The following is a 72,089-nucleotide window of genomic DNA, read 5'->3' as shown; positions in this document are numbered from 1 at the left end:
GGTTGTGCGGGAGCTCTCGGCTCCTCCGGAAATATGACCTTGCAGATCTCAACAAATCTCTCAGGTTGCCTATGCATCTTGTCTTCATGGAAGATTACATCATGATTGTGGATGACTTTTCGCGCATGCAGATCCCAGAGATGGTAACCCATCTCGCTTGCATCCCCATAACCAAGGAAAATGCATTTGACACTCTTAGGATCCAGCTTACTTCTCTTGTCCCTAGGCACATGGCAAAATGCCTCATAGCCAAAGACACGGAGATGCGCATGACCCTAAAAGGGAGGGATGCAATGTGGTATCATGGATTAGAAGCCGGTATGATAACCACAATCAATTTATTCTTTGTAACCTTTCAAACAGAATTCTCCATGAGAGAGGTGGACAATATTGGCTAAGTGGGCCAAATGTGATACATCAAGAGCCCCATGAAAATGCTTGAACATATGCCAAGAAGGTGAAAGAGGTCTTTCACAAATTGCAAGCCTCTATCCCTATTCCACCTACTACCCAACTTCAATATTTTTTGCATGGATTGGACTTCAATATCCAAGTGTAGTTGAGTAGTGTCCCTTTAGTGGATTAGATATTGCTATAACCCGAGCAGAGGAAGTAGAATCTATCTTACACGCAACCTATGTATTGAGGGTAAATCTAAATTCAAGCCTTAGTCTCATAAATAATTTGGTATTGGTTAGTGAAGATCAAGATGCGATTAGTGCTACTATGACCAATTCGAATGGTAGAGGAAGCATGATGCAAAATGCGTCTTTATTGCCAACTCCTCCAAGTGTCATTAAGCCATAAGTTAGCCAACAAGCTCCTTATGTAAACCAAGGGTTAGTACAGGTAGAAACCCTTTTGCAAGTTGTGCAACCTAGTGAGAGGGTAGCTCCTGAAGTCATTGGTTATGAGTCCTTTGCATCAAACTTTGTAGAAGAAGTAACAGATATGATGAAACATTATATGGATATGATCACTGTCGTTGTAGATGTTAATTTTTTAAAGCATAAGAAAAATCTAATGGGTATTAGAAAGCTCGATGATGGGGGCCCATCATGATTTAGTTATAAGTGGTGTGGTGGATAGCATTTAGCAGCACATCCTGGGGCTAATCCCTGGGGTATAGGAGAGCCATAGTGGGACCACAGCGATAAGCTGGGAGATGCTCCCTTTATTTGTATTATGAGTTGCTAGCTACTAATATGTTTGGGTACTCCTTTTGCTTGGAGTTGGGAAGGGCATCACGTTGGACTACAATCTAGAGATGGTATCTACAATTTATTGGATAAATTAGTTCATAGTGTCTATATGCTCCTAGCTGTGAGGCTATGGGGTTGTTTAGGTGAGTATAGGAGGCTCGGCTATGTGGAAAATTAGAGTTGGAAGCATGAGAGTGTGCACAAGAGGGAGAGAGATAGCTCAAGTACAAGAAGAAGATCTTGCTTAGTAAGTTGTTCAAAGGTACAACTAGTACACTCCCCTCTACAGTGAGAGTGACCTTTAGGTAGCTTATATAGCCTCTGGAAAAGTTAGGGTTAGGGATTTCCCTTGCTCCCCTATCCTCTAGTTCATTTACACCTAGCTACCCTTATCCCCTCTAGTATAAGGAGAGTTCACATCCTTACTTCTCAACACCCCCCCTCAATGCCAGGTGGCATTTCATAAAGCATGATAGGATGCCCCCCCTTAATCCACAATGAGATGCCTTTATAAGTTAGGCTACAAAAGCTAGTTATAGGTAGATAGTTTACAAGACTCAAAAGAGTCTATCATCTGTGGAAGGTACTTCTGGAACAGTGGGACACTTACTAGTAATATGTCTCTTTTTGCATTTATTGCACTTCATTTTATCAGGATACTTCTTCCATCAATTACTTACAATATGCCCTTTTTTATGATAGAAGGAGCACTTTGTAGAAACTGTATGGACTAACACTTGCTCACAGGAAGTAAATGCTGAAGTACCTTTGTTATGGTTCCTCTTCTCTTCATCCAAGCATGACTGGATGGTACTTTCCAAAGTTGGATTTGGGATGTCAGTAAGGGTAGTAACAAGGGTTGGAGAAAGATGTTCTTTATAGATTTCAAAAGGATGGCAATGGCATCTTCATCATGATATGGTGCTTGAACGGAGGCCAGTTGTGCCATAAGCCCCTTCATATGTGAAATAAACTTACTGTGGCTTGCCCATCTATTGGCGACACCAAGCACGTTTTGGTAGTCCATCAAGAAACGAATCTAAGCATTGCCACCCAGCACTCCCATGGAATGACACGGGGTTTGTCGCATAGGGTTTTTTCGAGTCCACCTCAGAATTGAATGTTCACGGCCTGAACCCACTAGGATCGACTTGAAACTTGAGTCCCTAGTGATCAAGGTCTCCTGGATAATCTACTTTACACCGAGTTACCCAATCCAAAGCAAATCCATACTGCACTTGGTTCAAGGAGAATGAGAAATAAGAGGGATATGCCACTCAACCTCTTTGCCCATAGGGCATAATCCCATCCTGGTCCCCTAAAACGACATGAATCGGGTTCTTCCTAGAGGTCGAATGATAATAAAAACTTGTGAGAAGCCTCCCAGTTCTTCGGACCACCTTGTCGAAGGACAGACCCATCGGGGGTTCCACCCACCTGCTTCCCTCAATAGGTGTACTTTATTTATCTAATTATCCCTATCATATTTATGGGCGACATTTAAAAGCAGCCTCCTCAATTAAGCCTTTTAGGGAACATGGTTCATTCATGTAATCTTATGGTACTGACACGAAGATAATTTCGAATAGGTTTCTTTGAGGTAAACTTAATATTATCATTTTAACTAAGATACAAGTCTTGTTCAAAAAGGGACAATATTTGCAATCCGTGAGGATGCACCTTATTTCCTCCAAGATTTTACAATTGCACTAGTAACAGGGGCCCTCAAGAATCTATCTCTAGTCACACAGATTGTTTGAGTAGGACTCGGAGGTAGGGAATTTATGCCAGAGCCCCCCTAGCATCCAAGTGTCGTCCTACATTCAATCCAACCCACAAAGAGACCTCTTGTGGCACGTTCGGTCCACGTTCCCATCACTGCTATTTAGAACCCCCTTGGCTAGGGTTGGCGGCCAATTGGGAGTGGTTTGGCGTGCCTTCCAAAAGTTCAACCTGATTCATTATTCCCATTTCTTGTATGAGTTTGGGGTTATACAATCTTTTTACAAGCAATGTTTCTTAATTTATAAGCACAAACAATGGTACATGTGAGTACTCGGGACATCTGCTAAGGTGGAGTCCCTATCTTTGACGCTTAGCGTTTGTCCTTCCTGCCTTGGTGGAAATTTCCCATATTCTCCGAGGGATAGGGAATACCTTTTTTTAGACCCCACTCCTATGTGATAGGAGTGAGAAATTATGCAATTGGTTCTATATCCGATAGTTTTCGAATGGTAGGAGTCCTAGCTTACTAGCCTTTAGTCTAGGGTTCTTGTCTTGGAAAAATGACACTCAAGTTTTCTTGTATTAACATTGAGTTGTGTCATGGTTAAAGGTGACATCTTCAAGGTTGTTCTAGTTTTTTGAGGTAGGTGTAGGATAGAGACCAATGAATGTTTTACTTGTCTCAAGGTCCTCCTATGCGCCTAACAATAGATTGGCTCATTACTTTTAAACCCTAAATAAGTCGAGTTAAGCCCTATCCTTACGTATATAGGATTTGTCTTATTGAACTACCCTAAGCAATTGAGTTTAGCACTATCTTTAAGATGAATCCCTAGTATTGCAATTGAAACTGACCTTGTTGTCATGCAATCTAGATGCGAGTCTTCCTAAGACGATGATGCAATGTGGAGCTTCCCCTCTTGGGAATTCATTTCAATGCACTTATGCAAAACATAAATAGAGACTTGTATTTTTCTTTTGTGCGGGGGACATGAAGTTATCATGCCTAATGCACATGCAAGCTACTTCTCTTTAAAGGTTTACGGGAGCCTAATACTTGACTGAGTATTGCAACAACCCCACCATATTTAACCGTTATCATAGCAACTCACGATCCTCATGGACTTGATTCAAGCCTTTACTCCTACCTTTCACAAATTTTTCGATGAAAAAAGTATGATTTCCGCTTAATAATGCCCATGCTTTATCATCCCGATAACCCATTTTTTCCTAGTTTCTTTTAGCACTTAAGCATGCCAATGCTAGTGCATAAATCCAATGCACTATGAACACAATCAATGAATTCCTTGATTTCAGAGTGCACCAATGTGTAAACTTTTGTGCAAGTTGTTTGCTCTAAGACATGCCAAAGTGCAATAAAACACAATGCTGAACATGATTTTTATAATACAGTCTAGTTGGTGGTTAGCTACCGTAGATTTTCACATGAAAAACTCCTCCTAAAGTAGTCAATCTGTAAATTTTTTTTCAAAGATTCCTACCATTTTAGGATTTATGGAATGCACCTCGTTACCAAGTGTCGTGGATCCTTGACCCGCAACTCCATTGAATGAAGTGGGATTTGCGCTCGATTGGACCTTACTTTGCTTGGGAGGCATCGTATAGTTTGGCTTTTTCCTCACAGCTACGCACCCGGTCTACAAGAGAGTTGATTCCTTATGGAAGGAGACAACTGTGAGAACCCTCTCAAAGAGGGGAAAAAGAAAGGGGAAGTGTGGAAGCCTCCAATGGAAAATTTCCCTCTCTCTCTCTCTCTCTCTCCTCTTACTCTCTCTCTTCTCTCTCTCTCTCTCTCTCTCTCTCTCTCTCTCTCTCTCTCTCTCCAAATTGACAGCAAGAAAGAGTGACGATGGTAATCCCCTACTTCTCTACGCCTAAGGAGCTTTTATAGTGTATGGGGGGGGGGGGGAATACCATGGTATAGAGCCCCCCCTTATTCCTATCAGGACAGCCAAGTGGATTGCCACCGGCCATGCTGAGTATGGTGGAGGGGAAGAAGGACTAATCATTGCCCCACCCACATCATCCCGTCCTCCACCAGCCGTCGGACCCCTGCTACCCCCTGCCTCCGCCATGCTGTCTTGTCGTCGACAACAGGTCCCCCATTCATCCGCCAGCTGGCGACGTGAGTGAGGGGGGCGTTAATTCTTCTCTTTAAAAAAACATTAATTAAGGGGGGGTCATATGGTGGGAGGGAGGGAAATATTGCATCCTTCCCCCCCTTAAGGAATCGAGATGTCCTCATCTCGAAAGGAATTGGGGGTATTGTTGGTTGAGAGTACTCTCATCAATCCATGTGGCATCTTCTTCTATAAAGTCCTTCCACTGGATGAGGTACTCCTCTATCTCTTTTCTCAAGTGTCTAGGATTCAATCTGGCCAGAGCTCAAGGACTCCTTGGCTTGGCATTACAACTTGTTGATCATTCAGTACATGGCTAGGATTGGATACATATTTCTTTAGTAGGTTAACATGAAATACATTGTGAAGCTTTACATTCTCAAGGAGTTGGAGTCTGTAGGCAATGGGCCCTAGGCATTTGAGGATCCTATAAGATCTGCAATACCTTGGACTCAGTTTTTTAAATTCTCTCAATGATAAGTAACTCGTCTTGGGCCGTACACGAATAAAAACCATGTCTCCCTCATTGAAGATTTGCTCTTGTCTATTTAGATCTACATAGGCTTTCTGCCTATCTTTGGCGGCTCTAATGTCTTGTCTGATGGCCTGAACCTGCTCATCCATTTTCTCAAGAATTTTCTTAGAAGCTTCTACCCTTAAAGTAGGATCTGAAAAGTTCAATGGAGTACAAAAATCATGCCCATACAATGCTTGAAAAGGTGTCATTTGTACGCTTTGTTGGTAGGAAGCATTATAGGTGAACTCTACCAATGGTAGATATCGGATCCATTTCCTAGGTTCGTGACAGCAATAAGCTCTAAGGATATCTTCAATGACTTGGTTGAGCCTCTCTGTTTGGCCATTAGTTTGAGGGTGGTAGGTTATACTAAAATAGAGTTGAGTCCCAATGGCCCCGAATATCCCTCTCCAGAAGTGAGATGTGAAGAGGGAGTCTCGGTCTCACTAACGATCCTTTTAGGCAACCCATGGAGTCTAAATATCTCCTTGATGAATAGTCTAGCAATATCTGAAGCTTTGTAGTTTGTCTTGATTGGAATGAGGTGTGCAACCTTGGTGACCATGTCTACTATAACCATAATTGACTTGTAGCCTCCTTGCAGTGAGGGTAACCCAAGAACAAAGTCCATGCTGATAAATTCCCACTTCATTTGGGGGATGTCAAGAGGTTGCAACTTCCCATGCATCTTGACATGTTCTGCCTTAATGCACTGGCAAGACAAACATTCTCTGACATATTTGAGCATGTCTCCTTTAAGCCTTCCCCAAAGGTAACTCTTTCTAGCCGTGTTGAGGGTCTTAACATATCTGGGATGGCCTAAAAAGGAGGAGTCATGTGCTTCCCAAAGTATTCTCCGTTTGAGTTTCTTGCTCGAGGGTATACATAATCTTGTTGTAAAATAGACAAGTCCCTCATTGACGGAGAATTCTTGATATTTGACCTTAAGTCTTGGGTTTTGGTCCTTTTCTGAAATTTCCTTTATCATCTCCAAACATTTTGGGTCATGGCTAGCTTCTTCCTTAGCTAGTTCAAGGATAGGGTTGCTAGGTATTGACACCATAGTTGCCAATGATTCGGCCATTGAGGGTTCCTCCATGATAAGAGAGTTGAGGAACGCCTTGCAACTTAGGGTGTTAGTGACCACTTCTATCCAATGACATTGCCTCATGTTGAGGTTGGTTTGGGTAAAGATCCATTTAAGGATCTTATGGTTCGTGACCAAAGAAAACTTATTACCAAGCAAGTAATGTCACCAAAGTTTGAGGGCATAAATCACTGCTAGCAGCTCCAAGTCATGGGTGGCATAATTCCTTTCATAGGTTTTAGCTTCCGTGAGAGGATTAGGCTATAGGAAGACCTTATTGCATCAGTACACAACCCAGTGCAAGTGAGCTAGCATCTGTGACAACTTCAAATTCCTTGCTTAAGTCAAAGCTTTAGAATTGGTGCTGTCACCAAGCTATGCTTGAGTTGATCAAAACTTGCTTGTTCAGAGGGTGTCCATACTATGGTGACTTGCTTTTTCAACAAATTTGTGAGGGGTGCTACAATTAAAGCATAGTCCTTAATGAAGATCCTATACCAACCTGTTAATCCAAGAAAGCTATGCACTTCTTTAATAGTAGTCAGTGGAGACCACTCTTGGACATCCTTAACCTTTATAGGGTCTACGAAGATTCCTTCATTTGACACAATAAATCCAAGATATTCAATCTGCCCTTTGAGGAAGGCACACTTTTTCTTCTTAGCATAGAGCTTATGAGTCCTCATGGTCTCAAGGATGATGTGAACTTGGGATTCGTGATCCTTCTCTTCCTTGGAATAAACCAAGGTGTCATCAAAGAAGACGAGTACAAAATCATCGAGATATGGTCTAAAAATGTCCCGCATTAGCCTATTAAAGGTGGCAAGGGCATTAGTCAATCCAAAAGACATTACTGTGAATTCAAAATGACCATATTTGGTATTGAATGTCGTCTTTGGAATATCCTCATCCTTGATGTAGATTTGATAATACCCAAACCTTAAATCAATCTTAGAGAAGATTTTTTCTCCCTCTAGTTGATCGAGTAACTCATCTATCCTCGAAATGGGATATTAATTTTTTATGGTTAATTGGTTCAGGCCTCTATAATCGATGCAAACGCGAAGTGTACCATCCTTCTTCTTTTGGAACAAGATTGGAGCCCCCCAAGGAGAACTACTGGGGCGTATGTACCCTTGGTCCACTAGCTATTTGAGTTGTTCCTTTAACTCAATGGCTTCAGGAATGGACATCTTGTAGAGCCTTTGCAACTCGTGCAGCTCCTGACATTAGCTTAATCTCATGATCCACTTCCCTAGGTGGTGGTAATTCAGTTAATTCTTCTGGGAACACATCCACATATTCCTTTAACCATGATGGTTCTTCATTGGTGTCCTCTACCTGATCTGGTTTGTTTAGCTTGATCGGGTAGACGCGTAATCCTTTCCTTATTCCTTGAAATATTCACGTTGCCTTAGCTAGTTGGATCTTTGGTTTACTTGCTTCTACTTGTGTTGTAACTAGCTCACCCTTAGGATTCTGAAAGGAGACTTGACCCTTTCCACAATGAATGTGAGCATCATTAGGGATTAGCCAATCCATCGCAAGTAGGCATTCATGGGCTCCTAGATTCATTACCCTGAACTTAACAGTTGTGGGCTCGTTTCCAAGTAGGAATTCCACCTTAGCAATTTGTCAAGTGCAAGTGATTTCTCACCCATTTAATAGTTTGAAAAGCAAAGATGGGTGTAGCTACAGTGGTTATCCCTAACCTTCTTGCACATGCTGGTGAAATAAAAGAATGAGTGCTGCCACAGTCAATCAGGGTTTTGAATTTCTTACCTTGGTGGTCTGATGATGTTTGAATCACTGAGAATTGACGGTTCGGCCCCTTTTTGTGGAGAGTGGCATGAACCGTTGCCCTCTCAATCTAAACTTCCATGTATGGATCTTCTTCTTTGTTGAATCCTTTAGGGGTAATATTGGAAGTTTTTGCCCTTCCCAATGCTGCATGACCTTGGCCACGGGTAGCCCTAGCTTGGTTACTGAATTTCCCTTAATGGCGATCTCTACCAAGTTTGAGACATTCCCTTTTGAAGTGCCTAGGTTCATTGCAGTGAAAACAACACATGCTTTGATCACTTCTTTGAGTGGGAACAAAGTCACTGATTGCATTTTCTCTCAGCTTCTTCCATCGGCCTTGACTCTGTCCTTGTGCCCTTTTAATTTGAGCTTTCGATATCCTTGGATTCTGGTCTTTGTAAGACCAAGGCTTGGACTTTGGCTGGACTTCTTGGGCAGTAGGTCCTGCTCTTATCAATGCACGTTGCAAATCCAAAGGACGCATTGATTCCAACCGAGTGTTTATTGGTTGGTTCAGCCCATCACAAAACTTTGAGACTTGTTGGGGGATACACATTGTCTGGGCGTATTTCAGCCAAGGAGAAATTTCGAGTAGTATGCATCTAGCGACAGGCCCAACTATTTCAACTTAAAGAACTCATTTATCTTTTGAGTTCTATATGTAGGTAGGATATGTATGTAGCATATACCTTCCCTGCACTGCTTCCTTTAGTTTTTCCCAAGTTATTGTGCTTTCAGTGAGACTGCTTGGTCTTTACACCATTGCTTCCACCACATCCTAGCTTCATCGATGAGCTTGAGCTTGGCAATCATGGCTTGGTTCACAGGTGCTATTCTAGCTACACTGAAATAATCCTCCATGGATTCAATCCATATTTCGGCATCGGCTTCAATAGTCTTCCCTTTTTTGTCAAATTTTGGTGGTTTAATTTGTTTGAGAAGAAACTTATTCTCTTGTGCCTCTGCTGGGCTTAGTGCGGAAACAGGATTCTGGTTCTGCGCTTGGGGTTGTATCTGGTTACCAATTTAAACTCTCTGTGTTAGGATTGCATTTACACATCCCTACACAACTTAAATCAATGCACATATTATTTTCCATCACTACTATGCAACAAATCAAATGAACATAAAATTCTTATTTAACCATAGGGAAGTGTAAGCCTCAAGTACAATTATTCGGGAATAGATAGGGATTGGTTGAGATAATTCTCTTTTTAGGAGTTACATCAATGCCAGGTTAATAATTCCCTATATTGGATTCAGCTACATGGACAGAATAGTAGTATGGATTGGGGGAATGGATTCTCAGGAAGTGATAAGTCATGGGAAGTTTAGGAAATCCATGTTTTGGATAGCCATGTTTTAGGAAATCCATCTACTTTTGCCGGCGTCTAATGTGTAGGATCGAGTCGGCGTTCAAGACGGCCGACGACAGCGTGGGGCACAGGCGGCGGCTGGGTCGAAGGAGCGGCCACATGGCGGGCACACGGCAGGCATCACGGGGGAGAAGGAGGGAGGGAGGAGAGGAGCAGGAGGGGAAGGTACGCAGGAGGAGGGGAAGGAAAGGAGGAGGAGGGGAGGGGAGGAGCAAAAGGGGAGGGTGATGGAGATGGAGATGGAGATGGAGATGGAGGTGAAGAAGGTGGAGAGGGCACGCAGGGAGAGGGATGGAGAGAGGGAGGGAGGTAGTTGTGGGGGGAAGGGTCGGGGAGAGAGAAGGGTGGGGGGGATAGGGGAGGGTGTGGGGGGGTGCCCGAGGGGTGGGTGGTGGGAGGGGCCCATGGGTTAGGGGTAGTAAAGGGCGCCTGAGGGTGAATGGGGGGGGGGGGTGCCCGGGGGGAAGGGTTGGGGTAGGGGGTGGATAGGGTTGAAAGGGTGCCCGGGGGGAAGGGTAGGAGGAGGGGGACCATGGGGTGCCTATAGGGGAATGGGCAGGGGCCCACGGGGGAGAATGGGCGGTGGCCATAAAAGAAAGGTGTACCCCTGCCCCGTGCACCCCGCGCGGTAAAAAAATTTGACGTGATGGGATCGAAATAGCGTTGGGATGTCGGTACGGGGCACGCGGACGCAATCGGGGCGCGTGGAGATGTGGGAAATTGGAAACGGGCGCGTTCACGCGCGGGCCAAGTCGCACAAAAACACGTAAAAATAAAGAAAAATTAATATCTCCCAATCCGGTCATCAAAATGAAATGTCGTAAAAACAAAAGTGGGCAGGACGGCAGGGGGAAGACAGGGGAAACATGCATTGGGGGTTCCGAGGGAAAGACAGGGCGTTCACATGCAAAAAACGCAAAAAATGGGTCCAAAAACACAATTAAAAATTAATATCAAAAGATCCGTGCATCGGAATGAGGTTTAGGGAAAATGAAAAATGTGTGGAAAGACGTGATCAACAATCTTATCATGTCAAAACATAGTTCCGACTGAGATAAGACACGTTCACGTGGGAAAAACCCAAAAAACAGACCCGAAAATGGAATCGAAAATTAATATTGGACGAAACGTTAGCCGGAATGACATGCAGTAAAAAGAAAAAATGTCCGCAGGAAGGGGGGTACAGGGTTGTCATGTCAAAATGCAGTTCCGGTAGAAGTAGGAGGGGTTCACATGCGAAAAACACCAAAAATATGTCTGAAAACACATTGAAAATTTAATAATTAAAAATCCAAAAGTCGAAAGAGGATGGAGGAAAAAGGAAAAAGGTGGGGGAAGGCGCGTGGACAAGGCTGTCAAATCAAATTGGAATTACGATGCAAACAGGGCAGGTTCACATGGAAAAATGTCAAAAAGATGCACGAAAAAGGCTCGAGAAACCGCAAAAATTAATATGGGACAAACCGTGCATCGGAAGGACACGGAGTAAAAAGGAAAAATGTCAGGGAAAAAGTGATTGTCATGGCTATGACGTCTGATCATGGTTCCGAAGCAAGCAAAGCGCGTTCACATGGAAAACCGACTAATGTGTGCAAAATGCTTCAAAAATTAATAACGTGAAAACCGTGCACCAGAACAGGGGTGGGTAAAAAGGAAAAATGGTCAGTTCAAAAGGAAGAACAGGGCTATAAGGTTGGATGTGGATTTTGGTGAACGTAGGGTGCGTTCACATGGTAGGACCGCAAAATCAGGGAATGAAGGAAAACTACAAGGGAACAGCCCCGAGGGTGGGTGGAAAATGGATGGGTGAGTGGGAAGGGACCCCAGCAGGGTAAAAGCAAGTCATGGCATACATGCATGAGCAGGTTGAGGCATATGCAGAAGGGTATGCAATGTAGATGCGCAGGGACGCGTCCCCACACTTAAGACCTTAACGGATAGGGTTAACCGAGCAACAGGGACCTAGGACCACACAATAGACCATCCGCTAACATGCCCACACTTAAAACATGAACGTCACGGAGAAACAACAGGTGTAGGGTTAGAAAAACTTGGCCCATATTGTAGAGAATCAAGGTTGATTGTCGATGGCACGTCCGGTATTGTTGTCAGCTGCTGCAGGAGGTACCAAGGCATCTCCACAGCACACGTCCATCGTGGCAGGGACCACACAACAGCACCCATGGAGGCAGCTGGTTGAAGGAATCGCAGGAAATCGTCGATGATGAGGGATATTGCACTCAACTCACAGTCACTCAAATGGAATGAAAGAACAGTCACTCGCTCCATGACTAATATCACTCGAGGAAGAATGATTGAAACCCATATCTCATACCCGGTTTAGGAATCGGCAAGGGAATGGTGCAGAGGGAGTATGCCAGGGTGCACAGTTGATAGTGCAGCAGTGCGTCCAACTCGTCTGGCATAAGTGCAAGGAGGAAGGCAAGGGAGCCTTACAGTGCAGTGTACAGAACAAGGTGACGTGCCTTGTGTTGATGACAGAGACCCATCCCGGAGTGCATAGGGAAACGGGAACATACCTGACTCCAAGGGTCGTAACATCCCTCAATCTCACCTCTCGGTAATTGATTGAAGAAACTCCAGTCACACTCAGCCCACCCTCTGTCTCACGCTCTGTTGATAGATACAGGAGGGCAACCATATCCTGAAACCCATTGATATTATCCTCACGGTCACTTGTGCAAAGGTTGTATGCCTTGTGTGCATTTGATGGTGCAACTGTGCATCCCGCCCTATGCCGGCATACGGTGCGAGAAGGAAGGCCAGGGAGCCTTATAGTGCAGTGCACAAAAACAAATCGTGCTTTGTGCATTGAGAGGCCCATCCCGTGCATACAACACTTCATTCACACTTCTCACCTCTCATTGGATTTGAAGAGAAAAGACTGGTCACTCGCCCCACCCTCTGTCTCACTCTCTGTTGATAGTTACAGAGGGCAACCCATACTCACTTCCCCATCTGGTTAGGATGAAAGCTCGTGTCACTCGAGTGTTTGTCGATGAAGATTGCGTCGTCAGGTGTTGAAGAGGCATACCCAGGGAGGTAGCCATCAAATCGAACGTTGTGTTGGATAGGGCATGTCGTCTGCTAGAGGGCAGTTAGACACTCTGCAGAGAGACCCAAGACACAGCGTACCAAGGGAGGCAGCTTCAGAACTGGATCCTAGGGATATCAATTAATGAATCCACTTTCCGGACTGCTGGGTGGTGCCACCTTTTCCACAGCCAGCTTCTCGCCCAAGGGTGTTAACCACCTTTTCTTAGAACGAGGCCTGCTATGACAGGGAATTTCTTCCTTTTCTCCCATAACAGTTTTTTTTTTCGTTTTTCTTATCTTGTTTTCTTTTCTTCTTTTTTTTTTTCTCTTTTCTTGTTTTTCCCTATTCCCGAGGGTGTTTCCACCTTTTCTCGAAGAATAGGTCGGCATGATAGGGACCGAAGTTCTTTTCTCCCATGACCGATATGTTTTTTTTTTCTCTTTTTTTTTCTTTCGAATTAAGCAAGGGAATGGTAGAAATACCATTTGTCAGAACCCACCTCGCCACTGTCGCTGGTGGAAAATAGAGGATAAGAGATCAAGACTGGAAGGTGGGGCTGAGGGGAGAGAGGGTTGCGTCCACCTCATCAGGAGTGGCTGAAGAACGGCTATCAGAAGTAGCATCATAAGAATGACAATGCCACGCCAACGAGGGAAAGGATCAGGTGACCGTGATTGTCAAGATCCCCAAGGAGGGAAGTACTTCTTCAGGTGATATCCATTGATCAGGAAGGGATCATCAGAGGCATCAACGGTCTACACTTGGACAAAGCCATTAGGGTTGACGGCAAGTATCTTATATGGGCCCATCTACCGCTGCTGAAGCTTGCCAGGAAACCTGCCAAATCGTGAATCATAGGCTAGGACTAAATCACCTTCTTTGAACTCCTTGTGCTTGATGAAGCTACCATGGTAAGTCTTACGTCGAGCTTGCGTGGCTTCCATACACTGTAGAGCCATCCTACGAGTTTCATCCAAACATTCCAGGTGCAAAAGATGGTATTGCAGTGAATCATCATCCCCCAAATTCTCTTTGATAGCCACTCGCAAAGAGGGCAATTCCAATTCAACAGGGAAAACAGCTTCTGTACCATACACCAGCAGGAAGGGTGTCTGTCCTGTTGCTGCTTTATGGGAGGTTCTGTACGCCTAGAGGGCCTCTGTAAGTCGATCATCCCAATCACGACGATGTGCGGCAATTGTTCTTGTCAAGATCGAGCAGAGGATGCGATTGGTGACTTCGATTTGGCCGTTGGCTCTGGGATAATAAGGAGTGGACTTGCGATGGCGGATCTTATACAGCTCTGTCAACTCTTCCATGACTTTATTAATGAAATGAGTGCCTCTGTCACTTACCAGTTCTAAGGGACTGCCAAAACGGGTGATGATATTCTCGTACATGAACAGGGCTATGCTATTACCATCGTCTCGCTTTAGGGCTTTAGCTTCACACCACTTTATGACATAATCCGTACATACGAGGATGTATCTGTTATGTTTCCTTCGAGTGGGAGGATCGATTGGACCTAGAAGTCGATTCCCCACTTCTCAAACGGCTTTAGGGGAAGAATGTGTTGCAGTGGCATGGCACTTGTCTTCGTGGGTTTCCCCATTCTCTGACAAGCATCACATCTTTTACAGTAATCATAGGCATCCTTATGAATGGTAGGCCACCAATATCTTGCTAGCAGAGCCTTCCTGACTGTGGCTTCTCCTGCAAAGTGGCCCCCACATGGCTCGTCATGGCAAGGCTTCAAAACAATCCCAATCTCATCTCTTGCAATACATCTTCTAAGCACTTCATCTTTGCCTTTCTTGTACAGTGCGCCGCCTAGCAGGGTGTAGGGGGCTGATTCTAACAGAAGCTTCTTCCTTTCCCGACTAGAAATACCAGGAGGGTACTAGTGGATTGCTAGTAGATTGACAATGTCTGCATACCAGGGGGTTACAATTTCTACTAAGAATAGGGAAGCATCAGGGAGGTCTGGATCATCCTGCTCCTCGTCTACAGTTTGTGGGATACGCAACAGATGATCAGCTAGAACATGGGAACGACCAGGTTTGGTAATTACCTCAAAGTCGAACTCCTGGAATAGAAGGAGCCATCTCATCATTCGTCCTTTCACATCCGCTTTGTTCATCAGGAAGGACATGGCCTCATGATCCACATAAAATTTAAAGTGGGTAGATAGGAGGTAGTGGCGAAACTTCTCTAGGGCAAACACCATTGCCAAGCACTCCACCTCCGTCACTGTATAGTTCCGTTCCCTATCAGTGACTTTTCGGCTTGCATAATAGATGGGTTGATCCAGCTTCGAGGAGCCCTTCTGGCAAAGAACTGCGCCTAAGCCTTCAATGGATGCATCAGTGTGTACATGGAACTCTTTCGTCCAATCAGGAGGTTGCAGAATGGGTGCCTCAATCAGACACTGCTTCAGAGTGTGAAAGGCTGTGTCACATTCTTCTGTCCAAATAAACTCTACATCTTTCCTCAGAAGCTTGTGCAAGGAGGTTGCCTTTGTTGCAAAATGGTCTATGAACCTTCTGTAGTAATCCACATGGCCTAGGAATCCCCTCAACTGTTTGAGGTTAGTGGGTGCTGTCAGAGCTGCGATTTTTTTTATCTTTGCAGGGTCTGTTGATATCCCTTTTGCAGAGACAATGTGGCCCAACAGAACTCCAGAAGAGACCCCAAAGATGCATTTGTCAGGGTTGAGGGAAATCCCATACTCCTGGCATCGGTCAAAGCATTGTTCCAAATGTCCCCAGTGTTCCCGGATCAAACTATAGACACAGAAGTCATCCAAATATACCTCAATAAAGTCGTGCATATGATTTTGGAATGCGGCCATCATGACTCGCTGGAAAGTAGCAGGGGCATTGCATAGCCCAAACGGCATCACTCGATAAGCGTAGGTCCCCCATTCTGTGGTGAAGGTTGTTTTGGATTGGTCTTCTTCTGCTATTTGCACTTGGTTGTACCCGCTAAATCCATCCAGAAGGGAATAAAGCTCATGTCCTGCCACTGTGTTCAACAGTTGGTCTATGAAAGGGATAGGGAAGTGATCCTTCTTTGTCTTGGAATTGAGCTTTCGGAATTCAACACATATTCGAAGCTTGCCATTCTTCTTGGGTACAACCACGATGGGTGAAACCCATTCACTATTTGCCATTGGATAGATGAACTCGGTTTCCAGAAGCTTCAGCAGCTCTGCTTTCACCAAGGTCAAATAATTTGGATTCATTCGCCTCTGTTGTTGCCGTACTGGCTTGGCATCAGGCTCCAAATCAATATGATGCTGACATATTGTGGGATAAATCCCCTTTAGGTCTTTGTAGGACCATGCAAACACGTCCAAATTCTCTTTCAACAAGTTGTACAAAGTTGACAACTCCTCTTCTGGTAGGCTACTACCCACCTTCAAGTGGCGTTCAGTGCCATCTACATCCACAAAAGTTAACTGCCTTTTACCTTCTACTTCACGGATGAAGGTCCCACGGACTGCTTCTGGGTACAAATCCAACTCCTTCAAGGGAGTGGTGTCCTCTTCTAATGTCCCACTAGAACCAACTTCTTCTCTTGGTGGAGACTTAGGTTGCCTCTGGAGATGTTGAAATGGGATTAGAGCCGTTTCGGGTTTGGTTTCAAGATTAGTTACCTCTTGGCTTGAAGACTCATCTTCTGATGACACATCCAGGAATGTCACATAACAGGGACCCTCTGATGCCTGTTGGGTTTGTGGGACTGGTGCTTGTTGGCACGGTGTATCATCATCATCTTTTCTTGGCAAAGCTGGGTGAAGGCGGCATGAGCCACTGCTGAAAGACGGCTTGGTCTTCTTTAACCATTTCTTATAAAGATTTTGCATATGAGAAGATCCATTTACCAGACCAAATGGTACCATCACCATTCTTTCCCACAGCATGAGCTCGTCTGCTTCTGGAACTTCTTCTTCATATATATCATCTTCGGATGGGATAGACTCTTCCATCTCGCTTTCATAACCTTCTTCTTCCATATCATCTCCATCCTCTTCTGTCTCTGTCTCTGTCTCTGTCTCTGTCTCTGTCTCTGTCTCTGTCTCTGTCTCTGTCTTTGTCTCTATCTTTGTCTCTGTCTATGTCTATGTCTCTGTCTCTGGCTCTGGCTCTATCTCTGTCTCTGGCTCTATCTCTGTCTCTGGCTCTGTAGGAGCTCTATAAGAGAAGAATAGGTTCTTTGTTTCATCTTCTGCCTTTGTCTCTGGCTCTGTCATGGCCATGTAATAGGGAGAGCAGTGCATCCATGCTTCTATCTCAGTGTCAGAAGTGATTTCAGAAATCATTCCTGGTTCAGGCAGGAAATATTCATCCATTGACAGGGACTTTGCATCGTTTGGGAGTCGGCTTACAATATCCACTGTTAAGGAACGTGCCACTGTTTTCTTGGGAAGGATCTGTTTGACAACATCTTCGTCTGCTGATGTTCCATCTGTAGCCTCATTAGGGGAGTCAGAAGATAATTCCAAGGAGGTGGATCCATGCCCTTTTTGAGCACCATATAGCTTCAGCACCACTTTATTGGGTCCTCTACCCAAGGTCAAGGTTCCTTTGAACCAATCCGTCCTTGCTCTGGCTTCAAAAAGCCATGGTTTGCCTAGTAACAGAGGGTAGGATGTACCATAAGAGTTTGGCTTCACCACCAGATAGGTTAGCCAATAATCGTGTCCGGCTACTGTAGTGTTCACATATGGGAGAATGCCCAAAGGCTTGATTCTACTCTGATCTGCCAGTCTGATAAGCCATTGGGTTGGTTGCACACCTTGTAGGCCTAGATCCTTCATTATCACATCCGTCATAATGTTTACTGATGAACCTCCATCAATCAGTGCATTTGCAATAAAGCAACCTTCTATCCACACGCCAATCTCTGGGGTACCCGGATCTAGGAAGGCGTTAGCCACATCCACTTCTTTGACAGGCTCTGGAGCTTTGTTGGACTTTGTTGCTATTGAGGGAGCAATCCTTAAGTCACGTCTTCTTGTCAGTATACTTTTGAATCTTTTTCGGCAACTGGGAGACAACATCAATAATTGTCGAAATGTGAGGCTTGGTTTAAAGGTATCTAGATCTCTGACTAGATCGTATTCCTTAATAGGATCCACTAGCTTCTCTAACCGGTTAGGGAATGGGGCAACACCCATTTTCATTTTCCTTCTTTCTTCCAACAGGGGCATCATGGGAACTTCTTCTGCCACTTGTGGAACCTCCTCCTCTTCTATCTCCTGGACCTCTGGTCTTGTCTCTGGAACTGTCTATGTGACTCTCTGTGGCACTGTAGTGCTCTGTACGACACTGTCAGGCTCTGTTCTGTTCTATTCTTCTGGTGGAAGATTGAACTTTACTGCTCTTGCAGGAGGATTATTTTCTTTTTGGATAGGTGGTTCCTTCTTCTTTGCATGCATGATGGCAGCAACTTCCAATTCCACTAAATTGGAGGTAGGCTCTTGGGCCTTAGTCGGACTATCAGTAGCACTGTTTTTCATTGGGACTAGGCTTGGACAGTCTTTTGCAGTGTGGCCTTCTCCTTTGCATCGACTGCATAAGGGCTTGTAATCCACTGACCTTCTGGGATTTGGACAATTTGGTGAAATGTGTCCCTTTTCTCCGCATCTGTAACACTCTACTTCTGATCTTGGAGACTGTCTTCCTCTGTAACTTTGAGAGGGAAATCTTCTAGGTCCGAAATTAGGACCAAACTCTCTAGGCTTGGGTCCAATATCCTGTGTTATCATTTTGGATTCCAACAAGTTGAATCTTGCATCTTCTTCCTTTCTTCTCCTATCATGCATCTCCTTCAGAGAGCAAATATCCTCTGTATGATTCTTCCGCAAACAGTAGGAACAGAAGGCTCTAGGAATGGTTGGTTTTCGTGTACATTCAATGGCTAAATGGCCTACTTGATGACACTTACCACACCAAGTATTTGACCGCATCACATCTCTTCCTGCTCCTGCCACATTGGATATGCTAGCAGTATTCACTTTCAGCATCTGTAGCTGCTCTGTAATCACATCTATCAACTCCTTTTTGATATTTGCAATTGAGTTGGATAAATAATCCTTCAAGCTTTCTCCTCCTGAGGTACTGACAGTAGGGTTTTGAAGAGTCTCTGTAATCACTGCATAAACAGGTTGGGCTGGTCCAGAGGGATCTTTGTTCTGATTCTGATTCAGAGCTCCTGTTTGAACTGTTGGTTGTTGGCTCTAGTTGGTAGGATTCCACTGTTGCTACTGATTTGGAATTGGGAAAATTGGTTGGGACCATTGTTGTTGTGGTTGAACCATCATTTGAGGCATGGATTGTGGCCACTGTGGATTTGGTGCACTGTACTGTGATACTGGGGGCATCTGTTGGTAGGGGTAAGGGGCTATCCCTGGGACTGCATTTGGTGGGTACATCATTCCTGGTATCAGAGGAGATAGGACTCCTCTTCCTGGATTCATCACCGATCTAGCTTCCACTTCATCGTACAGTCTTGCACCTTCTATTGCAGCTTGCAATGTGGCTGGTCTTTGCAGCTCCACAAACTTACGGACTTCTGGTTGTAATCCTCTGAGAAACATCCCCTTCTGAATGCCATCATCTAGATTATGGTTAGTCCATCTCTTCAGGATGGATTCCATTCGTGAGACATAATCTTCTACTCTTTCTCCAGAGGACTGACTTAGGTTCATAAATTCCTCTCGCATCTGCTCTTCAAAACCTTCCACGCCTGAATTTAGTGAGGAAGACCAACTTCAGGTCATCCCATGTGCCAAAAGTTCCTGTTGCTTGTCTCTCATACCACTGAAACGCCGCGCCCTTGAAAGTGGCGGGGAATATTGCTAACCAATGCTCAGGGGTCCTGGCATTGTTAGCCACATATGCTACCATAAACTCTGCTACATGAAGATCGGGGTCTTCATTGTACTCTCCCTTAAAAATTGGCAATGGAACTACATTCGTTGGCCTGTCATCAATATTTCCAGGACGGTTCTGGCTTGGAAGTGGACCTCCAGCAGGAGGAGGAAGGACTTGATGTGCCATTGGGACTTCTGTAAAGAGTTCAGCAAGGGCGTCAAAGGCGGCTTCTGCTGTGAGCTCGTTCTCAGCTTTGATTTTTGCTTTCTCTCTTCTCACGTACCTCTGGACTCGTTCTAACGCTTGCCTCTTTATTGCGTCATTCATCAGGGGGTTGGCTCCACTATGTTGTTAGTGCTCCACAGAGGGATAACAGAAGGCTTCAGTCTCTGGAGGACTCTCTTGCCAACATTTCTTCTACTTCTTCCTTTTCAACGTCTCTAAATTCTGCTTTCATGCCACTGTACAAAGGAAGGTATTCAGTTCTGAAGCTGTCAAAATGCATACGTCTAAGCATTGTAGTGGTGCCATTATCATAGTAATGCCAGCTTCTAATGGTTTCAACAGTGTATGTTGTAAAGAACACTCTGTCTACCAACTTCCAATGGGTTGCCAATTGAACAACAGAAGATTATTAGTGCACCAAGCATCCCATGTATCTTGCTGTTGAGCATCCACGAACAAATTCCAACTCTTTTCCTTCTTGTCTTTGTGAACCTCCACAGACCAAGACTCCTGAAGCTTCTTCACAATCTCCCCCTTGATGATGTCTGGAAACTTCTCAATGAATGCCAAATCTTCCATGTATGGTCATTCTCTCTGTTTCTGCTCTTCAGTTTGTTCCCAAACAGTTTGCCACCAAGATGCAAGTTTCTGCTGCTTCAACAGGAAGAGGAAACCGTCCACCACATAGAGCATGCATCATGATGGTGATGTGTTTCCGCCATTGTGGGATGAACTTCTTGTGAAAAGTGGCTTTGATTATGAGAAATTCCAAATCTTCAGTGGAAGAAGAAACTTTACAAACATCCATTGAATTCTTCTCTTCTTGGCAATGCCATTTCCTTCATTTTCAGCCTCTTCTGGTGCTTGTTGATGGCAAGTTTCCCCGGCTGCGCACCAAAAACATGGAGCCCCAAGAGAAACAACAAGGAAAAGGGAATTCTCTTGCAAGAAAATCTATCTTGTAACATCAACAAGCTTTTTTATTAGGTTTTATATGATCATAATGAAGAAAAGAACACCAGGCACAACAAATCTTCATGCAGCATCATGTAGATCTCCCACGGATTTGATAGAATCAACCATATTCTTCAATATCTTCACAAAATCCATCAATAGAACAAAGAAAGCAAAGGAATACACCATCTTTGAATGGAAATACATCACATAGTATTCATCTTCAATATCTTCATAGTCTTCTCTCTCAATCTCTCATATACAATCACTCTGTTTTAGTGGAATTGACTATCTCTGACTCTCTCTCTCTCTCTCCATCAATAATACATCATATCCTCACTACAATCTCTCAAAATCACACTCAATAATCCTTCTTAGGTCGTGGATACCCCTCCCAAGATGTATGTCTGATATGAAGAGTCACTAGAGCCACTACAGTGTCCTTTCATAGCTCACCACTGTCACTTCACTTCAATCTTTACTTGAGTCTTCAGCAGCTACTTCTTTCACTTCTTTTAGCTCTTTTGCACTTGTATTCACCTCTTTCCAAGGCTAGAAAACTTTCCCAAGCTACACATACATTCTACAAAACACATACAGAAGGTCTACAGAACAGTCACAGTACAGTACCAGAACAGAGACAGAAGCTCTACAGAAGATCTGCAAAAGGCTACAAAAGGTCATCAAAACTTCATAACTCATACTCAAACCATTCCAAACTCTCAAAAACTATTCAATAATCTTTCACAAGATCTCAATCTTCATCAATCATCAATCCATGCTTCATACAGAAGACAATCAGAACAAAACAGAAGTTATACAAAAGGTATACAGAACCAATCAGGACCTATCAGAACATCACAGAACCTCATATCTGCACTGAAAATCATCATGAACTTCCGAAACATAATCAATATCATCCAAAACACTCTCAAAACACTTCCAAACCAATCAATCATCTCATAAAATCAACCATTCAGCTCTGAAAAACAACAAAAACCAACCAAAAAACAGGTCATTTCAACACTCAACATAACAAAGAGGCTTTAATTTCAACCAATTTAGGGTTTGGCATATTGATTGAAGTGGTTGAAAAATTATCTTAATCTGGAGGCAAAATTTTTAGTAAGACACAAATACAAATATCTTCATCCATTTTCAGATATATTCCTACAAGCTGGGTTTGAAGACTTTCCATGTAGTTCAAATGGGATACCAGGGATGTATGAGGCTTCATGTCTAATCTATAAAATTCAATTAACATACCATACTTTGAGGACTTTGACGGTGCACCAAACAAAGTATACAATCTTTTCCATGTATCATAGGATGTGTCACAGTTATCCACATGATGGATGTAGTTTTCATCCAACTCAAGCTTTATAATGGCTTGAGCCTTGTCATCTCCTTTTTGCCAAGCAACTACAAGAGTTGCATCATGGGGCTTCTTCTCTTGTCCATTGGTGATGGCCCATAAGCCCTTCTTCATTAGGAAGAGCTTGATGCGGGTCTGCCAGGTATGAAACCCTACTCCTTTGAAGCAACATGTCAGTGAGTCTTTGCCCATGCTAGAGTGGTTGGAACAGTAGCAACAAATTAGCACCAAATTCTAAGATTTGAGTAGCAAAAAAGTTGATTGTGTCAAAAGACACAAGTGCTAAGAGCATGAGATGAGTGTCAATAGACACCATGTTTGTATCTTCTTCCTTGAATCTTCCAAATCTTCAAAATCCTTCAAGATCTTCCAAAACCGAATCTTCCCCTCCATTTGGTGCTGGGAACTTCAGATTTGAGTGACAAGAACTTTAAGAACCAATGGGAAGATGAAGTGAAAAAGGCTTTGAAGAAAGTTGGCTATGGAGAACTGAGAATTAGGGTTTCTAGTGGTGGCTGACTAGTTTTTCTCAGAAGCCAATAAAGCAATTGGGCTCAAAATTTATCAGGAGGAAGCCCATGTGATGAGCTTCAAATGCCCTATAGGTGCAGAGTGAATCGTAGCACATGCAGACATAGATTCAAACATACGACAACACACAGGCAATAGCAACCACAAATTTCTAAAACACTAAACTCTGGCTAGGACAACGTTGGTGTTTGACGTGCCACAGATAAGCCTTGGGAGTCAAGAAAGAAAATTTTTCCCAGAAGGAAGCACTAGAACATATGGCCTATAGAGAGAGATCTAGAAGCTCCAAGTGAGGTATGTCCTATTGGCTATGGTTGCCATGGAAGGTCAAGTGGAGATAGAGGTGGAAACTAAGCTCATGAGCTGAACAAAAGTGAAGAGGAGATGAGAGAGCAGAGAAGGAAGCTGAGCCATGCTCATTACGGCTCTGATACCATGTTGAACTGCATGGATTTGAGCATGGCTATGGTGGCTTGAAGACATAGAGTGAACTCATGGAAGACATAGAGATGAAGATAGAATGTTGTATAAGTGAATAAGGTTCCAAGATTGAGACTTGGACTCATAAACACAATCTTGTGTGTGTAGACAATGACACAGACACTTGAGTGGAAGGAAAAAAGTACTATGACATTGCATTCAAAATGAAAGAAAAGTACAATGCTTTATAGCTTCAGGATAGGTAGCACTATGCACCACTGTGCTTATGGGATCCAGTAAGCATGCATGTCCTTGGCCCACCACCAACTGCTCCATACAAACAGGAGGGATGTTGGGTGTGATTGCCTAAATCTCAATAGAGCTGAGATTGGAACATTTGTACCATGATATGGAGGAGGCCACACATTAATCCTCCCAATCCCAAAACCAACCCCATTGTCCACAATGATTTGGCCAGGTAGGCCATACTTGCCCTTACACTCAATATTTTGGTCCCTTCTCTTAGGGGAACTTGTAATTTTGTAATGTCTTTTCTTTCGGGGAGGTCTGTCATAAATATATGTATATATCATGTGGATTCAACATAAGGGATTTTTAAAATTCTATTTTTACTAATTTTTTACATATAGAAGGGTCCTTTATAAAGGGGTTACTTACATATTGAATAGGAAAGGGTTATATTTTATTAAGGAAAAACTCCCAAAAAATGATATTTATAAATAAGCCTTGAACGCATGTGATATAGAGGGTATACCTATAGTGAATTACCCGAGTGGCTTGTTCATTCATCACATTGTATGATTTTTAGTGTAATGAGAAAATGGAAATGCAAAAAAGGCTTCATATTCCTAGACTTGTTGATTATAAATTTTTCGTAGTATTAACTTTCTTGTGTGCAAAAGACACCTAAAATGTTTGTGTTTCTTATGTGGGAAAGGCTTGTGTAATGGTCTTTGCTACTATAGGTGCACAAGTCAAACTAATAGCTTTCTAACGTAGATGCATAGTATTGTTTGTTATCTCTTTGCACATAATGTTATTTTCCTTTCTTGTTAGGACTTGGTAGACATCACGAGAGAGCACTTAGAGATAACGTGATGCAAACAAGTCCTTGGATTGTGTGAATGTAAAGCAAAATAGGCAAAGCAAATAATAATCCATATTTTTATAATCAACAAAGTTTAGCAAAGTAGGAAGTTGGATGTTCTCATTGTGCAAGTCCCCTCCTCAATTTTCATAATATGCACATTGACCCTAAATTCATAATTAATTAAAAATTCACCATTCAACCAAACACTAATGTCTAGTATTGATTTTCTAGAAAAATCCCTCGTGTCTTGGTCTAGTGGCACCAACTTCTTGCAAACATGGTGCCATCTTCTATATGAGAATGTTATGATGAGGTTTTGAGTGGCAATCATATACTTGTTGAAATTTGTATCTTGCAAGAGATTCCATCATATATCTTTGTATCCTAGCATGTGTCCATAAAATCTAGGATGTTATTTACATCATGGAACTTTAGTAGAAACATGGTTCTAAAGGTCTAGACTTCAATGCTAGAGAAGAATTCCACAAAAATGGCTATAGGCATGAAAGTAGATATTTTGCTTTGCCTACTTAAAATGCTGGGCTTTAGGCATTTATGCACCTCATGAAAAATTTTACACATGTAACTCTTGCTTATCCTTGAGTTTGCTAGTGTCACTCTCTACTCTTAAAATCTAGAAGAGGAGGGCTCAACAAGGTTCCCCATTGCTCATTGGAGGGATATTTTACTTAAAAATTATCATGAAATGATATTTATTTGTCCAACCAGTGCCACTTTGGTTCCCCCCTTGTAACTCTCTTCACCAATGGAGGAGTGGATGCCATCTAGAATATCTATCACACATTTTAGTGGTTGTCACTCCTTACGGCTTGATGGATACAAGTCTACTAACATCAAATGGTCTTATCAATTACAACATGAATAAGAAACATAAACCTTTATTCATATCATAAAGAAATGAAACCAGATTGCACTAACAATTGGGTCTATACAGAGGAAGATTGGAGACGTTGGTAAAGCTCCTTATGTATAAAAACATGTTGTACATGCACTTTGTCCTCTTGAAGTCATTGAGCTTAAAATTTGCTGCTCTACCCTTCTGGCATGATAAGAAAGGGTTGATTATTGAGGAGCTCTTCCACTTTTTTTGATGCTACACTTAATGCATCTAAGGTCAACCTTTGGGAAGTTATATTTTACCATTTGGTCCACTAGTTGTGGCCTTGACTCTTGAGTTGCTAGCTCAATTATCTTGTCAATGGAAAATTGGATAGAAACGTACATAGTTAGTTGACTCTTAGGGGTTCAAGACTTGTAGAATTCACAGCTGAGTCCACTATTAAGTACGGCAACTGAGTGTAAGACCCTTAATAGCCATATCACAAACTCTTTTACTCTTCTTTCTAAATCAAGGTCTTTTGTGGCCTTGTGTGTGGTTCCACTATTTTGAATCTCTTGAATTGTCAACTCTTCTTAGATCGCTCAACCTTGTTTCATGGAGTTGCCATCCTTCAAATTTATCTCTCTTTTTTTGGTTTTCCTTCTGATCATACACTAAGTGTAAGTGTTGAAATTGTGGGCTCATTGGTGGCTTTGCCTCTCAATTACTTTGGTCTTGGTAACTTTGAGACTTGAAATGGTTCCAATTTTGCTTAAGACTCTCGACAAATTTGTCAATAGCCTCTTACTTCTCGGGCCTGTACAATGGTTGGAAGTGAGCACTTGATGGCAACTTGGCTGGATGATTCTCACTCCCTCCTAAACCCATTTTGTAGTGTGTCTTATGCCTAGATGTGGAAAGGATTGTTATCATTGTGCACTAAGATCCTAAATGTCCCTAGGTGATGTTATCCTAATGTGTGCTGCCTAGGTGTGCTATGTATGCTAGGTCCTAGTGATGTGACAAAGTGTTTCATAGGGTCCTTGTTTGTACAAGCTTCTTAGTGAGTTCTCAAGGTAATGTAATGCTTATTCCAACAAATTGATTCCAAAAAATAGTATTCAATACAATTGAGACACTTTAGCATACAAGAGTGAGATGTGCAAAATCAAGCTATCTTTCTTTCAAAAATTAGAGTGCACTTGTGGAAGCAATACAACATGTATAATAGTCACTAAGATGGAAATTTTTCAAGACAAGTTTTACATAATGCAAGGGCTAGCCTCCTAGATGTAACTAGATATAAATAATATTGTGAAAGGGTACACAAGTGTGTGGATGGAATTGGATGTGTGTGTGTGTGCGTAGTAGTAATGGGGTGTGGGTGAGGGATATGTGGAGAGAAAGTAGTGTGGAAGTGCAAGTGTACAAGTAAAATCTAGTGTGTGTGAGTGGCCTTGTGTATGTGAGTAAACCCTAGCATGCAAGTGAACTAGAGTTTGGAGTGTAAACTATTTGGTGGAAGTGAACTCCTAGGGTCTAGTATATAAGTCCTAGTATAGAATTACTAGTGTAATCCTAGTGTAGAAGTGCTATGATAGTGCTAGGCTAGGGGTAGTGTCCTAGTGTGTAGAGATGCTCACATGTAAGTCCTAGGCTAGTGTAGAATTGTTAGGGCTAGTGCAATGTAGTGAATGTAGGTGTGGAGCTAGGTGTGTTAGAGAGGGTGTCTTTCTAAATGTGTGTGGGTTTAGGGTGTGTTAGGTGGGAAAGAATATGTGTAAATGCATATGTGGTAGTGGAGGAGTATAGAGTATATGGGATATGTGTGTCTAATGGGTTTAGTACATACGTAAACGAAAAGTATGTGTGAATATGTGAGAGGTAGATGTTGCAAGTCGTAAGGTGATGCAAGTCCTAGGTGTGAGCTAAGGTGGTACAAGTCCTAGGTGGTGCAAGTGGCAAGGTTGTGAAGATTAGTTTTTATGTGGAATGTAGGGTTTCAAATGTGTTGGTTGTGTGTAAGGGGTTTAGGCTCTTTCATGTGTGGAAAACGGGGGTGTTTTGGGGATTTAGTGTGTGAGTGTATAAATGTGTGTGGTTGTGTGAGTGTGGAGATGAAGTCCTAGAATGGAAGTAGTGTGTAAGTCCTAGTCTGGAAGTGGAGTTCTCATATGTAAGTAATATGGAAGTCCTAGTGTTGTGGAAGTGGAGTGTTAGTGGAAATCCTAGTATGGAAATGGAGTGCTAGTGTAGAAGTGAAATTACCTACTAGTGCAAGAGTGATTGTAGTGCTCCAAAAGTGATCTTCCATTCCTAGTGCAAGAATGTTGTTCTGGTGCAAGAAGGATCAAGTGCCTAGTGCAAGAGTGATAGAAGGTGAGTACATGTAGTTGTGAGAGTGAGTGGGAGTGATAAAGATGAGAGTAAGGTGTGTGTCAAAATAGAGGGTGTGTATGGCAAGGTGAATATGTGTGGGCAAGTAGTACAAAAGATAATCACCACCTCCTCTCATCGTAAAACAAAGGGATGGCAATTATGCAGTTATCACAACTATTGACTCATTCTCCGTATGATGCCACTTCCACTCTACAATGGCAGTTTCCCTTATATTGATGGCTACTGTGATCTTTTGATGGATTCCAAGAAGGTACAAATGAAATCATAGACAAAGAAAAAGTGCACAAGGCAAAGTTGTTTTTTCCTTCTCTCAATGCAACTCCTCTCACTATGTTTTTCCTTCTCCAACACCCTTCTTTCTTACTCCCTCTTCTTTCGTATCTCCTCCCTTCAAGGTGTTCTATCTTCCCCACATTTTCTTTCACCCAAAAATCAATTGCTACACCCTTCCTTGTGTTTACGCATATGCCCCACTCTCTTGTTTCCTCAAAGGGGTCCCTCAATATAGCTTTTCCTTGTGTTTACTCATCCTCTCGAAGATCTAAAGACAAGCAAAAAAAGAGGAGTTTTATAGCTTCATGTCTCTCTGTGTTTTACTTTTATGATTTGCAATGTCTACCACATATGACGAAAAGATTCACCTTCTCTTAGCCCCCCACTCACCACCTGTGTGTGTGTGTGTGTGTGTGTGTGTGTGTGTGTGTGTGATGAAAGCAAATTAAAGATGATGGAACACTAGGATCCTCGGACTCATGGAAGGTACTCTTGGTCTTCAAATTTCTAGATTTGTTCTTGAAAACACTCTTAGAGGGAGGTTGTTGATTCTATAATGTTTTATTGCCTGTCCCTTGTGGATCTATTTTAGTATTGTGAGTAGCTGCACTAGGTTGTTGTTGTTGGATGTTTTATTTTGGCTTGGGTGACAAAGGTTCTTGGTTGTTGAGAGACATTGCTATTTTGAAGGATCAAAAACTTCCATGGATTGGTGCTTGTCAACCCTAAAGGGGTCTATATTCACATTCCTTGGACTTTCTATTTCAGCATGAGTAGTATCACTAGGTAGTAACTACATTGTGTCCTCTTTTTAACTTAGTGATGACTCAATCATTGTTGATTCCTATTTTTTATGACCTTACCTTCAGATTTGGTAATCCATCATAGGGACATGAAGTGTAGACCTTTTTGTTTTATACAACTCTCTTTTTTTCATCATGACATGATTCTATCTACAAAGAAAGTTATTTATCTTGAAAGTGGGTCTCACAATTAACCCAGACCTAGTGAAATTTGTAAATTTCAATCTATATAGACATCTAGTTTCCTGGTAGGATAACTTTTAATCCATTTGGAATTTGAGTATACTCCCAAAAGAAATTTTGTTATCTTGTACAAAGATCTAAAATTTATATTAGACATGGTTTTGTCTAAATATGTATATATTAAAAGATAATCGTATCTAAAAATGGCATAGAACTTGAATATTACTATTTTTAAAAAAACCAAGAGACTAGTACTTTATCCAACTTTAGCCTTATCTTTAATATGTTTCTTTTTAAATTTTAGTCTTAGTCATAAGTAAATGTTTTGTAAAATTCCTTATAAGCTCCAACTCTCTAGTTATAGACTAACTTGATTCACAAGAAGATATAAGTTGTTTTCATTCAAAGTAGGCCTTCAGTATGATTCTCACTCTAATTTTTGACAATTATAGTATGCCTTTAATGTTGTTATCTTTTGATTTGATAAACATTGAGACTAACAAATTTTTCTTAAAAGTAATTTGGAAAATTCTTCAACTTCCTAATTCTATTGCGAATTCACGCTTTCTAGTAAAGATAGAGATCTCCAATCAAGGTAAGATATGTAAGTCTTTTACTACTTTTTTTCTAGAATTCTTAGTTAAATTTTTACTTACTACTGAACTAGAGTAACAACTTTATTTGTTATTTTCGATGCTTTGAGTATGAGACCTAGCATTCATAATATTTCTATATTATCTTTTGACTCTCTTACTCCCATGAAAGACATCTATGGCACTAACACTAGTTTTTAATCTTATTAGAATCAATTGTTTGCTAATAATTAGACTCCGATTGATTCATTGTTCTATACTAGATACTTGGTTTTTTTTTTAAAACTCATTCAGTTGAAGACGTGCAACGAATGACTGCCCACGCCCTTAGTACCTACCCTACACTGTTAGCTCCACATTCAGCAAGCTAATAGCAATTGTGGACAATTGCTATCCCACCTCGGGAGTACGATGCCAGGAGGCATAATCACGATGGATTCCATGAGTTTTTACAATGGATTTTGTAAAATTTTATTTGTTGACCGTGGCTCGTACATAAGGTGGATTCCTGGTGCAAGAAGTTGACAGGGACGCCTGTCCTTCTCAAGTGTTTTATTAATTAATGTGCATGTAGGTGATTCCATAACGGGTGATTCAACAAAATTCATATTAATTAATTAAGATTTTACAAGTTTAGAGTGTGCACTCAAATTAAATTAAGATCAGGATAGTGCTCCAACCTATTTTAATTTTTTGTAGCTAAAGATTGCTAGGTATTCATTATTGTTTGTTTATTTTATCTATAAAAAATTAGGAATGCTTCACTTAATGTGTAGAGTAGGTAGTGGTGGCTTTAGGTAGCACTGGGTGTTAGCATAAGTCCAAGCGTAAATTTCATAATTATGATTAGCTATCTTAAGTATAATATATAATATTATATATTTATATGATATTATATTATTAAAATTATTACTCTAGTTGTAAGTTATAAGTTTAAACTTCTTTAGTAATAATTAGATCATTGTCCTTATTACTATTAATTAATTTATTCTAATATAGATTATTTTAGAATATGAGATTTAAGATATGCTTTTATTGAAATAAGCTTTCTTTATGGAATACCTTGCTATTTTCTTAATGTGGTTAAGTTTTAAAAGGCTTTTATAGCTTTCTTTATAAAAGCAACATGATCACATGCAAAGTAGGAGAACATGGTAAAATCTGAGTTTTTTTATTTGTCCCTCATCCAGAATCGAAATTCAGAGCTTCAAGAGTTGTTTTGGGGGGTTTGGCGATGGTGATGTCAAAGCTCTAGATTCAGAGCATAGAATTTTCTGCAGCAATTGTAGCATGTTACATGATATCTCTTGACTCTTAAAACTCTGTATTTCAATTGATATTTGTACTTTCTTTGTAATTATATGAAAGATATGAATGAAAAGATCTATGTAAAAATATAATATATAATTAAGGATGGTAAACCACGGCTTTTGCCATGGGGGAGGTTGGCCCAATCGTGCATTTTTCTCTTGTCTTTCTCAATCTATTGAGTTATTCAAATCCTCTTATGTATTATAATGGTGTTTGTATTTAATAGTTGAGATTTTTTATATGTTAGATTTTTCCACTAAGTTCTATTATGTGTGCCATAAAGTTGTTTATGATTGAGATTTGATTTGCTAGATTTGCCACATGTTTCGCTTCATAACAAGTTCGTACTTGGCCACTTGTAAAGGACTAGACACTGCCATTGCCTAAGGCAATAGGTAAGACCTTCCTAGAATGTCCATGGCCTATGCAGATGTAAGGCCTCAAATTCGCAAGTTTAATGAAAAAATTTCCATCCTTCTAGCAAGTCCTGGTAAAATATAAAATGATGGAATGAGGTTGCCGGCCCTTCATAAGAGGGACCAAAGTTATTAACACATCAAATCTCCTTGATATAGAAGACGATGAAATAGCTCAAAACATTGTCATGCTTCATCTAGATCAATACTTAATTCATCATATTGACCAACTCTCCATTGCAAACGGAGAAGTGGGATGAGCTTGAAAGGCTCTACGGCGCTACAGGGAAGAACTCCAAAATTTTTCTAAAGATTGAGGTTTTTAGCTTGGAGTATAAACATGGCGAAGATCTAAGTAAGTGTAATATTTTCCTCCCTCCCGTCGTATGACCCCTCCCCTTAATTAACAATTTTTTTTAAGTGAAGAATTAATGCCCCTCTCACTCACACCGCCAGCTGGCAAACGGAGGGGGGACCTGCTATGGACGACGGGACAGCATGGTGGAGACAGGGGGAGCAGTAGGGGCATGCCGACGGGCTGGTGGAGGACGGGATGATGTGGGGGGTTCAACAATTACTCCCTCTCCCCCTCCGCCATACTTAGCATGGCGGGCCTCCATAGGAATAAGGGGGCCCTCCATACCATAAATCTTAAAATGGTAGGAATATTTGAAAAAAATATATAGATTGACTACATTCGGAGGAGTTTTTCATGCGAAAATCTATGGTAGCTAACCACCAACTAGGCTGTATTATAAAAATCAAGTTCGGCATTGTGTTTTATTGCACTTTGGCATGCCTTAGAGTGAGCAACTTGCACAAAAGTTTACACGTTGGTGCACTCTAAAATCAAGGACTTCATTGATTGTGTTCATAGTGCATTGGATTTATGCACTAGCATTGGCATGCTTGAGTGGTAAAAGGAATTGGGAAAAAATGGGTTATCGAGATGATAAAGCATGGACATAATTAAGCAAAAATCATACTTTTTTGCATCGAAAAATTTGTAAAAGGTAGGAGTAAAGGCTTGAATCAAGTCCATGAGGATCATGAGTTGCTATGATAACGGTTAAATATGGTGGGACTGTTGCAATACTAAGCCAAGTATTAGGTTCCCATAATCCTTTAAAGAGAAGTAGCTCACATGTGCATTAGGCCTGATAACTTCATGTTCCTTGCACAAAAGAAAAATACAAGTCTCTATTTATGTTTTGCATAAGTGCATTGAAATGAATTCCCAAGAGGGGAAGCTCCACGCATTGCATGATCATCTTGGGAAGACTCACATCTAGATTGTGTGGCAACATGGTCAGTTTCAATTGCATTGCTAGGGATTCATCTTTAAAGATAGTGCTAAACTCAATTGCTCAGGGCAGTCAATAAGACAAATCCTATATACATAAGGATAGGGCTTAACTCGACTTATTTAGGGTTTAAAGGTAATGAGCCAAGATTCATAGGAGGACCTTGAGACAAGTAAAACATTCATTGGTCTCTATCCTACATCGGCCTCAATAAAACTAGAACAACCTTGAAGATATCACCTTTAACCATGACACAACTCGATGTTAATATAAGAAAACTCGAGTGTCATTTTTCCAAGACAAGAACCCTAGACTAAAAGCTAGCAAGCTAGGACTCCTACCATTCAAGAACTATCAGATATAGAACCAATTGCATAATTTCTCATTCCTATCACATAGGAGTGGGGTCGGAAAAAAGGTATTCCCTATCCCTCGGAGGATATGGAAAATTGCTACGAAGGCAAGAAGGACAAACGCTAAGCATCAAAGATAGGGACTCCACCTTAGCAAATGTCTCAAGCACTCACTTGCACCATTGTTTGTGCTTATAAATTTAGAAACACCACTTGTAAAAATATTGTATAATCCCAAACTCATAAAAGAAATGGGAATAATGAATCGGGTAACTTTTGGAAAGCACACCAAACCACCCCCAGCTAGCCGCCAACCCTAGCCAAGTGGGTTCTAAATAGGCGTGACGGGAACATGGACCAAACCCTCCATAAGAGGTCTCTCCACGGGTTGGATTGAATATAGGAGGACGCTTGGATGCCAAGGGGGACTCTGGTTGTAAATTCCCTGCCTCCGAATCCTACTCAAAAGATCTGCATGACTTGAGATAGATTCTCGAGGGCCCTTGTTACTAGTGCAAGGGCAAAATCTTGGAGGAAATAAGGTGCATCCTCATGGATTGCGGATATTTTTCCTTTTTGAACAAGACTTGTATCTCAGTTAAAATACTAATATTAAGTTTAGTTTCAAGGAACCTGTCCAAAATTGTCTTTGTGTCAGTACCATAAGATTATGTGAACGAACGATGTTCCCTAAAAGGCTTAATTAAGGAAGCTACTTTTAAATGTCTCCCATAAATGTGATAGGGCTAATTAGATAACTAAAGTATGCCTATTGAGGGAAGTGGGTGGGTGGAACCCTCGATGGGTCTGTCCTTGTGCAAGGTGGCCCTGGAGAATTGGGAGGCTTCTCACAAGGTTTTACCATCGTTTGACCTCTGGGCAATGCAAGGTTAGAACCTGATTCGTGTTTTTTTAAGGGACCAAGACAGGATTATGCCCTATGGGCAGAGAGGTTGAGCGGCACATCCCTCTCGTTTCTCATTCTCCTTGAACCAAGTGCAGTATGGATCTGCTTTGGATTGGGTAACTCCGCGTAAAGTAGATTGTCCAGGAGACCTTGACCACTAGGACTCAAGTTTCAGGCGGATCCTAGTAGGTTCGGCCGCAAACATTCCATTGCAAGGCAGACTCGGGAAACCCTAGGAAACAAACCCTGTGTCATTCCAGGGGAGGGCCAAACGATGACGCTTAGATTTGTTTCTCGATGGACTGCCAAAACGTGCTTGGATAGCCAATAGATGGGCACATCACAATTGGTATCAGAGAAGACCAACGATTGAAAAAATTAGGATAGATCGGGAAGAGTGAAGTGATGTTTTCATTAGAAAATATTTTTCTTTTTACTCACTTGTGGATTGCTACTGCTTCCAAACTTACAAGGCATGGAGCAGGTTCCTCGTATTTCATATCATGTTCAAGATAGCTATGAACTCTTCAAGCTATCACAAATGGTCCGACATGATGGGGATCCTGGATCGGCTCTACAACCCCTCACAGCTATATGTTGAAAGGCGTTGGTCTTGGAGAGCGGGATACTACTACATAGATGCCAATTGACTCGCCTATCGGCCGCCCCATTGGCCCTGTCGCGCCGAACACCTGCTCTCTTCACGCCGTGCCGCCTGTGGAGCCCTGTGTGCCTGCCCGAGGGCCTCCCCACCTCCTCCCTGCCCTGCCCGTTGGGCCTCCTGCCGTGGCCTCCTCCACGTGCCCACCCCATTACCCCCATCTAAGCCCCCCTTCCCACAATCACACAACCCACCCACCCCCCATCCAAGCCCCCATCCCCCCCCCACAAACACACAACCCCATTCCCCCCACCTAAGCCCCCTGCCCCCCCCCCCCCCCCCCCCCCCCCCCACCCCACAGGCACACAGTCCCACCACACCCCCCCACCCCTTCCCACGCACTGTTCACACCCGCAGAAACCACCCTTCCTAAACCCATGTTCCCCCTTGCAGAACTGCAGACACCCACATAAGCCCTTGTTCCCCCCTACAGAACCGCAGAAACCACCCTTCCTAAACCCCTGTTCCTCCCCTGCAGAACCGCAGACGCCCACATAAGCCCTTGTTCTCTCCCCCGCAGAACCGCAGAACCCCCTATAAACCTACCACACCCGTCCCACCCGCAGAATTTTCCTCCTAAACCCCTGTTCTCATTCGAGACGCAGACACACGCGCGTGTGGTTGATTGTGATTGTGATTGTTCGTGTGCGGGAGTCTGTTTGCGGATGTTCACGCGTGGGGACGCGCGTTAGCTGGTCCGTGAGGTGGTGTGCAGCCTGCTGTTCACACGCAATTGACACGTAGTCTATTCCTGGGTATATTCCCAGATTTTTAATTCAAAAAACCCGCAAACCCTCAAAATACATTGAAAAAGTAAAAAAATAATTAAAAAACACTTAAAATTTTAAAAAAATACAAAAAAATCTTGAAAATTATCCAATATTTCTGAACTAAATTGCCACATTTTTCTAAACTGAACATTTCAGAAGAAAAAAATTCAGACCATTTTAAAATTAAACATTCTTTTAAAAATAACCAAAAAATGAAAAAAATTCATTAAAAATGGTAAAAAATTCCAAATTAATTGCCAAAAAATTCCTAAACATTCCATAAAATTTTTTACTTATTTTTGGACTATTTTTTAAGCTGTAAAAATACTTCATTAAACACCTAAATTCATTAAAAAAAATCATTTTTAGTTCAAATCACACACTGAAAATTCTAGAAAAAAAATCCAGATACCTTTTGGGATTGAGAAGAGCGCATTCATTGCATTCACATACACCCACTACCAGGTATTTTTTCCCTTTTATTTTTTATTTTTTTCCCGCTACCCCAAAATCCACGGTTAATTATTAAAATGAACCCTAAACACCACCATGGCACGCGCGTTCGCGCTAAACACACCCTTTTTTATAATTAAAATTAACCCGTTGTTCACTTAGCACGCACTAAGTGCGCTTAAGAGGCACTTTAATATTTTTAATTAACATAAACCAGTCATCACAAGAGCACACGCTGGCAAAAAAGCGCTCCATATCACCTTAATTTTTAATAAATGAATTTGCATTTAGAGACCCAGTCTGGGTATCAAAGTCCGGGATTCGGATTAAAGCACCACTTTAACCTAATAATTGGTAATTAAAATTTTAAGAAGGAACCGCCGTTTTCTTGATAAGGTTTATCACTTAATAAAAATTCACCCATTTCTTAATAATTTATTAAAATGAACCTTTCATTAAATTAATTCCCCCTCATTGCACTTATTTCCCATTTTTAATGAACTCGTTTCGTGGGATGGGTACGCGAAGTCTTCGGAGTTGTCTCCATGGTCAAACCTGATTATCAAAGTTGTGGTCCTGATATGTGTGGGTTGTTGTTATGTTTTGGTTCAGTTTCTTTGATACGGCTAAGGGTACGGTGTGTAGTTTTTTTCTTTATTGCCTGATATGGGGATTTGGGTGTTTGCATGCTGCATAGCATGAAGCTTTCGGTCGCATATGTCTAGAGGGCATGTCGAATTTTTTCTAGGCTGTGGTAACGCTAGATCATTCTTGCACGGTGTTTAAATAATCCTAAATATGGGTAGGACCTTTGAGATCGGAAGTATTAATTTGGCAACCCAAGTGCGATACTAGGCAGAATTTTATCATAGCTTAACCCTACGTAGCACATTGAGGTGATCGTCATATGCTAACTAATCATACCTTTATGATTGTCATGTAAGTTATTCAATTTTACGTGAATTACTTAGTTGATCTAACCAACCCACGAGTAAAGATGATCTTCCCTTTAAAGATGCAAATACTTTCCCTAAAGATGCAAATAACTGCAAGATAGGTGAGATGCATCATTCCATGCGAATATGCAAATTTGAGATCGTAGATCTTTTTTTGCAACTATAGGATCTATAGTTATCTCTTCTTTTCCTTGCCTTATGCGATGTTGATTTACTCATCTCAAGAAAATCTGGGGGGTGTTGTTGGTTGAGAGTACTTTCATCCATCCAAGTGGCATCTTCTTTGGGAGAATCTTTCCACTAGATGAGGTATTCTCTCAAGGTTCTGGATCTCAAATGCCTCTCCCTAACATCTAAGATCCTATCATGTCGTAGCTCAAGGACTCCTTGGCTCGGCATTACAACTTGTTGATTATCAAGCACGTGACTAGGGTTAGGCACATACTTTTTCAATAGACTGATATGGAATACATTATGAACTTTTAGGTTTTCAGGGAGTTGTAATCTGTAAGCATTAGACCCTAGGCACTTGAGAATCTTATAGGGTCCACAATACCTTGGACTTAGCTTTTTGCATTCACCCAAGGATAGGGAACTCTTCTTTGGACGTACGCGAATGAAGACCATATCACCCTCAACGAAGAATCTGTCTTGCCGTTTTAGGTCTGCGTAAGCCTTCTGTCTGTCCTTGGTAGCTTGGATGTCTTGTCTTATTGACTTGATTTGGTCATCCATATCTTCCAGCATCTGCTTCGAAGCTTCAACCCTCAAGGTTGGATTCAAAAAGTTCAAAGGACTACGACAATCGTGCCCATACAATGCTTGAAAATGGGGCATCTGAATGCTTTATTGGTAAGAAGCATTGTAGGCAAACTCAACCAGTGGCAAATATTGAATCCACTTTTTGGGTTCGTGGCAACGGTGTGCCCTAAGCATATCCTCAATGACTTGGTTGACTCGTTCCATTTGACCATCGGTTTGGGGATGGTAAGCTGTATTGAAGCAGAGTTGAGTCCCAATGGCCTCGAAGATAGCCCTCTAGAAGTGTGATGTGAATAGAGAGTCATGATCACTAATGATTCTTTTGGGTAACCCATGTAGTTTGAAAATCTCCTTGATGAATAACCTTGCGATGTCTGAGGCTTTATAGTTTGTCTTAACAGGGATAAGATGTGCAACCTTGGTAAGTATATCAGCCACAACCATAATGGAGTTCTATCCTCCCTGAACTTGGGGTAGGCCAACAACAAAGTCCATACTAATGAATTCCCATTTCATTTGGGGAATGTCAAGTGGTTGCAATTTCCCTGGCATTTTGACATGTTCTGCCTTAATGCGTTGACAAGACAAACATTTAGTGACATATTTGAGAACGTCACCCTTGAGTCTATCTCAATAATAGCTCTTTCTGAATGCGTTAAGGGTCTTGGCATAGCCAGGATGTCCTGAGAAAGGGGAGTCATGGGCTTCCCAAAGTATCTTCTGCTTGAGTGATTGGCTTGCCAGAATACATAATCTTGTCCTATAGTAGACAAGTCCATTATTGATAGAGAATTCTTGGTACTTTGTTTGTAGCTTCAGGTCTTGATCTTTGATAGGGATCTCCCTTAGCAATTTTTGATAGGTTGGGTCATGACATACCTCTTCTCTAGCTAGCTCAAGAATTGGGTTATTTGGCATGGATATATTTGTAGTTAGAGATCTTGCTGTTGATGGATCTTGCAAAATCAGAGATTTCAGAAATGCCTTGCGACTAAGTGCATCGGCAACTACATTCTCCTTTCTAGGCCGGTATTTGATTTCAAAGTCATATTCTTCCAGCACTTCAATCCATCATCGTTGCCTCATATTGAACTCATTCTGGGTGAAAATCCATTTAAGATTTTTGTGATCCGTCACTAAGGTAAATTCGTTACCTAGCAAGTAGTGTCTCCAAAGTTTGAGAGCATGGATGATAGCCAACAGCTCCAAATCGTGGGTAGCATAGTTCCTTTCATGACTCTTCAGTTTCCTTGAAGAGTATGCTACAAGATGACCTTCTTGCATGAGCACGCATCCTAAGGCAAGTGCGCTAGCATCAGTTATCACTTCAAGCTTCTTACTAAGATCAGGAAGTTTTAGGATGGGTGCTGATACCAAGCTTTGCTTTAGTTTGTCAAAGCTAGTCTGTTCAGTAGGTGGCCATACAATTGATACTTGCTTCTTTAGTAGATCTGTCAGAGGAGGCGCTGCAATCAAAGCATAGTTTTTTATAAAGATCATGTACCATCCTGTCAATCCAAGAAAGCTACGTATCTCTTTGATAGAAGTTGGTGTTGGCCATTCCAAAACGTCTGTGACCTTGGCCGGATCTACTGAAATTCCTTCCGCTGATACAATGAATCCCAAATATTCAATGTGTCGCTTTAAAAATGCACACTTCTTCTTCTTGGTATAAAGCTTGTGTGCCCTCATTGTTTCAAGGACAATGTGAAGCTGGGGTTCATGATCTTTTCCCTGCTTGGAGTAAACTAGGGTATCGTCAAAGAAGACGAGTATGAAGTCATCAAGATAGGGCCTAAAGATATCCTGCATTAGCCTGTTGAAGGTAGTAGGAGCATTTGTCAGCTCGAATGACATGACTAAGAATTCAAAGTGTCCATACCTTGTGCTGAATGCCGTCTTTGGGATATCTTCTTCCTTGATCCTTATCTGATAATATCCAGACCTGAGATCTATCTTAGAGAAGATCTTTGCACCTTGAAGACGGTCAAGAAGTTCATCTATTCTTGGAATGGGGTATTTGTTTTTAATGGTTGATTGATTCAACCCTCTGTAGTCAATGCATAGCCGAAGCGTTCCATCTTTCTTCTTCTGGAATAGCACTGGAGCTCCCCATGGCAAACTACTAGGACGGATGTAGCCTTGGTCTAACAGCTACTTGAGTTGCTCTTTTAGCTCAATCGCTTCTGGGATGGATATCCTATATGGTCTCTTTGCGATGGGTGCAGCTCCTGGTGCTAGCTTGATTTCGTGATCGACTTCCCTTTGAGGAGGAAGTTCAGTCAGCTCTTCAGGAAATACGTATGCGTATTCCTTTAACCATGAAGGTTCTTCCCTGGATTCCTGATTCTGATCTAGCTTATTTAGTTTAATCAAATAGACAGGTAGCCCCTTCCTAACTTCCTTTATCATCTGTGTTGCTTTGGCCATTTGAATTTTTGGCTTCCCAGCCTCTCCTTGAGTTGTGACTAGTTCCCCTTCAGAATTTTGGAAGGAGACTTGGCCCTTTCCACAGTGAATGTGGGTATCATTGGGTATTAGCCAATCCATTCCGAGCAAACATTCGTGGACTCCTAGGCTCATTACCCTGAATCTGACCGAAGTCGACTTTCCACCTAGTAGGAATTTCACCTTAGTAGTTTTCTTGGTACAAGAGACCTCACAACCATTTGCTAATTCCACAAGTAAGGTAGGTGCATCTTTTGTGGCTACTTCTAATCTCTTTGCACAGACTGGTGAAATGAAGGAATGTGTACTACCACAATCAATCAAGGTTTTGAAGCTTTTTCCTTGGTAATCCGATGGAGTTTGAATCACCGAGAATTGGCGATTCGGGCCTTTCTTGCATGCATCAAGGGCTTTTATATTTTGTTACATTTTTGTTCTCCATTGATGCACTGTATCAACTTGATATAATAACTTTATAGATTTGATATCAACTTGATACAATGCATCAAATTGCTAGTTTTTTTACATTTTCTTACTTATATTTAAAGCACTGCACCAAGTTTATATTGTTTGGGATAATTTTGTCATTTCCTTTTCACTAAATTTCTTGTTCAACTGATGTAATGCATCAATTTGTTAGCCTTTTTAGTACAAGTTTGTGGCACAACATATCAATGTTGTTGTATTTACGAATAATTCTATCCACTCAATGCACTACATCAAGTTAAAAAAGGAATTATACAAAAAACACAACACTAAAATTTGCAAAGTTACAAGCTACATCTTAAGAAAAGAAAACTAACTAGAAACTTGAAGTCTCACATTATGTTGATGAGAAAGTTTACTCAAATATATACCAACTTGATGCAATGCTCCAAGTGGATGATGAAAGTGTCAAAACTTATCATACACCTTGATTTACTCTATGAAGTCAATACAACATTTGTAATAACTCGATACATTATATCAAATGAAGACTAAAATTATAGAAAAAAAGAATGCAACTGGATATAATACATCTAAAAGTACTTAGCTTGGAATTTTTAGCATGAATAAATTAACATTAGATACTATGAAATTTCCCACTAATAGTTAATGCATTGAATAAAATAGCCAACTTCTACACTCCTATTTCCATCTAAAATTTATCTTATGAGTTTGTATTTTACTTTGTGTTGGTCAGACACTCGATGCAATGCATCAAGTTTGTTAGATGTTTCTTGAAGTTTCTATTGAATGCAGCATGTTCAATGTATCTTATCTCATAATTCTTTAATCTTGTTGTTGATTTTTATCAATTAGCTCAAACTTTAATCATAATGTTTCATTAATTTGATGTTTTGTAACCTTCTTTCTCTTTCTATCATTTTGGCCATGGATTGGACTCAAGAAGAGAGTAGCAAGAAGTCCAAGAAGACATGGGAGTGTACTCTTGAAGAGGATACCTCTAGCCCATTTGATTCTTCTCCCCCCACTACGATGACAAAGAAGAGCAACAAAGTTCAAGTTGAGAAAGGTGGCAGGAGAGATCCGGGTGGCGAATTGGGTAAGCCACTAAAGTATCAAAACCCTAGCAAGAGAGCACTATTTCTAGGTAGTTCTTTTGCTGAAAAAACTAAGACCACACAAGTATCAAGGTAGAAGAATAATGAAGGACCAGACCCTTAGGTGCTCAACAACAACCTCCTTCACCACCATCAAAGTCCTTATATATAAAATGAAAACATATATAGGGGCCTCAAATATATAAAATTGTAGAGTTTGGATCTAACTCTTTAACATTAGATTATAGTTCTAGTAAGAAGGAGGAGCCAATGTGGCCTCGGAAAAAGCAAATTGTCCAATTTATTGAGAAGCAACGACAAGATGGGGTACTTCTTCTTACAGAGTTGAAGGGTCTTCAACAAAGGATGTCACACAAGAGTACCCTAATCATAATTAGTGTTTATCGTATCCTTCTGAAGGAAATCTCATTTTCTGCCTTGTAAGAATTCTTGGGTCAAAGATGCTATCAACTAATAAGCCAAAGCAATAGGGGAATATTATGTTATGTAATTATGTAGACCCAAATAACTCCATGATTTACTTGACAGATTTTGGCATGGATGAAAGAAAATTATTTTAAACTTACTGTAGTGTTGCAGGACTTTGAGAGATCCAATTCAATAAGAAGAAAATCTTATTGTGGCATTGTCTTCTTTTATCCAAGCCAATGTACCATCACATGTTGTACTTGCATCTCAAAATTCTATTCAAGCCAAAGAGACCTCTCATCCTACAGAAAAAATGACTAGTGGGAGAGAAGGTGGTAACCCTACACAAAAGAAGAGGAGTCCACCAAGGCCAATATCTCCATCAAAGAAAAGACCACAAAAGAAATTTGAGAAAGAGTGGAACATGAGCCAAGTACCAGTGCTAATTCTGAGGAGCTCAAGGATGAATCAATTATTCGAGGTGAGGATCTCATATGCTCAAATAAGGTATCTTACCTTCATAACAAAATATGCTTAGGAGATATATAAAAGAACATAAGCTTATTAGAGATAATTTCATCTCCTTTCCAGTTATGCAAATACATTGTGGCCTCATAAATGAGAGTACAAGGCTTAGATTGTTAGAGATGTGAGACCCATCAAAGAAAATGCTAGTAACTTGAAGAGAAAAATGAAAATAAATCCTTATACTACAATTTTTTCTTTGGTGATTATGGTGAATCGTTACTGGTGCCCAAAAAAAGAAAAATTTGACAAATCCAAAGCAAAGATATATGACTATTATATCATAGGTGGCTCACACTCAACTGAAGTAAGAAGGCAACTTCTGGAAGAGTACCCTCATATGCATCACTTGGAATATGTGAAGTGTAAGTGTATGTACAATTGAGTTTTAAAGAAGTGAAGCTTTTGGACTAGGATCACAACAATGACAATGATTTCAAGAGGAAAATGTCCTTCATCGAGAAAACAAGATTTCTTTCATACATAATATGAGGAGTGTATGAAAAAGTATGGAAAGATAGACATAAATCTTAAAAGACTATGCTTATTAGAGGCTAGTGTGGTAATTGATGAGAGATCAAAGGCAAAGGGTTTTCATAAGTATAATCCAATATTCCAACTTGCATTTAAAATGGGACAAATTTGGGATTTATAGGATCAAATCTTCCACAAGTAGAAAGATAGGCAATTAAAAAAGCAGATGTTAAAGAAGGCTCGAGATGATGTAAATCTAAATTGGAAGGGAAATTCTAAAAAGATAGATGTGCCATTGAAGAACTTGTTGATGATATGGAATTGCTACCATGGTGCTCTCTTGTGAAGGATGAGAGGATGTTTATATCCACCTTATCTAGGGTAATAGCAAAGGAACTCTCCTTAGATGAGATGGTCAATGAATTGAACTCATAAGCTTTCTTTTCAATATGTTTATCTTATTTTATTGTCTACTATTTCAAATAAGAGGGTACTTTTGCTTGCAGACATAAAATTTATATGAAAATACAAGAGATGATGATAAAGCACCTCAATTGTTCTTTCATGGGATGATGTTACTCATGAATATCTAGAGTGTAGTTCTATGAATGTGCTAAAAGATTTCTTTCTAGTATTCGAGAATTGGCTAAGTATTGATGCTTCTTATCTTGAAATATACTTATATACAGTGTATACATAGTAATAGGTTTCTTTTTCTATTAGAGAAACTAGCCAAAGGTAAAAGGATTGGAAAAGGGCAAGCCACATTGCAGGGTGATGATTGCCCTCCACAATTCTTGATCCATTTGGAGAGATCAAAGCAAGAGAGATCATGTAGATTATTAAAGAAGTAATATATAGTGCAATCTGATGTTGTGCATATGCATTCTTTTTATCATCCACAACGTCCACTACAAGAGATACGTTACAAAGTCATTTATGGTAATATAAATTACTTAGATGAATTAGTAAATCCACACTACTTCACCCTTGCGATTGCAAATATACCATATGGATTCAACATGCTAAGATCTACTAATGATGATAAGGCTTTTACATTCAAAGAAGTCTTTCAAACAATAAAGAACTCCAAGAAAATAATATATTTTCCATGGTTTAAATTTATTGTCTTCCATAGTACACACCAAGCTGATAGCATGGCACTTATTTTAAAAAATGAATTACATGGAGCAAAATCATTCATTTGGTATAATTTCTTTGCTCTCTACCCAAAATAATTTTTATTCTGATATATGCTGATTTTTTTACACGCTAAAGCTAAGTATCTTTTTATGTAGGTAGAATATCAATATTGACCACACAGCTCAATTCCAATTCAAGAGTTGCTTTGAGATGCTCACCGTAGGATACTGCAATGAAGTAGAGAAGAAAAGAGTCAAAACGCATACAATTGAAACAAATACAAAGAATGTCTTCAAGTATCCAACTATCACAAGAAAACTAAAGCATGTGGATGGTAGCAAGTCTATGGTGCACTCATATCAAAATCGACAAAGGTTGATCAATAGATAGATTGACTTTAAATAACATAACAAAGATATACATAGCCCATGGTAAATAAATAATATATTTGAATTTTATATCGTCAACACAAATAGCAATTGCATGTGCTATTCAAAAGGAAGACATTGTATTACTATGGAGAAGGATGACCTTCAAGTGGCATTTATTAAGATGCAACTTCAAGGTATCCTTGAATTGCCAAATGAGGATCATCAAGAAGTAGGTGCAAAGGTCATATCAAATATTGAGAAAGTCATGCTTGTATCTAAGGAACCCATGACTCATCTATCTAATGAATCAGGAGTCATTTGCTGTTATTACTTGATTAGTAATGCTAGTCTCGACAACCACATCATAATCCTCCATAGATTCTATTTGTATGTTTGCATTTGTCTCCACATTTTTATCCTTTGTCCCAAATTTGGGATGTTTAATCTACTTTAGAAGGAATTTCTTCTCTTGAAGTTCGAGTTCATTTGCAAGTATTTGGACATTCTGGTGTGGAATTTGAGTCAATATTAGGAATTGCATGATTCTAGATAGTCATTTTCAAAAAGTAATTCAAATTTTTATTGCAAGAGACATTTTCTTTCATTATTTAATTAGATTACAAAGTACTCTCAAACGAGTCATTTTCTCAAATGAGATGGAATGCTATGATTTTATCCATGAAATTGACTAAGGCTCATTATCCCATTACATGGCTCAACATATGCATGAAGGATTCTATATTGGCTAGACAAGTCAAAAAGTCATTCTTTCACATAATAGGGGATCAATTCCATGCAAGAAATACATATTCACAATTTTCAAGCAATTTTAACTTTCAGTAAAGACCCAAATCAAGTCAATAGGAATACATATTAATGACTCTTTTTATTTCATTTTTCAAAGGCTTTACATAGCTTAGTTGGGGGACTTGAAGTAATGTTGAGATTGAAAACAAGGATCCTTAGCCTTTATAATTAGTATCTTAGAAGGTAAATGTTACTTTCAAGATAGTCACAAGATAATCCATACCAGAGATACATTCAATACAATGGATACAAACCTTATGTGGATGAAATGCAATTTGGTTGAGCTTAGCAACCTTTAACAATTGTGAATAATCATACTAGTTTCTATTGAGTAGTTGCCCATATACTATAATGCTAGCATGGGGAGCTTTGGTCTCCATGAATCAAAAGACTTATACAAGTCATAGTTCTCTCAAGTGATCCAATGTTTTTGGGTCAACAAAGTAAATCTTATTGAAGTTGATATCGTAATCCATTCTTTATGAATATACCATTTTTCTTGTAAATGTTTGGGTCCATAATTACCTTAATATTTATTATGTAGTTAGATTTAGATTGATAGTTACTTGATTTGTAAATTGAGGTATACATAGATTGATACAACTCATTAGCCATGAGTTGGTCAAAGATGACTTATAAAGAGTCAAGTTTTTGAATCAATTTTCATGAAATATAGTTTTTCTTACTAATTAACAAAAGAAAATTCAAACAAAGCCTATGTCCCTAGCTTCCTTTTTCCTTTAAGCTCTCATACCATGTGAGACATATCTACCTTGAAACTAGGGTGTAACATTGGGTAGTTGGCCAATAGCTTTTATAACATCGAGCTTGACCTACGAGGATTGAATTTGGTTTCTTTTAACTCAACTTGTTCAATGAGAGTAAGAGATGAAGAAGAGTCAAACATCAAACCCTCTATCCAACCATGAGGTATAAACTCGTACTAGCCTCCTAAAATCGCACTAAGCTAAGTTTTATAATTACATAAACCCTAGGTAGGTTACACTTGAGTTCTAATCTTAATCCTATTTTTCAAAAACCAGTCCACTAATTGAGCCTACCTAGCCATAGGACGACTCCCGTTTGGAGAAATCATCTTCTTGCTTTCAACACACATAACAAAAACATCCTTAATTTTCTAATAAGATCTTTGCACATTTAGTTTGAATATTCAAATTTTTCTTCCATAATTAATCATTTAGTATAGATTTGTTTCACGTTGGTAGGTGAATTGGGTAGTCGGGGCCTCTAACAACCCCCAAGACAACACCATAGGATAAAGACCGAGGATCTCCCCTCAACAAAACCCACGAGATAGCAGCACTGAACCCATGATCTTGATCACTCACTCCTCACTAAGGCTTCAACTCAACACTTAAGTAGTTTAAACTTTCAAGCTTAAAATTTACCATTTTTAGAGAGAGTCTATTGCGGAAAAAACCATGGTTAAGACTTAGACAACACAAGCTTTCAGATTCACACAACTCCTATTTTTTAGGGATGGCAACCTTACGCAGTAACTCCTCACAAAGTGTGGTTGCCTCAAGCAATGCAAAATCAGTTTTTGTAGACCCTTTATGTTCTTGTTTTCTCAGAGTAGACATAAATACAAACCAAAAACTGAAGTAATCAAAGCTTTATACAGTGAATTTTCATGCCAACTCAGCTGCTACAAGCATTTCACTCTTGTAGACATTTCATTATTGCAACAAAATAGAGTTTACACTGATATAACAATGGATAATCATGATAACTTTCATGGGAAACCAAGTTGGTGACGTAGATGCTGCTGAATTCACTTGTTTCCTCATAGAGCATATCTTGCATTGATGAAGAATTACATGAACTTCAAACTTTATGAACTCTGATTCATTATTTTCCTAGCTGTAAATCCTTGCAAATTTCCACTAACTCGAGTCTGTGCATTCAACATCTGCCCATAATACATATTCTCTCCCACATAGCTAGTTTTAGATGTAGAGATCCTTTAGTTCCATTCTTCTTTGTTGAAAGGAAGCCTCGTGCAAACAACTAACATATATCACTCTCAACACAATGAAGAACATGCATCTGCTATCTCTCACTCATATCCATACACTGGAACAAATCTACATACTACGTGCCCCATGCATCAATAGAAGAAAACAAGGCAAAAGGAAGACTCTTATTACCATCATTTGAAAACCGAGAACTTGCATCAACCCATTGACTTCAACAGCCCTACCATCATGCTCCACGGCTCTGATAACTTCTACTTCATGACCTGTTTCTTCTAAAAACTTGTTCTTCTTCTTTTGAGCATCAGATTTCTCCCTTCTCTTTAGGCTGCAAGATTCTTCTCTCCCTCTTTTCTTTTTTCTTCAAAAAACCTCCTCACGTTTTTTCTTTTTCCCCTATTTTACCAAGCTTCCCCTTGCTTCTCCTTAGTTGCTAGAAGGCAAATTTGCCCCCTGCCACATAAAATTTCACTTGGGTACTCAAAATTGGAAGCAAGAACATGTTTCCTGTATGAGGACATCTCTTCCTGCATGAGGAGCGTGTCTTAAAACTGAAATACAACAACCACGTGTTGAACATGCATGGTACCACTTGGGATTTCCACCTATCAACTTGACTCCTGCTACAGGTAGGTGTTAGAAAGACCAAAAAATGATATTTGCATGTGTTACCCCACTTGACTCCATGCAGCATCATGTCTCCATTCACTCATTTTCACCCAACATGATTAGCCACCTCCCCGGTTTGAAACACGAAGTGTGAATAAACCTTTATTAAAACCTTCAAAAACATTTGACAAATACAAACTCATTTTCCTGAAAATCTGTCTCATAGAGCACTACATAGAATAGCTCATAACTTTCTAACCATGTCTTGGCTTGCTTAGCTTCAAAAAGGAAAGTTGCAGCTCTCTTTCCAACCTAGAACTCTCTAGAACAATTTAGAGAAAAATACTTTGATTTGATGTCTTGAAACAGCTCTAGACCATAACTTTCATATTCTTTCTCGGATCAACACCAAACTTGACACAGACCTTTAGTAGGTGTCAAAGCAGACTTTAAATATGCTATCCATCATTTACAACCATCTGATTAACACCAGATTTTAGAAAACTGAATCTATCCCAAACAATAAACTGGAAGTAACCTACTCTCTACCTATAGTATGCACATTACTTATATCCCCTTTATTTACAGGATTGTGCAGATATATTTCTTTAGATGGAACCCATTGATTCTATTGTTGTGAATAGTCCCATCTAAATCTTGTAGCAAGTAAGTGCTGTTTTCAAAATTCTGCTTGATGATGAAAGGTTCTGCCCCATCTAACTCGAAACTTGGTTTGAAAAGTGGAGTCTAAGCTACTGTCATATCTCATAACCAACATTCCCTTTGCAAGATTCTTCTTCTTCAGTTATGTATTGAACCATTCCTTTCTCTTCACAATCTATTTTTCATAACAATCCATTGCTTATTGCCTATCCAATTGTAGGGTATGCAAGTCCCCCAATTCTATTTTATCTAACTGATGCTTTCTTACAAACTCCATCATAGGGAACATGACATTCATAGGTAATAAAGCATCTTGACCATATACTAACTGAAAAAGGGTGAATCATGTACTTTTCTTCTGCATTGTTCTACATGCCCACAAAGCTTGATGTAGATAATTGTCCCAATCTTTAGGATGATCTTCCACTAGCTTAAAGAGAATCTTATGTAACGTTCCATTGAATGCTTCCACCAGTCCATTACACTGAGGGTAATAAGGAGTAGCAAATTTGTGTTTCAAGTCTAGTTTCCTTGTTAATTCTCTCAATAGCTTATTTTTTAAGCCAAGACCTTGATCTATCACTCTTTCTAGTGGTACTCCAAATCTGTAGCATATGTCCTCCATGAGGAATTGAGTTACTTCCTCTTTCTTACAATTTCTTGTAGCCTTAGTTCCAGGCCATTTGGTCATATAATCAACTACACTAATTATGTAAGACTTTTCTATTTTTGTACCAGCCAATAAAATCCAAACCCCACTTCTCAAACGGTCCGTAGGCAACAATGGCTTTAGCAGGTTCTGGAATTAGTACCCTTTCTGCATATGACTGGCAAGCATGACAACTTTTACACCAATGAGCAACTTCAATGCTTAGACTAGGCCAAGTAAGTCATGCTAGTAGAATTTTCCTTCTGGTAAGCTTAAAACCAAAATGACCACCACATGCTTCCTCATGATAGGAAGATAAGCAAGCAAGAATCTTAGGACTATCCAACACCCTTCTCAGTACATTATCAATCCCCTTCATGTACAATTCATCATTTGTGAGCACATATGCCTTGGCCTTTCTGACAATAGCATACCTTTTGTGCTTATCAGCCACGATGACTTTAACTCCCCAATTTTTAGAAACTCTTCAATCTCAGGTGAAGGCTTTCTCTACCCTCATATCTAGGATTATCCACCTTCACGACAACAACATACTCAGAAAGAGCATCTTCAGCCAATTCATGATCTCTACAAATGTTCTCCCTACGAATATGCCAAATTTCAAATTTTTCCAGCTACCTCATGAGGCCTTTTATCTTAAACAATTAGTCCTTCAAAATATCTTTATTGGCTTTCCAAACATTTTGAACCTGTTTGACCACCAACATAGCATCTCCTTTTGCCATTATCTTCCTGTATCCCAAGTGAATATACTGTTTTAGGCCAGCATGTAAACTCACATATTTAGCTCCATTTCTACTTTGTATCTCTTTACTTTCTTGACTTCTAGAAAAGACTTCTCGATTTTTAGCATTCATAAATGACAAAACTTAGTCCTCCCTTTTTCAACACTCTTTTGTAACTGCCATAAAAAAACAAGTTAGCATCTTTATCCTTCATCTCCTCATGAATTTGTAGATGTGGAATTAATTTTTGTCTTATAACAGCTGCGCTTTCAACAAGTTCTTTATAAGTTAAAATATCAACTAAGCTAGCTCTTACAATATCCTCCTTCAAACATGTAAATTCAAATTCTTGCAAAGCCAACAGCCACTTAGTAACTCTTGGAGCATTTTTAGCAGATCGCAAAACTTGCGGAAGCAACTAAGAACTAGTAAGTACTACAAATGGTTTTTGAATCAAGTATGATTTTCATCATTTAACTTCATATACCAGTCCCCATACCAACAATTCTTCTTCCATCCAAGCTTTTTCAGTCGCTCCAATAGATTTGCTTATATAAAACACAGGCCTCATTTAAGACATCCCCTTTTCCTTCTGCATTAAAATGGCTCCCATTGCATTTTTCCCAACATTGATGCTAATGAAGAAAGGTTCATCTCAGTTTGGAGGCATAAGAATTGGCAAAGTGCTTATCTTTTCTTTAATCTGCAAGAATGCATCCTCTTCAACTTGCATCCAAACTAAAGGATCCCTTTGACTTGCTTTCTGTAAAGGATATACATACTCAGCTAGTGTATGGAATGATCTTGATAGATACCTCAACTTTTGAACAAAGCTCATAATTTCTTTTATAGTTTTTGGAGAATCCATAAGAAGTAAAGACTCAACTTTACTAGACTCAGGTGAAATACCATTAGCAGGCACTTCATGACCCAAGAGTATCACTTTAGTTATTGCCATTTTACATTTATCAGGGTTCAGCTGACCACCATCCTCATCAAGTTTGTAGAAAACTTCATTAAGTTTTCGAGAGTGTAATGCCCTTGAGCTATACACAAAAATTGTCCATAAACACTCACAAAGATTTCCTAATGAAATGTGTAAATATCCAGTTAACCCATCTTGAAAAGTTGGTGTATGCATTCATTAGACCAAAAGACATTACTCTATAGCAGAAGCATTCCCATGGGGTAATGAACATTGTTTTCTTTTGATCTTCTTCTACTATTTTGATCTAGAAATATCCAGAGTATCCATTGCACATATTGTAAAATTCATGACCAGCCACTTGATCCAAGATCTCATCTTGAAACGAAAGAGGATAGTAGTCCCTCTTAGTCGTTGCATTAAGAGGCTTGAAATCAACACATACTCTCCACTTTCCATTCTTCTTTGGCCTGATTACAACAGAAGACACCCACTCTAGATCATCAACAGGATAGATAAATCCTGCATCAAGCAACTTCTAAATTTTAGCTTTAAGTACATTTTTTAGAATTATACCAAGTCTCCTAAGTTTTTGAGCCACTGGTTTATACCCTTATTTCAATTTGATATGGTGCACAATGCTGTTAGTACCCCTCAGTTGGTGATATTTTGTAGCAAACGGTTTCGGATATTTTTGAAAAATGGATGAATATTTATCTCTTTCATCATTATTCAAGTCATTTCCCAGCATATTCATAAGCTTGGGCAGTCCAACATTCATTTTAGGTTGCTAATCACATGTAACTTGCATGAGGTCTATACTTCCTGTAGAAATATTTACAACTTTTTCCTCTCTTTTTGAACCTTGGATTGACAACGCAAAAAGGTCAACATCCCTAGAGAGTAGGCTAGCTTCCCATTCTCTATCTTCCTCATCAAGGCTAGAATTTTTTGAATCACTACTTTCATCACCTCCAACATCCCTTTGATGTCCATTTTGAATGATGGATCCCATTTTCATGTGTCAAAGATCACCCTCTTATGAGTTGGCTTCTCTAGATAGAGTTCCAATTGACCTCTATACTAGTCCTGTCTGGAATTCATACCAATCAAGCACCACGATCGTCCCAAAATGAGAGGATATGCCTCATGTTTTACAGGCATAACATGGAAATCCAACCATGCTCTTTGGCCTCCAATGTTGATTTCCAAGTTCTCAATGACTCCCAAACATTTCACTTTTGAGTTGTTTGCCATTTTAACCTTAAACAATGACTTCCCTGTCATTTTAAGATGCATTTACAGCATTGCTTCTTCAATGATTACACAAACTTGCATACCACCATCAACATAAAATTGATCAATTTTCCTATAACCTGCCCGCCTATCGGCTATCCATGCACGTTTTTAGCGGTCCATCTAGAGATGAGTCTAAGCGACGCCACCCGACACTCCCATGGAATGTCACGGGATTTATCGCCTAGGGTTTCCCGAGTCTACCTTGTAATAGAACATCCACAGTCGAACCCACTAGGATAGACCTGAAACTTGAGTCCCTAGTGGTCAAGGTTCCATAACAGCATTCTAGCGTTAGGTCTTGGACATCCTACTTTACGCAGAGATACCCAAGCCGAAGCAGACCCATACTACACTTGGTTCAAAGAGAATGGAAAACGAGAGGGATGCACCGCTCAATCTCTCTACCCGTAGGGCATAGCCCCATCCTGATTTTCTAAAATGGCAGGAAGCAAGTTTTAAATTAACCATACCTAAAGGTTGAATGACGATAAAACCTTGTGAGAATGTTGAGAGTGAAAAAAGATTGAAATTTTGACTGATCTTTGTTGTTTTTTAGGACTGAATGATTGATTTTTTATGGATTTAGAGTGATGTACAGGTATTAATGGAAGTGTTTGAGAGTGTTTTGGATGATATTGATTATGTTTTGGAAGATCATGATGATTCTCACTAGAGATATGAAACTCTGTGATGTTGTGATAGGTTCTGATTGGTTCTATATACCTTCTGTATAGCTTATGTTTTGTTCTGATTTTCTTCTGTATGAAGTATAGATTGATGATTGATGAAGATTGAGATCTTTTGGAAGCTATTGAATAGTTTTTTATAGTTTGAAATGATTTTACTATGAGTTATGAGATTCTGATGACCTTCTGTGACTCTCTGTAGACCTTCTGTAGAGCCTCTGTCTCTGCTCTGTAATTGTTCTATATATGTTCTGGTATTGTACTGTACTGTTCTGTAGACCTTCTGTAAGTGTTCTGTAGAATGTATGTGTGACTTTGGAAAAATTTTCTAACTTTTGGAAAGGATGAATCTAAGTTCAAAAGAGCTAAAAAAAAATGGAAGAAGCAGCTGTTGTTGAAGACTGAAGACAAGACTGAGTGACAATGAAAGTAGTGAGTTGTGAAAAGACATAGTAGTGGCTTTGGTGCCTCTTCATATCAGGCATACCTCTTGGGAGGTGCGTCCATGACCTAAGAAATATTATTGAGAGTTATTATGAGAGTATTGTAGTGAGGAGATGATGTACTATTGAGAGAGAGAGAGAGAGAGAGAGAGAGAGAGAGAGAGAGAGAGAGAGAGAGAGAGAGAGAGAGAGAGAGAGAGAGAGAGAGAGAGAGAGAGAGAGAGAGAGAGAGAGAGAGAGAGAGAGAGAGAGAGAGAGAGAGAGAGAGAGAGAGAGAGAGAGAGAGAGAGAGAGAGAGAGAGAGAGAGAGAGAGAGTCAGAGATAGACAATTCTATCAAAACAGTGTAACTGTATATGAGAGATTGGGAGAGAGAACTATGAAGACATTGAAGATGAATACTATGTGATTGATTTGCATTCAAAGATGGTTTATTCTTCTATGTTCTTTGTTATATCGGTGGATTCTATAAAGATGTTGAATATTATGGTTGATTCTATCAAATCCGTGGGAGATATCTACTATAATGTTGCGTAAAGAATTGTTGTTTTCTTTGTTTTGGTTATCAAAAGAATGAAATAAATGTTGATGTTACAAGATAGATTTTCTTGCAGTAGAATCCCCTTTTCCTTGGTGTTCCTCTTGGGGCTCCATGTTTTTGGTGTGTAGCTGGGGAAACTTGCCATCAACAAGCATCAGAAGAGGCTGAAAATGAAGGAAATGGCATTGCCAAGAAGAGGAGAATTCAATGGAAGTTTGCAAAGTTCCTTCTTCCAATGAAGAGTTGGAAATTCTCATTATCAAATCCACTTCCACAAGAAATTCATCCCACAATGGTGGAAACATACCACCATCATGATGCATGCTCCATGTGGTGGACTGTTTCCTCTTCTTGTTGAAGTAGCAGAAACTTGCATCTTGGTGGCAAACTATTTGGGAACAAACTGAAGAGCAGAAACAGAGAGAATGACCATCCATGGATGATTTGGCATTCATTGAGAAGTTTCGTGATATCATCAAGTGGGAGATTGTGAAGAAGCTTCAGGAGTCATGGTGTGTGGAGGTTCACGAAAACAAGAAGAAAAAGAGTTGGAATTTGTTCGTGGATGCTCAACAGCAAGATACATGGGATGCTTGGTGCACTGACAATCTTCTATTTGTCCAATTAGCAACCCACTAGAAGTTGGTGGACAGAGTGTTTTTCACAACATACACTATTGAAACCCTCAGAAGCTGGCATTATTATAATGGCACAACAACGATCCTAAGAAGAATGAGTTTTGATACTTTCAGAATGGAATATCTCCCCCTCTGTAGTGGTTTGAAAGCCGAATTTAGTGATGTTGAGAAGAAGGAAGTAGAAGAGATGTTGGCCAGAGAATCCCCCAAAGACTGAAGCCCTCTCTGACTCTATCCTGTTGAGTACAGACCAACTGGTTGGAGCCAATCCCCTGATGAATGACGCAATCAAGAGGCAAGCGTTAGAACAAGTCCAGAGGTATGTGAGAAGGGAGAACGCAAAAATCAAAGCTGAGAACGAGCTCGCAATAGAAGCCTCCTTTGACGCCCTAAAAGAACTCTTTACAGAAGTCCCCATGGCAACTCAAAGTCCCCTTCCTATTCAAATTCGTCCTGGAAATATTGATGACAGGCCAACAAATGTACTCTTATTGCCAATTTTTAAGGGAGACTACAATGAAGACCTTGATCTTCATGTAGCTGAATTTATGGTAGCATGTGTGGCTAACAATGCCAGAACCCCTGAGCATTGGTTATCAATATTTCCCGCCACTTTCAAGGGTGCGGCGTTTCAGTGGTATGAGAGACAAGCAGCATGAAATTTTGGCACATGGGACGGCCTTCCTCACTAAATTCAAGTGTGAAGGTTTTGAAGAGTGGATGCGAGAGAAGTTCATGAACCTAAGTCAATCCTCTGGAGAAAGAGTAGAAGCTTATGTCTCGCGAATGGAATCCATCCTAAAGATATGGACTAACCATCATTTGGACGAAGGTATCCAGAAAGGAGTATTTCTCAGAGGCCTACAATCAAAAGTTCACAAGTTCATGGAATTGAGAAGACCAGTCAATCTGCAAGCAGCAGTGGAAGGTGCAAGATTATATGACGAAATTGAAGCAAGGCTGTCAATGACTCCAGGTAGAGGAGTCTTACCTCCTCCTATGCCAGGAATGGTATACCCACCAAATGCAGTCCCAGGGACACTCCCTACCCCTATCCCCAGATGCAAATAGTGCCGCAGTATAATGCACCTAACCCATTGTGGTCGCTGCAAACGACAGTGCCTCAAATGATGGTTCAACCACAACAACAGTGGCCTCAAACACTTCCTCCAATGGCGACTCAACAACAGTGGAACCCTACCAACTGGAATCAACAATCCCAACTCTCAGCAAGAGCTCTGAATCAAAGCCAGAACAGAGGACCTTCTAGATCGACCCAACTAGTGTATGCAGTAATTACAGAAGCTTCCCAAAATCCCACTACAAGCACTTCAGGAGGTGAAAATCTAAAGGACTACTTATCCAACTCAGTTGCAAGTATCAAGGAATAGCTTTTGGATGTGATTGCAGAGCAGCTACAGACGCTAAAGGTGAATACCGCCAATCTATCCACTCCTCAGGGTGCTGGAAGAGATGTGATGCGCTCTAATACATGGTGCAGAAAGTGTCATCAAGCGGGACATTTAGCCACTGAATGTACCCGAAAACCAACCATTCCTGGAGCCTTTTGTTCCTACTGTTTGCAAAAGAACCATACAGATGATATTTGCTCTCTGAAAGAGATGCATGAATGAAGACAGAAGGATGAAAATGCAAGATTTAACTTACTGGAGTCCAAAATGACAACACAGGATATTGGACCAAAGCCTAGAGAATTTGGTCCTAATTTTGGTCCAAGGAGGTTTCCCTCTCAAAGTTACAAACGCCGATAGTTTGGCGGTGGTCAGAGATTAGAGGTGGAATGTTATAGGTGTGGACAAAAGGGACATATCTCTCCAAACCAAACCCTAGACGATCTGTGGATTACAAGCCCTTATGCAGCCGATGAAAAGGTGAAGGACACATTGCAAAGGACTGTCCAAATCCATCCCCTGTAAAACCCAATTCCACTGATAGCCAATAGAAGGTACAAGAGCCTACCTCCAATTTGGTAGAGTTGGAAGTTGCCGCTGTTACGCACACAAAGAAGAAGGGACCAGTTGTTCAGAATGAAAATAATTCTCCTGCCAAGATTGTGAAGTTCAACCTGCCAACAGAGTGACAGAGCAGTACAGAGCACTGCAGTGCCACAGAGAGTTATAGAGACAGTCCTAGAAACAGGACCAGAGGCCCAAGAGATAGATGATACAGAAGCACTTCTAGAAATAGAAGAAGTGCCAATGTTGCAATTACTAGAAGAAAAAGGAAAGATGAAAATGGGTGTGGCCCCATTCCCTAGCCGGTTGGAGAAGCCTGTGGATCCTATCAAAGATTATGACTTAGTCAAAGACCTAGACACTTTTAGACAAAACCTAACATTCCGACAGTTGCTAGTGCTGTCTCCTAGTTGCCGAAAGAAATTCAAAAGCATCTTGACAAGAAGACGTGGACTAAGGATCACTCCTTCAACAGTGACCAAGACCAATAAGGCCCCGGAGCCTGTAAAGGAAGTAGATGTGGCTAATGCCTTCCTAGATCCTGGAACCCTAGAGATTAGTGTATGGATAGAAGGATGCTTCATTTCAGATGCATTGATTAATGGAGAATCATCAGTAAACATAATGATGGATGTGACAATGAAGGACTTGGGATTGCAAGGAATTCAACCTACAGAGTGGCTTATCAGATTGGCAAACCAAAGCAGAATCAAACCTTTGGGCATCCTCCCATACATAAAAACAACCCTTGTAGGAAGAGACTATTGGTTGATATATCTGGTGGTCAAACCAAATTCTTATGGGACACACTCTGCTGTTGGGAAGACCTTGGCTTTTTGAAGCAAGAGCTAGGATGGACTGGTTCAAAGGAACCCTGACCCTAGGCAGAGGACCCAACAAGGTGGTGTTAAATTTGTATGGATCGCAAAAAGGCAATGGATCCACATCCATTGAAGTCATATTTGACTCCTCCAACGAGGTAACAGATGGTACAACAAGAGACAAAGAGGCTGTTAAGTAGATCTTTCCTAAGAAAATAGAGGCACAATCCCTAATAGTGGGCACTGTAAGACAACTGCCAAGGGAAGTAAAGTCCTTGTCCATGGGAGAATACCTCCTACCTCAACTAGAATTAACTTCTGAAATCACCTCTGATAGTGAAATAGAAGCATGGATGTATTGTTCTCCCTGTTACATGACAGTTTGCAGAGATAGAGCAAAGGCAGAACAGATACAGAGTAGTAACAGATACAGATACAGAGTAGAGGCAGAATAGATACATAGCAGTAACAGATACAGAGATAGAGAGATAGAATAGAGACAGAGCGGATACAGAGACAGTCACAGAGACAGTAACAGACACAGAGCTAGAGCTAGAGCCAGAGCCAGAGCCAAAAGCAGAGTCAACAGCTGTGACAGAAGTAGAAGCAGATGCAGAGGTAGAAGATCTGTTCTTCTCCTACAGAGCCTCTACAAAAGCAGAGACAGAGCCTTTAGAGGAAGAGGATGAAAATGATGAGGAAGGAAACAAAGAAGGTTATGAAAGTGTAGATGAAGAATTTTCTCTGATAATAGATGATCTTGTTGATGTCCCTACCAGAGACCTCAGAGGCCGAAGATCTCAGGGTGCTAGATGGAATGACCATGGTTCCATTTGGGTTGATTAATGGACCACAAAGTATGAAAAATCTGTATAAGCAATGGATTAAAAGTATAAACATTAAGTTCACCAGTGGCTCCTGTCGCCCTGACCATTCAATCCAGAGAAAAGATGATGATGATGCCCCCTGCCAACAGAAGCCCAAGCCCTCAGAGCCACGGCTCATAGAAGGTTCATGCTATGTGACATTCCTGGACTCATCCTCTGAAGATGAATACCTAAGTCCAAAAGAAATTACTATTCACACAGAAGCAAAAAAAGCTCTAATACTCTTTCAGCAACCTCAATAGACAAATGAGTCATCTATTCAGAAGGAGGACACTGGTTCTAGCGGAACATCAGACGAGGATACTACTCTCTTGAAAGAGTTAGACCTCTATCCAGAAGCAATCCGTGGGACATTTATCTGTGAAGTGGAAGGTGAAAGACAAGTAATGTTCTTGGATACTAATGATACTGAACGTCACCTGAAAGTGGGTCTCAATCTTCCAAAAGAAGAACTAGTGGTCCTGCGAGACTTACTAAAAGAGAACTTAGATGTGTTTGCTTGGTCATATAAAGACCTAAAGTGGATTGATCCCACAGTATGTCAACATCAATTAACCTAGAGCTTGATGCCAAACCTGTAAGGCAAAGACAAAGACGTATGAATCCTAATTATTCTGCTCTGGTGAAGGCTGAATTATTGAAACTTCTTGAAGCAGAGTTCATTTATCCCGTGGCAAACAGTGAATGGGTTTCGCCCATTGTGGTAGTACCCAAGAAGAACGGGAAACTTCGAACATGTGTCGACTTTTGAAAGCTCAATTCGAAGACAAAGAAGGATCATTTCCCTATCCCTTTTACAAACCAACTGTTGGACACATTGGCAGGCCATGAGCTTTATTCCCTCTTGGATGGATTCAACAGATAGAACCAAGTCCAAATTGCAGAAGAGGACCAATCTAAAACAACCTTCACCACAAAATGGGGGACCTATGTCTATAGAGTGATGCCATTCGGGCTCTGTAATGCTCCTGCTACCTTCCAACAAGTAATGATGGCTGCCTTCCAGAATCATTTGCATGATTTCATTGAGGTGTAACTTGATGAATTTTGTGTCTATAGTTTGATCCGTGAGCACTGGGGACACCTAAAGCAATGTTTTGACAGATGCCGAGAGTATAGGATTTCTCTCAATCCTGACAAATGTGTCTTTGGCGTCTCATCAATTCTTCTGGGCCATATTGTCTCGGCACAAGGGATTGCAATAGACCCAGCGAAGATTGAGAAGATTGCCGCCTTAACAATACCAACAAACCTCAAACAATTGAGAGGATTTCTTGGCCATGTGGGCTACTACAGAAGATTTATTGCACATTTTGCAACCAAGGCAGCCCCTCTGCACAAGCTCCCAAGGAAAGATGCGGATTTCCTTTGGATTGATGACTGTGAAGAAGCCTTTAATACCCTAAAACAATGCCTTATCCAAGCACCTTCTTGTAGCCTCCTGATTGAACGAAAGAGTTCCATGTGCACACAGATGCATCAATTGAAGGGCTAGGTGTTGTCCTATGTCAAAAGGGCCCCTCTAAATTAGATCAACCCATTTATTATGCAAGCCGAAAGGTCACTGATAGGGAACAGAACTACACAGTGACAGAGCTTGAATGCTTAGCAATGGTGTTTACATTGGAGAAGTTTCGACACTATCTATTGTCAACGCATTTCAAGTTCTATGTGGATCATGAAGCCATGTCCTCAACAAACCATGTGGTGGACACTTCGCAGGAGAAGCGACAGCCAGGAAGGCTCTGTTGGCAGGATAATGGTGGCCAACCCTCCACAAGGATGCATATGATTACTGCAAGAGATGTGATGCTTGTCAGCGAATGGGGAAACCCATCAAAACAAGTGCCATGTCACTGCAACCCATTCTTCCCCTAAAGATGTTCGAGAAGTGGGGTTTGATTTTGTGGGTCTCATTGATCCACCTACCAGACGGAAGTAGAATAGATATATCTTAGTATGCACGGATTATGTCACAAAGTGGTGCGAAGCTAAAGCTCTAAAGCGGGATGATGGTAACAGCGTAGCCCTGTTCATGTACAAGAATATTATCACTCATTTTGGCAGTCCCCTCGAGTTGGTAAGTGACAAAGGTACTCATTTCCTTAACAAAATTATGGAGGAGCTAACGGAATTGTATAAGATCTGGCATCGTAAGTCCACTCCCTACTACCCCAGAGCCAATGGCCAAGTTGAAGTCACCAATCACATCCTTTGCTCGATCCTAACAAGAACAATTGCCGCACATTGTCGCGACTGGGACGATCGACTTACAGAGGCCCTCTGGGCATACAGAACCTCCCATAAGGCAGCTACTACAGGACAGACCCCTTTCCAGCTGGTGTACGGTACAGAAGACATCTTCCTTGTTGAACTGGAATTGCCCTCTTTGCGAGTTCAACAAGGAAGATGGCTTCTTATGATCCTTTCCTGATCAATGGCTATTGCATGAAGATGTACTTTCCTCCCTAGGGATCTTGACAATCACAGTCGACCTACCCTTTCCCTTTTGGGCGGCGCACTGTCCTTCTCGTCGTGCTTCTGATAGCCCTTATGATTCTCCTCATGAGGCAGTCTCGTTCTGCTAACCCCTCGCAGAAACATCTCAACCCGACCTTGTTCTCTTCTCATCTCATCCAACAACGGTGGCGAGGTTGGTCCTGATACATGGTATTTATACCATTCTCTTTCTTAACGAAAAAAAAGGAAAACGGAGAAAAAAAAAGGAAAAGAATACAGAAAAAAGAAAAAAAATAAACAAAACTGTTATAGGAGAAAAGGAAAAAATTCATTGTCATAACAGGCCTCGTTCCAGGAAAATGTGGAAATACCCTTGGGCGGGAAGCTGAATGTGGAAAAAGTGGCAACACCCCGTAGTTCAGGATAGCTGACTCATCACCAACATAACCTTTTCCGCAAGTAATTTGAAGCCATCTCCCTTGGTGCACTGTCTCTGCAATATCATTCCGTATGCCCTTCTTAACAGACGATATTTCTTACAAATCATTGAAGTATGAGATTTGTTGGTTGCCTCTCTAGGTATGCCTCCTCCTTAAAATCCTGATGACAACAACAAGCGACATGATCTTCACCACCAACCCCTTGAGTGATGCGAGCTTTCATCCTAATAGGATGGGGATGTGAGTATGGGCTACCCTCTGTATCTATCAGAGAGTGGGACAGAGGGTGGTGGGGAGTGACTAGTCTTTCCCTTCAAATCAAATGAGAGGTGAGATGTGTGAACACAATGTGGCACACACGCGATGGCCCTCTCAATGCACAACACACGATTTATTACTGTGCACTACAGTACAAGGCTCCTTAGCCTTTCTTCTTGCAATGTATGCCGGCACAGGGTGGGGTGCACATTTGCACCATCAAATGCGCACAAGGCATACGCCCTCTGCACAAGTGATAGTGAGGATTACATCAATGGGTTTCAGGAATGGGCTGCCCTCTGTATCTTTCAACAGAGCATGAGACAGCGAGCGGGCTGAGTGTGATTGGCGTTTCTTCAATCAATTATCGAGAGGTGAGGATTGAGGGACGTTAAGACCCTTGGAGTCAGGTATGTTCCCGTTTCCCTCTGCACCCACGAGCTGGGTCTCCCTCTGCACCCATGGACTGGGTCTCTGCCAGCAGCACAGGACACATCACTTTGTTCTGTACACTGCACTACAAGGCTCCCTGGCCTTTCTTCTTGCACCTATGCTAGACGGGGCTGGACGAACTGTTGCACCATCAATTGTGCACCCTGGCATAATCTCTCTGCAACATCCCCTTGTCAATTCCTAAACCAGGTGTGAGCTATGGGTTTTCATCAATATTACCTCGAGTGATGTTAGTAATGGGGCGAGTGACTGTTCTTTCAATCCATTTGTGTGTGATCATGAGTTGAGTGCAATATCCCTCGTCATCGACAAATTTCCTGCGATTCCTTCAACTAGCTACCTCCCTAGGTGGTGCCGCATGGTCCCTACCACGAAGGACGAAGGATATGAGCTGTGATGACACCTGGGTACCTCCTGTAGCCAACAATGACACCAGACGCAACCTCAATCATCGACATTACTCCTCGGCAATATGGGCCAAGTTTTTCTAACCCTACACCTTCTGTTTCTCAGTGACGGTCATGTCTTAAGTGTGGGGACGTTTGTGGTTGGTTTGATGTGGGGTACTAGGTCCTTCTTGTTTAGTTTACCCTCCCTGCTAAGGTTTTAAGTGTGGGGACGCGTCCCTGCGCGTCTCTGTTGCATACCCTCATACATACACCTTGCTATGATCATGCATCTATGCCATGACTTCATTTTACCCTGCTGGGGTGCCTTCCCCACTCTTCTGTTCTATTTCACCCTGTCCTTGGGGTTGTTCTTTGACCGTTTTTCTTTATCCTTTGTTTTGCGATTTTTTCATATGAACAAATCCTATATTCACCGAAATCCCAATCCAACTTTACAATCCTGTTCGTCCCTTTGAACTGTCCATTTTTCCTTTTTACCAACCCCTGTTCCAACAGACGGTTCTAAAGTTATTAATTTTTGAAGCAATTCCCGTAAAATGGACTGTTTTCCATGTGAACGCGTCTTTATTATTTCAGAACCCTGATCTTCTATGCCAGCCCTGTCCTACCTCTTCTCCTTGACATTTTTCATTTTTACTTCATGTCATTTTGATGCACGGTTGGTCCGTGATTAATTATTGCGGGTTTTCGGGTCCATTTTCGTGCCTATTTTTCACATTTTTCCATGTGAACCTACCCTATTTCCACCGGACTTCCAGTTTAACTTGCCAACCGTGTCCTGCCAGCCTTTCCCCCACTTTTTCCTCTTTCCTTCCACCTCTTTCGATTGCCAAATTTTTAGTTATTAATTTTTCCGAGTGTTTTCCGGTGTGATTTTCATATTTTTCCCATGTGAACCCCTCTTAATTTCCCCAAACTGAGTTTTGATGTACCAACCCTATGAATCCCTTTCTTTTGGATATTTTTCCTTTTTACTGTCCTCTATTCCGGCACACTGTTCTTCCCGTATTAATTTTCGAGTTCATTATCAGGTCTCTTTTTGGGGTTTTTCCCATGTGAACGTATCCTATCTTGATCGGAACTGTGTTCTTCCATAAAAGCATTGTTGGAAACATTGTTTTGCACAATTTTTCTTCTTTCCACATTTCGTTCCGATGCGCATATTTTTCGATATTAATGCATGTATGTGTTTTCAGGCTTTTTTTTTACGTTTTTCCCATGTGAACACCCTGATTTTGCCCCGAAACCGGTGTTGCATGTTTCTAACATTTTTCCCTCGTCTCCCGGCACATTTTTTCTTCTTACGGTTTTTCTATCCGACGAACGGTTTGGATTTTATTAATTTTTATTTCTTTTTGCCGTATGATCGTGTTTCTTGTATCGCGCGTGAGCGTGCCTGTTTCTGGTTTTACGCTCCTCGAGATGCCCCCGTGGCGTTTGTGGTATGCGCCTTGCCGTCCTTGCCCCATTTGATCCTGTCACTGCAAAAAAAAATTTACCCCCGCCCGCGCATGCGCGTAGGATGGGGGGTGCGTTCTTTTGCACACCCACATTTAATTTCTTTTTATTCAAAATAAAAAAATCAAACACACAACAAACCACATACACAAAATCAATAATATGAAAAAAAACTAACCGACAAAACCACGAAAAAAAAACAAAAAAAAAACAACAAACAAACACAACTAAAGTTCACCATTTCAAATTATTTTTTTTTAGAAGAAGCACACAAAAAACACAAAACCACACACACATAATTTTTAACAAGAAAAAAACCAACTGAGTCAATAATTAAATTTTCAAAGAAAAAGCGAAACAACAAAAAAAGGAAAAAAAAAGTTTTACCTGATTTGCCATTGTCGTCCATGCGTCCCACCCGCCTTCATCTTCTACCTCTCCTTCCTCCACTTCTGTCGCACCCTCCTCCCCCCCCTTGGCACGTCGGCCTCCTCCACCTCATTCGCCCCTCCTCTCCCTCCTTCCTCTCCCTCCTCCCTTGTCTGTCGTCGTCCCGTACTCCCGGCAACCGCCCCCTCGCCGCCGTCGTCAGCCCTCGACGCCCCCTCCACTCGTCTCGATCGCCATGCTCACCTCAACAACGCCGCCCCGTCGCCTCGATAACCGTCGCCATCCTCGCCTCGGCAGCCTATGCCCGCCGCCTTCTGTTCTCCTCCTCCTCCTCGCTCCGTCCTCCGCCTGTGCCCGCTGCCCTCTGTCATCGCCTTCCTCTTCCTCCTCCTCCTCCCCCTCCTCTCCACCTCCTCCCTTTCCTTTCCTCCTCCTCCTCCTCATCCTCCTCCTCCTCGCCCCTCGCCCTCCGCCCCAATCTTGCAGCTGTCGCCCCCGCCGCCGGTCCTCCTCCTCCAGTGCCTCCCCTCTTCTCACTAACCCTGGTTAGCAATAACTAACTAACCCATAGTTACATTAACTCACCCTTAGTTAAACTAACTCATCCTTGGTTAAATTAACTCACCCTTGGTTAAATTAACTCCCCTTGGTTAAACTAACTCACCCTTGGTTAAACTAACTCGCCCTTGGTTAAAGTAACTAACCCTAGTTAACACTACCCTAACCATAGTTAGACTAACCTACCCTAGTTAGCCTAACCTAACCCTAGTTAGCCTTAAATAACCTTACTTACACTGACTAACCACAGCTTAGCTTAACTAACATTACTTCAGAGACTAACCTAACTAACATTACTTAACCAGATTAAACAGATTAACATTACTTACACTAACCTAACTTAACAAACTAAACTCACCTAACTAACCTACTTGATTTAACACACTAAACTAACTTAATTGACTTTCTCAGACAAAGCTAACCTAATTAACTTGACCTACTTAGTCAGCCCCCGTTCCTGCCCTTTCTCCTCTATTGTCTTCCCGTTGTGCATGGGTGTGCTAGTGGGCGTTCACGTGCGAGGAAGCGCTTCCGACTTGTCCGTGCGGTGGAGTATTGCAGTCAGCCGTTCACACGCAGTCATCCTCCAATGTTCACACGTAGCCCGGGTACCGCCTTTTATTTTCCAACCCACAAAATACATAAACATAAACATAAAAACACATAAAAATTCCAAAATTTTATTAAAATTCATTTAAAATTTAAAAACATTACAAAAAAAATTCTAAAAATTTTCCAATATTGCTGAAATCATTTGGAATATTTTTTAAAGTGAAAATTCAAGAAAATAAATTGCAAAAAATTCAAAATCTGAAAATTCCTTCAAAAATATATGTAAAATGAGTAAAATTCATTAAAAATTAGTAAAATTTAAAAAATAAATCCAAAAATTTTCTAAAAAATTCCACAAATCCCCTTGCCCCTTTTTCCACTAATTTTTCAATTGAAAATGCTTCCATAAATGCCAAAAATATTATTTCAAGCCAAAATCCTAAATTTGATACTTTACCTCATGAAAATTCATTTTAAATCCCAAAAGTCAATTGAAAATAGAAATAAATAAACCAAACCAAACAATATACAAAATAAAAACATACCTAAAATTCAAAGATTTAAAAAAATTCAAAAATAAATAAAATAAAAATAAAAATCCAATAAAAACACTAAGGTGCTTTATTTTTTCCAGTCAGTAGTGTTTGTTTTTTTTTACTGGATTCCTTGCATTTGGGGGCTACTCTGTGCGCCTTCAGTCCATTGCATACACACCCGTACCAGGTATTTATTTGTGAGCTTTATTCATTTTCATAATCCCTTAACCACAACTAATTGCTAAAATGAACTATATTCACCCACTTTTTCAAGTGTGCTCGCGCTAAACACACAGTTTTTAATAATTTAAAATCAACCAGTCGTTCACTTTGCACGCGCTACGTGCGCTTGAGAGGCACCTTAATTTTTAATAAAAATGAACCTGTCATCACAACAAAGCATGCACTGGCAAAAAAAGCGCTCCACATCACCATTAATTTCTAATTAATGAATTTGCATTTAGAGACCTAGTCTGGGAATCGTAGTCCGGGTTTCGATAAAGCACCGCTTCACCCTAATAAATTATAAATAAAATTTTAAGAAGAAACCGCCGTTTTCTTATTAAGGTTTATAACTTAATAAAATGTCACCCATTGTTAATAATTTCTTAAAATGAACCCTTCATTAAAACCATTTCCCCTCACTGCACTTGTTCTTAAACACGCTTCATGAAATGGGCGCGTAAAGTCCTCTAAGTTAAAATTGTTGATCAAGGTTATGGTCAGGTCCTGATTTAGATTTTTTTTTTTGGTATTATGGTTTGCTTATGTACTACGATTACAAGTACGGTTTGCAGTTTTTCTTTCTTTCTTGCCTGATATGGGGGTTTGGGTGCCTGTTTGTTACATCGCATGAAGTTTTCAGTCGCATATGTGTAGAGCCCATGCCGAATTTTTTCTAGGATGTGGGTTGTTTGGTGTGGTAAATTGGTTAGTTACGTCTATGTGTGTGTCCTTCTTTTGCTTGACTTCTTTTTTATAGCCCTTTGGTTGTTTTGCAGGCATTCTTTGTGATTGTCTGTGTTGTCGTGTGTGTGTTTTCCATCTGAATGGTGCCTCACGCTCCTCCTCCTATCCAGTATGTCCCGCTGATCAATAGGGATTATTCTTCCCTAGTGGATTTTGAGCTTATAGCGAAAGCAGGACTTGCGACTTTCGTGACTGCTTCATTTCCATTGATTCCAGATGATCCATTCCTGTGTGATGAGTTCCTTGCATCATACAGCAAGAAGTCGGGCCTGGTTCATGGTGCTTCCATGGTGTTGACACCCAGAGGATTAGGGAAGGCTTTATCTCTTCCCTACAAAGGAGAGCCCTTTGTTATAGCTAGACAATTATTCTCCAACGATGAGATTTTCAAGCTGTTACAGAAGTAGACCAAAGAGATTCTAGATGTCAAGAAAGTGATAAACACTTCAGGAGTATCTTTTTCCATGATTACTGATCCTCTTTGGAAGTTCGTCTGCCAATTCCTCAAAGACAGTTTATGCCTGCCAAAATACCATCCCATTACTTGTCCAAAGAGCTCTTTACAACTTCCAGGATGGTGTTAAAAGGGGTGGCCATTGATTGGAGTACTTACCTACTTACAAAGATGGACCAACATTTTGTCGAAGTAACCAGAGGAAATGTCACAAATGTCACCTATGGTTCCTACCTGTATGTTTTCTTGATATACTCAGGCCTAAAGAAGGGTGTGCTACCTCCTTCCATCTAATCCAGTACCTCCTCCTCCACCTTCAGAAGAGTCAGAACCTATTAACATAGAGGATCTTGATTCTCCCCCTCCATTGGTCATTCAGTGGAAACGCTTGAAGTGTGTGGCAAATAAAACTCCCTCAGTTCTTCCTTCAGTCACAATTCCTGCTACATCTGGTAGTGACCTCCCTGCTTAGCTCACATGTAACAATTTGTTCAGGGCACATAGAGAGGGTTCCTTGAAAATATCAGTCCCTTCATTGAACAGTTTAGTGTCAGGAGATGCTATTCCATTCCTCTGTAAAGACATCCAGAGTTTGATTGAACTTTCAATGACAACTTGTGCTCAACAGCTGTATGATTCTTTCTATGAAGAATTGATACAGTCCAAAGACTAGTTGCATAAGGCAACCTCAGAGTTAGCCTCTACTAAAGACACACTTGCAGATCTGTTTAAGCAGATGGAGCAGCAGACCCAAATGATTGAGGCCCAGAGAGAAGAAATATCTTCTTTGAAGATTCAGTTAACAAAAGCTCAGTCAGAGGCCACTAGAGTCTCAAAGGAGAAAGAGAGGATGTCCAAAGAAGCTCAAGAGTTTCAGACTCTTTTAGATGCAAAACTGTCAGCCTTATAGACTGCTCATAATACAGTGGAATCACAAGCTTCCCAGATTAAGTAGTTGCAAGACCAACTGACACAGTCACAGTCCATTCCTCCAAGTGCCAATGTTCATATTATTCCTTCTATCTCTAAGCAGGACTTGGTAGTTCTCCAGAGACAGGCCACATTGTGTCCCTTGTTTCAAGATAAAGTGGAAAGATTGCAGTCTAGGATGGATTTGTTATGGTTTACATTTGAGCACTTTCAGGAATATGTTCCTCTGAACCATTCTTTCTTTGTCCACTATCAGTTGTAGAAGTTGGCCTTCTATATGAAGCTTTCAACGATGGATCTTCCTCTTCTAGAGGATGGTTGGAGTGGGGCTTGGTCTCCTGAATTGCTGATAGAAGTGGTCCGCATGGTGTTTGAAGATTCTATGACGACGAATACCATGTTGCTATCTTACATGTATCTACGAGGTGATTTGTTGATTTCAGATGATGTAGATATGGCCTGGTATGTGGGGGATGTGGTTTTGCAAGCTGTCTTATATGTCAACTATTTGGAGTTGCAGATAGAAGACATGTTCCAGTGTTATTCCTCAAAAGTGGCTACTTGCCCTGACAACTCATGGCACTCAATGATTCTACTTCTACCTTTCCTAACTCATTCACTTAAATTTTTAGCTACTCCTTCTTTATCTTATTCCTCCTTTTATGATTTTTCCTACCCATCTCTTCATCCACTTTTATTTATTCCACTTCCATCTCCTGCCACTTCTATTTCTCAACTCCCTCAATTGGTTAGTGAGTATGAAGGGTTTGATCAGCAGATTCCAAGAAGAAGAGGATGGAGCTCGACTGATTCTCTCATGGGACCACAGATAAACTGGCCAATAATTCCAGGGGATTGGACAACTGCCAATCAAGCATACCAGAATTACCTCCATTTTGCTCACCAATATTCACAATCTCTAGATCCTTTAGTGAGATTGACATCTCATTTTTCTTGGTATCTAGCATACATGCATAGGCATTCCCATAACGATCAAAAGGCCATTCCAAAACTTTGTATGAATGTCAATGTGAACATTAATTCCCAACAGTTTGATGTCCTCTATTTTCATGCCCTATGTCTACCTAATAGATATCTTGTTTTGCTAGAAAGGATGTTTTGCCTGCAGTTCTTTCAAAATCCTCCAAAGACATTTGTAAATGAGTCATTTTCCATGGATCGTTCTCAAAACCATCGAGCCTTCAAAAGGGATCACCTTCATTGATTCCTTTGCAATGTATTGTGGATGATTCTTAATGATATATGCATCTCTTTTTGGAGGTGTCATTAAGATGGTTGTGTTAGTGTTTGTGTGTGTGTTGTAATCATTTGTATGTGATGAGATCGTGCTAATTGAGAATAATTTATTCGAGAGCTCTTTTCAAACTATTGATGATGGATAGAAAGCCTATGGTGGAAAGCTGAAGAAGAACCTCTTATATCCTTTACAAATTTGTTATGATTTTTAAATGATTATCAGATGAGTTAATGAATAACAAAGTTTTCCTTTAGTAGTATTTTTCTATCAGATACAGGTGATAAGTTGGGGTTGTGGTTTGGAGAGAATATTGAAGATCCGATAGAAGATCAAAATTGAGCTCTTTAGTGAACTTATATTTTTATTTTCCTGAGGTCACTAGGACACTTCATTTCTAAGTGTGGGGATATGTTGAGAGTGGAAAAAGACTGAAATTTTGACTAATTTTTGTTGTTTTTTAGGACTGAATGATTGATTTTTGATGGATTTAGAGTGATGTATGGTTGTTAATGGAAGTTTTTGAGAGTGTTTTGGATGATATTGATTATATTTTGGAAGATCATGATGATTCTCAGTAGAGATATGAAGCTATGTGATGTTCTGATAGGTTCTGTTGAGGTTCTGATTGGTTCTGTATACCTTCTATATAGCTTCTGTTTTGTTTTGATTTTCTTCTGTATGAAGCATGGATTAATGATTGATGAAGATTGAGATCTTTTGGAAGCTATTGAATAGTTTTTGATAGTTTTCAATGATTTTAGTATGAGTTATGAGGTTCTAATGACCTGTGACTCTCTGTAGACCTTCTGTAGAGCCTCTGTCTTTGCTCTGTAACTATTCTGTATCTATTCTGGTACTGTACTGTACTGTTCTATCAACCTTCTGTAAGTGTTATGTAGAATGTATGTGTGAATTTGGGAAATTTTTCTAACTTTTAGAAAGGATGAATCTAAGTTCAAAAGAGCTAAAACAAATGGAAGAAGCAGTTGCTGTTGAGACTGAAGAGAAGACTGAGTGACAATGAAAGTAGTGAGTTGTGAAAAGACACAGTAGTGGCTCTGGTGCCTCTTCAGATTAGACATACCTCTTGGGAGGTGTATCCACGACCTACGAAGGATTATTGAGAGTTATTATGAGAGTATTTTAGTGAGGAGATGATGTACTATTGAGAGAGAGAGAGTCAGAGATAGACAATTCTATCAAAACAGTGTAACTATATATGAGAGATTGGGAGAGAGAACTATGAAGACATTGAAGATGAATACTATGTGATTGATTTCCATTCAAAGACGGTGTATTCTTCTATGTTCTTTGTTATATTGGTGGATTCTATGAAGGTGTTGAAGATTATGGTTGATTCTATCAAATCCATGGGAGATATCTACTATGATGCTACGTGAAGAATTGTTGTTTTCTTTGTTTTGGTTATCAAAAGGATGAAATAAAAGCTTGTTGATGTTACAAGATAGATTTTCTTGCAGTAGAATCCCCTTTTCCTTGGTGTTCCTCTTGGGGCTCTAGAGAAGCCTCCCAATTCTCCGGGACCACCCTATCGTAGGACAGATCTGTCGGGGGTTTTATCCACCCACTTTCCTTGATAGCTTAAGCTTTCTAATTAGGTCATATCACATTTATGTGTGACATTCAAAATCAGCTTCCTTAATTAATATTTTTAGAGAACAGGGTTCGTTTGCGTAATTTACAGCAAAGACACGAATATAGAGCATGCAATCCTTTTGACAAACAAGTTCCTTAACTTATTTTCCAATTAATCTTTGTCTGCTGCCCATATAGGAGAATTATGTATCCCTTTTGTCCAAAAGAAGTACCCAGTCCAAATCACATGGCACCATAATTTCTATCATTTATCTAGAATAGGATCTTCCAACGCCCTAGATGTTGGGCTCACGACAGTCTACAACACTTCGACAAGGAGTGTGCAGAGATCCACTGACTCCAAGCGGTCTAGAAGTGAGACACAATTTTTGTGGATGGCCTTTTCACCACTTGACCTTCGGCCTGTGAATCAAGTAGTTCCCTCTCGAGTTGAAACGCGGCATGACCTTGGAGTTAGACACAAATTTTGTGGATGACCTTTTCACCACTCGACCTTCAGCCCGTGAATCGAGTAGTGTCCTCTCGGGTTGAAACGTGGCGTGACCTTGGAGATGATCCACCCACATAAAATATCCTTTCTTAATTAATCCATTTAGGAATCAAGCACAATCTAGGCAATCAACCTAATATAAAAATCTAGGAAAACATTCCTTTATTCCCATGACAACTTGTCATCTTAGACCCCTACCATGCATTTACCATCAAGAACAAGCACTTGGAATAATCATCCAAATTACATCGTAACAATCAGTTTCATGTAAAAAACATTTAAGACGATGTTAGATCAATTAAAAAAACAATGATATCCCTTTCCAACATTGCAGGAATGGTCACGATAAGCTTCCATCACATATTCGCTCTCCCCCTTGGGATCAGGAGCGATTCTATGTAAGATTTACTTAACACACTCTTTTTTAGACTGAGGCATATGTTAAAGTTTCAAAATTGTACAAGGCCTAAGTTCTATTAATCTCTTACATTGATTTATAACCTAGTCTTCTTCAACAAGTAGAAAAGCATCGGTCTTTCCTTTGACTTAGGGTTTCCTAATCCTTGAGCTCTTCGCTTGCCGTAGAGTTGTTGTTTCATCTAGCCCAACCCCAAACAGGATTGATAAACATAGTCGCTATCGGACGGATCTCAAGGCACCTAAGTCCTAACCCTTATGGTCATTGTTTGTGTTAACTACACACTAGAGTTTTGAGATTGAATTTCCTCTAGGATAGATTACTTACCATGTGATCTGTCATAAGCATGCAAGCTCAATGTACTTTCAGTGTGGTAAAATACTTTATTTATTAATTTCCAAGAAAGGAGAGTGGACAATACCTTGG

At 40.6% G+C, this 72,089-nt stretch overlaps 1 pseudogene; it reads left to right on the top strand.

Moving 5' to 3' along the window:
* Positions 1-43,331: 43,331 nt before the first annotated feature.
* On the top strand, positions 43,332-57,569 carry LOC148027056 (uncharacterized; annotated as a pseudogene).
* The last annotated feature ends 14,520 nt before the right edge of the window (positions 57,570-72,089 follow it).

Source organism: Lygodium microphyllum, chromosome 13 (genome assembly GCF_053477565.2).
Source record: "Lygodium microphyllum isolate KBCC chromosome 13, Lygodium_microphyllum_v1.1.10, whole genome shotgun sequence".
NCBI classification, from domain to species: Eukaryota; Viridiplantae; Streptophyta; class Polypodiopsida; order Schizaeales; family Lygodiaceae; genus Lygodium; species Lygodium microphyllum.
The sequence above is the reverse complement of the archived record's forward strand: the minus strand, read 5'-3'. Positions and strand labels throughout refer to the sequence as shown.